Genomic DNA, 72,089 nt, shown 5'->3' with positions numbered 1-72,089 from the left:
GTCCTGTCCACAAAAAGCAGATGAATCATATCAGGCCAATTGCTGCTCCGTCAGTCTACTCTCGATCATTAGCAAAGTGATGAAAGGTGTCGTCGACACTGGAATTAAGCACCAATTATACAGCAATAACCTGATCACTGATGCTCAGTTTGAGCTGCACCAGGGCTACTTGTCTTCTGACCTCATTACAGCCTTAGTCCAAAAAGAGACAAAAGAGCTTAACTCCTGAGGTGAGGTGAGAGTGACTGCCCTTGACATCAAGGCAGCATTTAACTGAGTGTGGCATCAAGGAGTCCGAGCAAAATTGAAGTCGATGTGAATCGTGAGGAAATTCTGGTTCAAATCAGTTCTATTGTTAAGTGAGCTAACAGCCGTCCGTACATGCTTCAAAAGCTGAATTACCATTCCCCCTCAAGTGATGATCTCAACCATTTTCATATCTTTTGTTGTTGGTGCTTTTTTTATCCTTTCACAGGATGCGGGCCTCGTCAGTTAGCCCCGCATTTGTAGGTTGTAACCATACCTCGCACAAAGGAAGATGGTTGTGATTGTTGAAGGTCAATCATCTCAGTCCCAAAACATCACTGCAGGAGTTCCTCAGGATAGTGTTCTAGGCCCAACCATTTTGAGCTGCTTCATCAATGACCTTCCCTCCTTCATAAGGTCAGAAGTGGGGATGTTCATTGATAATTTTGGCGCAATTTTCTATGCCATTCGCAACACCTCAGACACTGAAGCAGTCCATGACCATTTGCAGTAAAACCTGCGCAACATTCAGATTTGTAACATTCATATCATACAAGTGCCAGGCAGTGACCAATTCCAACAAGAGAGAATTTAACTATTTCTCCTTGACATGCAATGGCATTATCATCACTATCAACATCCTGGGGGTTACCATTGACCAGAAATGTTACTGGGACAGCCAAATAAATACTGTGGCTACAAGAGCAGGTCAGAGGCTGGGAACAGTGTGGCGAGTAACTCACCTCTTGACTCCCCAAAGCCTGTCCACCATCTACAAGACAGAAGTCACGAGTGTGATGGAATACTCTCCACTTGCCAGAATGAGTGCAGGCTCCAACAACACTCAAAAAGTTCAACACAATTCAGAGCACAGCAGCCCACTTGACCAGAACCTCATCCACCATCTTAGACATTCACTCCCTCCATTACTGACGCACAATGGCAGCAGTGTGTACCATCTACAAGGTACATTGCAGCATGTGAAGCCTCCTTCAACAGCAACTTCCAAACCTGTGACCTCTACCACCTCGAAGGACCAGGGCAACAGATTCATGAGAACAGCATCATCTCTGCAAGTCACCTTGCAGCCGCCCCTCCAACCTACACACTGCCCTGACTTGGAGCCACATCACCATTCCCTCACTGCCACTGGGTCAAAATCATAGAAGCTACTCCTTAATAGCACAATTTGTGCACCTACATCATTTGGATTGCAGCAGTTCAAGATGACAGGTCACCTGCACTTTCTGAAGGACAATTACAGATGCACAACAAATGAAAGGCTAGCTAGAGAGGCCCACATCCCGTGAAAAAATAAAAAAAGTACCAACAACAAAAGATATGAAAATGGTTATGAGATCATCTCTTGAGGAGGAATGCTATTTCAGCTTTTGAAGCACGTACGGACGGCTGTTAGTTCACTGAACAATAGAACTGATTTGTGTCCCATTTTAGATCTGCCTGGATAAATATACCCAACAGTTTGACAGTGTTATGATGTTGTATTATGATGTCATTCATTTAGGAGGGGCCAGTTTGTTTTGAGCGATTCAGATATCAATTAACATGCACTCATTGGGGTTAAGCTTCATTCCATACAGGCCAATTGTGAACTCGCTCAAGAACAGCTGACTTGCGAGATTCAGCATGAAGGCAACACTTTTCGATAGCTGCCAGGCCACCAACATACCTGAAGCGTTGAATGCCAGGATCAACTTCTCTGCAGCCAGCATCATTGATCACAACAAGGAACCCAATGGGCTCCATCTTAGTTCGCTGGGGGATTCCAGCATGCAGACACATTCACTCGGACACTTTGTAAGTGAACTTGACACGTGTGATTTGAAATGAAGACACTTTCTTTGAATACCTTAGTTTATTTGGTTATACAAATCTTGACCATGGGAATTAAGATGTTGACTGATAGTGAAGAGTCATTCAAAGGGGTAATGAGATGGGTATTCACTTCTGATTTGTGCAGGGGGTAGTGTCACATGAGGATAGACATGTTGGGCAATCAATGGCAGGAGTGATGGGGGCAGGGTAGGTTGAAGGCAGGAAGTCATGTGATTTAACCTCCAGGAATATGTCCAACTAGAGTTGGCACCCCAGTCAAGGGGGCAGGTGAAGTTTTCCCACTTTCCTGCCAGTGGTAAGGGTTGCAGAAATTGGCGTTATCCCTTTATAATAAATTCCGATCACAAAACCTGCAATTGAACTGGATTCCAAGTGCTGACCTGAGCAAAACATAGTAATAACCGAAAACGACAAAATGACAGAAAATTATTACATGGCCTGTAACCGGACGGAACAAAGTAACTGGCTTGCTCCTGAGGTCTACTTAATAGACATCTGAATATTGTGATTTCAGCATTACCATAGGAAAACTTGAACCCCAGGCACTATTGGATTATCCAACACTGCCATCAGTGGCAAATACACAGCACAGATGGTGCCGCAACATAATTTTGCAGGTTTGTTTGTGCTTGTTTACAGCAGAATAGAACAGTTGCTAATGATGATCAGATCTGCAGCATGATTCTGCTGGCTAGTGAGAATAGAGATAAGGAACTCGGCTGTTCCCGACCATTTCCAGCAGTATAAAGAAGGCACTGAGCAGAATTATATATTTCCTGAATCTGCAAAAGTTTGCTGGTGAATTGATAAGTTATATATCAATCATACCAAATCATGTAAAAACAAGAGAAGGAAGCAGCAGAAAAGTGCCGAACAGTCGAACTGTCATAGATATAAACCGGACATTTACTTACAAAAGTAAAATACTGTGAATGTTAGAAATCGAAAATAAAAGCAGAAAATGCTGTCAATATTCAGCAGATCAGGCAGCAGCTGTAGTGAAAGAAACAGAGTTAATGGGTCAGACCTTACGGTGTCGGGAACACTACACTTCAGTTGATGTGAAGTATCGGGACCCGTAATCCTGAGGCGCACACTTGCGCTGCAATTGCCCAGGAAATTTAAACGTGTGATGGGCCAATTTGCACTGCCACAGACACTACACAAATATCTCTTACACTGATCTCAGTGTCTCAGACTTGGGCTAGGTAGGTGTTGCTTACCTGGATACTTACCCTAGAATCGTTATACTACTTAATCTCAGTAATATAACTCAGTGATTAACAGCGTAACTCAACCCATCACCACCCACACATACCCCTCAACACTCCCAACAAACCCCTCAACACTCCCAACAACCCCAACCTCAGTACAAACCCCACCAAATCGACCTGAATACCTCCCCAACGTAAACCAACTACCCTCCGACCCAACCTGACACCCCACCCGCTCATTCACCCACTCACCCACCCACCTATTCACCCACATGCCCACTCACCCACTCACCCATGTACTCATTCACCCATCCACACATTCACTTACCCACTCACCTATCCACTCACTCACCCACTCACATACCCACCCATCCACTCACCCACTCACCCACCCATTCACTCACCCACCCATTCACTCACCCACCCACTCATTCACCCACCACCCACCCACTCACACCCACTCACTCTCTCACCCCTCAATCACCCATCCACTCACTCACCCACTCACTCACTCACACACCCATTCACTCACCCATCCACACACCCACTCACTCACCAACCACTCATTCTCTCACCCCTCAATCACCCTTTCACTCACTCACACCCACCCACTCACTCTCTCACCCCTCAATCACCCACGCACTCACTCACCCACCCACTGACTCTCTCACCCCTCAATCACCCTTTCACTCACTCACTCACCCACCCACTGACTCTCTCACCCCTCAATCACCCACGCACTCAGTCACTCACCCACCCACTCACTCTCTCACCCCTCAATCACCCAGGCACTCACAGAAAATCTTTGTGACCTTTAACAGCTTACCTGAATAAGGCAGCTGATGTCATAAAAAGTAGGTATGTCCCCTACATTGATCCTCTTCTATGGTGTTCCCCATCGATGGTCGCATTGAAGTATTGTTGCTGCAGCCAGGATTGGAAAGTCCGGCTGGAATGGTAAGAGAAGTCAGCAGCAATCACTCTGTCACCGACAATGACCAGGTCTGGGCCATAGTTAATGTTAGTTAGCAATGTGAGTTAACATTTAGTCAGTTCTGAGAAAAGGTCATCCAACCTGAACCTTTGTTTCTCTCTTCACAGATGCTGCCAGCCCTCCTGAGTATGCTTAGCATTTTCTGGTAGGATTTACTTATTTCAGTGACACTCAAGTTTATGAATAAATTCCTAATGAGTTAGTTAATCATTTTTACACTGGTGATTCATATCTTAATGGCTGACCAAGTAAGCTGCATCAAATATTCAAATTAGAAAGCAGGAATAATAAAAACATCATTCTGTTATTCATCTGCATAGATATGAATACATTGTTGGGTGAATCGCAGAGATAATCAGATAGACATCCACCTGATTTAATTTTCAATTTGTGACACCTTTATGAATAATAAGCAAATGTATGAACGAAGTATGTGTTAAAGACAAAAATATCTATCAATAACCAGTGCACATATTAACTGAACAAGAGATAAAAAATACAAAAACACTACACGCTCCCTTCCTGGGCCTCAGTTCCAGTCTAGCACAAATGAAAATGAGAAAATCTCCCCTTCTAATGTTTTTTTAAAATCCTCAGAGGACACAAGTAGGTAGCGTGGAACTATCTCTTGCTTATTATAACTTGAAATAAAATTTTACAGATTCAACCGAAAAGGCTAAGAAGTTAGGTGGCATGGGGAAAGCAAACCCATAAGGATTGAGGATTGGCCTGTTGATGCTGAAACATAATTAACAGCCAGATCTTGCTGGAAAAATAATGGTGTGTTACCGATGCACACCATTATTAATGTTCCAACAGTCAAATTCAGGGGATTAAAAGGTACACTGAGTGTAGCAAATCTCCAGAAGCTGATGATTGATTTTGGTTGCTCTGCCATTTGCTTTGCACAAAGAGCATCCAGCCCTTAGTCTCCCTGTTATTTTTAAGAGCCTGCTGGATTTGCACATTAATTACCCCATTAAACCTGCCCCTGAAAATTAGTCTGGTGATTAAGAACATAAGTACATTTTTAACAATGTGATAATTGTTAATGCCATGCCAATAATCTTTGCTGGCCCAGATTTGTACTAAGTGCGGTGGCAGGCGGGGAAAACGATGTTTTACCCACTGGCCGCGATGACGGGTTTTCACGCCGTATTGTCCCAAACCAGCCTCATTATTTATGCATTCCCCGGACACACGCCATTTCCATGGAGGGCAGGCTCTCGTTCGCCCTCCCACCATCACCCCGCCGTTGCATCACACGGGCCGCCATGTTTAAAAGGCAGCCACCAGCACACCGCTCATCGCTACCAGCTCACCACCGCTGCCCGGGAGACAAAACCAGCAAAGGAGAAAAGACCACAGCCCCACGGTATAATGATGGGTCCCTTGTGCGACTGCTGGATGCTGTGGAGGCCCCTCAGTATGTCCTGTACCCCCGCTCTGGCTGCAGGATGGGCAGCAACGTGACCAATCCAGCTTGGGAGGCACTGGCAGCGGTGGTCAGCGCCAAAGCCTTTCAAAAGAGACAGCCACCTAGTGCCGCAAGAGGATGAATGATCTCCTCCGTTCCACCAGGGTAAGTCACTCTTTTCATCACTCTCAACTCACACACTCAAAAAACCCATCTCAGGTCCACAGGACCCTCACTCACTGCCAGTTCAAGGGACATCACCATTCACTGTCTCACACACACCTTCATTGTCTTCATCCCATCCATGGGACCACTCACCACCCACACTGGCCAGGTACATCTATCATCTGGCCTGGCAGGCATGCTGATATACTCTACCCATCTCTATTCATGCAGGACAAACTGGCTCAAAACAAGAGGGAGAGGTCGCAGACTGGTGGAGGAATGCCGAAAATCAAGATTCTTATGGACTTTGAAAACAGAGTCATCCAGCTGGCCGGCGATGACCTGGACTGGTCCTGTGCTGACAGTGAGGTCGGCGCTGCTCTACCAAGTGAGGATCCAGCAGTGCAATATCCATCAGATAGCAATGCCGTGAGTGATGGGCCCTGTTTCACAGGCCGCTGCCATGGGACATCTGCCAAACAGCCGAGAGAGTCCGTGACCCAGGGCCGCAAATCAAGCCGCGAAGAAATGTCTGAAGAAGAATCTGGAGGCACCCTCCCTGAAGTCCTGTCACAGCGCTCACCCACACCCTCCACCAGCACAGAGACACACACCTCGGTGGGACCTAGCTCTAGAATAACTATGGGATCACACACTGGTGAGCACAGTGCACAGCCTGATCCACAGCAGGTGGAGGCAGGGACTTCCCAGGCCACTGGCATTCTGAGGACTGCTGGAGGTCAGAAGCCTGTTGAGTCCGAGTCTGATGATGTGCCCCTAGACTCGGTCATGGCAGAGTTGCTGGAGCTGCAAAGGCAAGCTCCGAAACATCAGGAAGGGATGTCCCCTGCACTCCTCAGATTGCAAGGCATGATGGAGGAGTCCTTCCGTCTTCAAGCTAAGGTGATAGTGCCGGCATTGCAATGCACCGAGGTCAACACTGGCAGGATGGCTGCCGCTATGGAGACCCTGGTCACTCCTGCACTGCTGCACAGGCTTATCTCCATCGCTGATGCCGTAGTTGACCTCCAATAGTGTGTACGCGAGAGGGGTGCCGGGCAGTTCAATCTCACTCCAGCTACCCCTGCTCCTCATGGAGTCAGCCAGGGGCCCTCAGGCACCCATAGGGAGGAGGATTAGCAGGTGCACAGCCCAGGGTCATCCACCCAGGTGACTCTGGGAGTGACCGGCCCATCCGAATCCCCTCTTCCTGTGACCTCCACAGCTCCAGCTCCACAGGCCGAGGAGGGTGCCACTGCCACACAGCAGGACCCCAAAGCAGGCCGGGGCCCTCCAAGTCTCAGCCCTCCAGAGGACGCCCACAAAAGTCATCACAGGCAGGGCATCGCAGTCAGTAAGCTGCCTCCACCTCCGCTATGGATGGCCGGGGAGCAGCAGGACGAAGCGGCAGGGTTAGAAAAGTTAAGTAAAAGTAGTTGCACAGCCTGGGGATGGGTGTTGGTCACTTGTACATACTGTTCACTATTGTCATTAAACTCCAAGAATGTCTCCATGTCTGTGGCTCCTTGTTCTGATGAGCAGTGTTCTTGACACTCAGATGTGAAACCTTTCTGCACAAGACAAAAGGCAGGAGTTTCAGTCCAGAGCCTCTTCCCTGTGCTCTGTGCAGCCTTCAGTCCAAAGTGATGGTCCAGCCTCACACTCCCTGGAAACATTACTGATGCCTGCACCTTGGCGGTGCTGGTCATTGCTGCCAGAATATAGTGGGCAGGCGCCACAGAGTTCTCTCATTCTCTCTGTGTGTTCTCAGCACCTTTAAGTTGGGGCTGGCCCCCATCTGCGACCAGTGATGCTGTGCACCAGGTCCTGAAGGGCTCAGGTGGTGAAGGCAGACACAGCATTGGATGCTTCTAAAGTTTCATGGCTACGTCTCTATGAGATGGCCCTGATCATGGAGCACAAGTGAGCTGTTGTCGGCCAGACAGGAGTCAGACATTCATAGAAGCTACGTGAAGATCTATGGAGCGTCATGTTGTCATCATCCTCCTGCGATCGAGTGACTATTAGAGCCTCCACTGAGTCTCCATGACAGGAGCATTCTCACAGAGGGTATTGGTGCTGCCATAAGCCAGACTGGAGTCAAACATTCACAACTGTGATGTGAGGAACTATGGGGTCACCTCACTGCATGTCGTCATCATTCCACAAATCTGGCAGCTATGAGGGCCTCCCGAGCACGCCTGCCTGGTCTAGCCAATGCAAGGGCCTCATCCCGTCATCATCACCACCGAGGACCCCCTCACCCCCATCCCCGCTGCTGTCCTCCTCATCGGAGGAGAACTCCAGCGCCTCCATCTCCTCCTCAGCCAGCTCCTCACCCTGTTGCAAGTGCCAGGTTGTAAAGGGTGCAGCGGATGACGATGATGTGTGACTCCCTCTGCGGACTGTATTGCAGGGCTCCACCAGACTGGTCCAGGCACTGGAACAGCATCTTCAGCATCCCGATGGTCTGCTCCACCAAGTTGTGAGCTGCTGCATGAGCCACATTATACCATCACTCTGCTGCAGTCTGAGGCCGCTGCATGGGTGTCTGTGGGTAGCCCTTGTCCCTGAGGAGCCAACCCTGCAGCCTCTGTGGACACTGGAAGACATCAGGGATCTGTGACCGACTGAGGATGTAGGCGTCTCCCTGGAAACCGTGCGCATACCTGTGGGATGCATTACTGGTGGTCACATACCAGCTGCATGTTCAGTGAGTGGAATCCCTTGCAGTTGATGAAGTCCACCGAGTGTAGCAATGGAGACCTGAGCACCATGTGGGTGCAGTCAATCACACCCTGCACCTGTGGGAATCCTGAGATCAGGGCGAATCCAATGGCCCTTGCATCCTGTCTGTCCCGGTCCTGGGCGAAATGCACAAAGTTGTGTGCCATGGAGAAGATGGCATCCGTGACCTCATGGGTGCATTTGTGGGTGGCAGATTGTGAAATCCCACAGAGGTCACCTGTGGAGCTCTGAAAGGGCCACTGGCATAGAAATTGAGCACCGCGGTCACTTTCACAGCCACTGGCAGTGGATGCCTTCCATGTCCCCTTGGCGCCAAGTCCTGCAGTAAGTGGCAGATATGAGCCACCAGGTCCCTAGACATGTGCAGACGTTGGCGACACTGGTTCTCAGTCATCTGCAGGAATGGCAGGTGGCGTGTATAAACCCTGGGTGTCGCTAGGCACCGACCAGCCACGGCTCACAGTCGCTCCTGGGCAGCATGCATGGGAGCTCCAGCAGCCGGTTCTTCACAAGGTTGCTGCTCCTGCCTTTGTGCAGCCCGGAGCCTCAGTCGCTCTCTCCTCCGTCTTCTTCACTCTTTTTAGGCAGTCAGGCATACAGCTAGGTTACCAGGATCCATGTTCCTGACATGGTCCTCCAGCAGAATGAAAGAGAGAGAGAAAAAGTCATGCTTAGCATGGACGTACTGACCATCCTTTCCTGGTCCTGTGTGACTGCCCGTTAATGCTTCCCGGAGAGTGGTGGTCACCCCTCGGAATGGTGCCAGAGATGAGTGCTCTGCATGGCTGCCCTGCCAACCTGCGACATGGGGGACACTGGTCCAATCTGGGATGTTGAGATTGCAAGAGACCGTGAGTGCCCCCAGCAGTGACTGCTACGTGGCCAGCATTGGCGAGGAGATTGTACAACTTGTGCAGTCCAACTGCTACACGGTCCAGTGAAGTGGTTGCAGACCCACGGTCTGTGCCGGGGTGGTGGGGGTTAAGGTCTAGACGGCTTAGTGGCACACTGGTGCCTCCACATTGCTTGCATGGGTGGGCAGACTAGGAGCCCGACCCCAAACATATCACTGTGGCTGTGCCTGATCTGTCTCAGTTGCAAAGGGATGGTCAGTTTATACAGGTGTCCCTAATGCATGACCACTTCCCTCACCTACCCTGTCCCCCCATCTCGATTGCTTGTGCCCGGGGTCCAACGCCAGGGCAGCATTTGCCTCCTGGACACCCCCACCCCGAGTACAGTCACCTCCGGCGCTAGGCAGCAGTTGCCCCCAGACACCACCCCGCCCCCCCTACCCCGAAAATAGTCACCTCCGAGGCATGGTGGTACTTCACCCAGGCCCCTCTGGCGCCCCTGAAGCCAGAGCAACCAGCGACCCTGGCAAGCTGTGGGAAATGATACTGTTCACCCACCTCTGTGCTGTTGTGAAGCACATCGATGCGCTTTCCTGCCGACGTGGATGAACGATCCAGCGGGGGTCCAGAGCCTGGCAGGATGGCCTTTTAATGAGGTATTGATGTATTACAATGAGCTCCCCGCTGACCATTGGCGGGAAACGCAGCCTGCCATCAGCAAGCTGAGCGGACGATCGCAACCTACCTTCCCGCCGTCGTTAACCAGATCACGCCATATTGTCCACACCCGCCACCTGTCATGCCCGTTGCCAGCAGGCATGGAAAATTCTGCCCTTAATTTAAGAAAGATAAACTTTCACAACAACATGGCTGATTTGATTGATAAGTGCTTACCACCAGTGGCTTACTTTTACTGCTAACCTTAAGACTTCTTTATTTGATTTTCCTTCCAGCATTTTCTCTTGCCCTTATATTCCTAAAGGCAGTGACTTCTGGTGAGATGCTTGTCATTGGATGAGGCAGCCCTCCAGAACCAGAATCCAATGCTCTTCACAGGTTAGCCTGCTGGTGAATGTTAATGGGCTATTCATCCATGGAAAATGTTATCGTTAAGCTCAAGCTTATCCATTTATGTTGATATCCAGCAGAAGTTACTGCCCGGTGACCTAGGTTGAGAATTACTGAAACCTCATTGGTTTTCCCAATCTGTATAACAACAACTTGTACTCATGTAGCACCTTTAACATGATGAAACATCATGGGCAGAATGTTCTACCCCCGCCCACCACTGGGATCGTCTGGTCCCGCTGAAAGTCAATGGACTTTTGGCTGAGCCACTGAATCTTCTGCAGCAGGCCCTACCATGACAGGACCAGAAAATCCCAGCCCAAAGGTGCATTATAAATCAAAATTTAACACCAAGTTACCTAAGGGGACATTAGGACAGATGACCTAAAGCTTGGTCCATGAGGTAGGTTTTAAAAAGTGTCTTAAGGAGGAAGGTGAGGTAGAGAGGCGGAGAGGTTTAGGGAAGGAATTCCAGTGCTTAGGGGCTAGGCAGCTGAAGGTATGGCCTTGAATGGAGGAACAATTAAAATCAGAGATACACAAGAGGCCACAATTGGATGACAGCAGATATCTCAGAGAATTATGGGGCTGCAGGAGATGGTTGAGATAGGGAGTGGGGGCAATGTAGGAATTTGAAAACAAGGACAATAATTTTAAAATCAAGATATTGCTTGATTGGGAGTCAATGGAGGTCAGTGAGCACAGAGGGATAGGGGAAATGGGATTTAGAGCGACTTAGGACACTGCCAGCAAAGTTCTGGATGACCGCTTAAGTTTACAGAGGGTAGAACGTGGGAGACAAGCCAGGAGTGCATTGGAACTGTCAAGTCTAGAGGGAAAGCATGAATGAGGCTTTCAGCAGCAGCTGGTTGACTGGGGCGAGTGTGGCGATGGTACAGAGGTGGAAGTAAGTGGTCTTAGTGATGGTGTGAATATGTGGTTGGAAGCTTGTCACAGAGACAAATATGACTCTAAGGCAAACAGACTGGCTTAGTCAGAATGTTGTCAGGGAGAGGAATGGAGTCAGTGGCTAGGAAGTGGAGTTTGGCATGGAATCGATAACAATTCTTCCCAATGCCTAACTGGAGGAAATTTCTGCTTATCCAGTACTGGATGTTAGTCTGATAATTTAGCAACAGCGGAGGAGTTGAGAGAGGTGGCGGTGATGTCGAGCTGGGTGTCATCATTGTACATGTGAGAATTAATGCTGTGCCTTCAGATGATGTTGCCAAGGGACAGCATGCAGTTGAGAAATAGGAGGAGGCCAAGGATAGATACTTGGGGAACAGCGGAGGTGACTGTGCGGGAGCAAGGAGAGAAACTATTACAAGAGATACTCTGGCTATGATTAGAAAGATGAGAATGGAACCAGGTGAGAGCAATCCCACCTGGATGAAAGTGAAGAGGCATTAGAGAAGGATTCTACCCTCCATAAACTTGAGATCATCGTAAACTCTGTCTTAATTCACAGCAAGTTCTATTCCCATCACCCCAGTGCTTACTGACCTACACTGGCTCCTGGTAAAGCAGCATCTTGACTTTAAAATTCTCATCCTTATTTACAAATCACTTCAAGGCCTTGACCCTCTTTATCTCTGTAATCCCTTCCAACCCACAGCCCTCTCAGATATGTGTTCCTCTAATTCTCACCTTTTCTGTCTTCCTAATGATAATTGTTCCACCATTGGTGACGTGCCTTCAGTTGCCTTAGATGCTGGAATTCCCTCCCTAAACCTCTCTGGCTCTCTACCTCACTTTCCTCCTTTGAGACCTTCCTTAAAGCCCTCTTTCACCCAGCTTTTGATCAACTGATCTAATATCTCCTTTTGTGGCTCAGTGCCATCCGTTGTTTTATAATGCTCCTGTGAAACACCTTGGGATGTTTCATTATATTAAAGACTCTTCATAAACAGAAGCTGTTGATAATGTTGCAGTCAACCATGTTAAAGACTACCAACAGGTCAAGAAGGACCTTTGTCATAGCCACAAAGGATCTCAGCTATGACTTATATTAAAGCTGTTTCGGTACTGTGGCAAGGGCAGAAATCTGATTGGAGGAATTCAAACATGGCATTCAGGGAAAGATGGGCCTGGATATGGGATGTGAAAATATGTTCAAGGACTTTGGAGAGGAGAGGGGCATTAGTTTGCAAGGACAGTGGGGCCAAGAGTTGTTTTTCTGAGGAGAGGTGTGGATGACAATAGATTTAAGGGAGAGAGGGAGAACATTATAAAGTGAGGACACCATTAACAATATTGGCAAAACATAGGGACCAGGAGGGGAAGTTAGGTGGTCATCAACTTAGTGGGAATAGAGTCAGGAGTAGGAGTTGGGTCTCATGGACAAGATGAGTGTGGAGAGAGTATGAAGGGAGTTGGACAGAAACTAGAGAAAGATGCAAGTTCAGGGTTATGGCAAAGGGAGATGCAATCCCCATTCCAGACAGCTTGTTCTTGAAGGTGTACAGTCAATTAGCACTCGGCTGGCAATTTGTTCCACGGATCTACTATCCTCTTTGAAAAGAAAAACTGCCTCACATCCAACCTATTTCCTCCCTTGAGTAATTTCTACACAATTACTGTCCACTAGATCATACATTAAACAACATATTTGTTGTGTTTTTATAATTATATAAAAGCACCAATCACTCATAAGGGGTTGGGTAAACATGTCATGGGTTCACTTATTTAGACTAGGCACATGAGAACAGATATACATGGATAGAAATCTTGAAGACACCAGCAGCAGAGCAAGAAAAGCAAAAGTGAAACTAAAACTGGATTGCATGACACACTTCCCTTCAAGTGATGCCATGCTACAAGAAAATCATATTGTAATAATATTTATTACAAACATACACACTCGCATTATTGTCTAAATGTATTTCTTTCCTCCTCACCTTTTAATACTTCATGTCTTTCTCACCTTTGTCCCATATTTGTCATGTGTGCTTTCCGCACCAGAAATTTTCTTCAGCAGAGTTTTTCCTTCAGCTGTAGGTTACTTGATCACATTTGCCCTATTTTGAGTGTCTCTGTCTTTTCTCAGACAATGTCAGGATACCTCTTGTCCTAAATTTCATTCCTCTTACCATCAGATTTGCCTGACTATGTTCCACCATTTACCTCATCATCTGAATGCGACACTTAATAATTGCTCCCCAGGCATTTTGCTTTCTGGAGGAACTTTTACCCCCAGGATACCCTTGACCTTTCTTCTGTCACGCACTTTCCTGTACAACTATAGAAAATGTCACACCTGCACAGTTGCCTCTTCCACTACATTGTTCAGGAAAACTACTTCCTCATGAACCAGCAATTTGCATGTATCTCCCTCATATGAAAATATCAAATTGATAGACAGTAAAAGACCAACTGGTCCCTCCAACATGTTCCACCATAATGGCCAGAGCATCATGATTAAACATTTTACAAAACCACAGAATCATAGAATCATCACAGTGCAGAGGGAGGCCATTCGGCCCATTGTCTCTGCTCCAGCTCTCTGAATGAGCAATTCACTTAGTGCCATTCTCCCCCCGACCCACCACCACCCCCTCCAACCCCCACCCCCATCTTCCTGTAACCCTGCACGTTCTTCTTTTTCAGATAATAGTCTAATTCCTTTTTGAATGCTTTGATTGAACCTGCCTCCGCCACACTATCAGACAGTCCATTTCAGACCCTAACCGCTCGCTGCGTGAAAAAGTTTTTTCTCATATCGCTTTTGCTTCTTTTGGCAATTTCCTCCAGTCTCACCCCTTCCTTTTGTTGTTTTGCTTTATAAAGAGATTTGTTTATCTTTTGATTCTTGTGGTTGAATGAAGTCTAAACCAAAGCACTGACACATCTTTCTAATATCCGGATAAACTTGCCATTTTCTATATCTCTGTGGCTGTGATTTTGGATTCCAGATAATGAGTAAGTCATAGCAGGTGGTGTGATTTATGTGGGTTCCCCTTTAATTAAGAATCCTTGAACAGCCCATATAATATTAAAGGCCAATGACATATCAATATCAGAAAGTGTATGTCTTTCTGCACTATAATCTTGTGTACAGATAGATTATTAAAACACTGCCAAACCTACATATTAGAGTGATAAGACACTGTCACCAAGGTCACTGAGCTGATTGTAAATATTGCAAAGATTATCTTTCATTAGACTATTGCATTTTGTGATGCACATGGCGTTTGAAAACTACAGAACTCATTTGATGACCAGTTTATCATCAGGAGACGTGTACTAATATCAGAAAGCTCATTCATTCTCCATCCAAAGGATTTCTGCTTAAGAAATAGAAACTGTTTCTTTTTCCCTGGAAACAGTTTTATTTAAAGAAATATACACAGCAAGGATTGACAGGGAGTAGAAAAGCTAATCCTTTTGTATTAAGTTGCCACACACAAGACTTAGTTATACAAAGACATGTTGCTGCTATCCTAATCCCAGGCCGGCACACTGTGTGTTGAGTATCTTTTCACTGCATCTATGGGAGATTTAGGTGGTGAAGGGATGATAATATTACAATACATTCAAATTGATAGTGGGCATGTACAAACAGGCAACCTAGGGGCCAGGGTTGGTAACCCTCAAGTATTATCCTTGAATCTTCAGGAATTAAAGATGAATCTCCTGTACAGTGCTACTAGGCTGTTGCACCTGGTTGAAGAGACAAGAACTAAGGGATAGCTGTTTAGAATTGAGATTAAGCTGTTAAGGATTGAGAGTGAATTTCTTTACTCAGAGGGTTGTGAATCTTTGGAAGGCTGTGGATGCTTAGTCATTGAGTTTATTCAAGACTTGGAATCAAGGGACAAGGGAAAGTGAAGTTGAGGTAGAAGATCAACCTATGATTTTTTTGAATAACAGTGCAGGTTCGAGGGGCTTTATCACCTACTCCTGCTTCCATTTCTTTTGTGCTTGACAACAACCATGGTGCCTCAAATACTGCAACAGTGAGCTGCTTTCAACAGTCTTGAAGAAACAGACACAAGGGGGTAGAGTTTGATTTTCCATCAGAATCAATGGAAATAAAATTTGGGGAATGTAAAATAGCTTGCCAGTTTGCTATCAACAATTTTGCACTAATGCACAAGATCTATACCAGGCACTCAACATGCAAAGCCAAAATGTGCTCAAAAACATGGTCACATATTGCCATTGATATGAATGTTTGGTGCTACAAAGACACTGGAACAGACTGCAATGGTGGTTAATGTGGAATTTGACAATAAAGCCAAATCTTAGGTTAGTGGAGAGAGGGTGCAGAATCCAATTTTCTCAAGGATGTACCAGTGATCTCCCTGTCTACAGATGGCTAATTTGAGGATGCAGCTGGTCTAGGATGACATTCATTGATCTCACTGGCAAAATCCATCATTGTGCACACAATCAGTGCTTGTAGCACCTAACATCTAAAAGTCTTTCTTGGGCAAGGAAGCAGTCAGGATGAGTTCAGTTTTCCGACCCCATGATCCGTAATTCTGTACTGTTTCTTTATTACATCCATTTTTGTGGGAGCCATGGGTGCCTAGCCAGCTAATAGCATTAAGCTGTCATATGATGCATCCTTTTCCCAATGTTTCAAGAGTCCCTACCACTTGCAGTCGCTGTTCAAGTGAAAGTAAACAGAAAATCAAAATTAGTAAACATTTTGTACCTTTCCACAATGCCATAGAAAGACAATTCTTGTTAAAAGAAATGAATTAGAAGCCACTTTCTGGGAATAGAAGTGACTTGCAAAATAACTCATTTACATTGATGTAAAATATGTAACAACTCAGGAAAAAAACATGGAGTGCATACAGATCTCATGATTGCACACAATGCAATAATAAATAGGAAAAACACGTGCCAAATCAGGAAAGTTGATAGGTCTTTAAAGCAAACTCCAACCCTTAAATAAACTCTGTCCCCAATTTCAGCCTCTTTGGGGTCCCCAGTTTAATTAAACTAACTTATCTCAGGTCAAAGAAGAAGCAAATTCCAAACGCACCAGTAGGACAGCACCTGGTCTGAGATTAGCAAGAGGCCCCCCGATGGCCTGTAAACTGCCTAATACCTATTGTAATGATCTGACCTATTCTCAGCAAATTCAATGGTCCTGTCTTGCCCTGCACTTCCCTTATATTTGAACAAGGCTTCACACCTTAAAAACAGATATTTCGTACAAGTTTTATTTCTTTGTAATGAAGCATGTGGCTGGTTATTGACAATCATCACTTAATTCAGCAGCTAAAGCACAGTAAATATCATTCCCAGATACCAGCATGCTTCTAATTACACCTATATCACTACACCTTGCCTTAAAATACGCTGTTACTGTTGAATACCAAACTGAATTGTACTCTACTTTTACATTCCAAGGGACCACTTTGACATCAATAAGTATCAGTAACAAAAAAGTTCCATCTTGTAATTATGTCTGCCTCTCATTCACCTTCTATATTCATCATAAGGTAGTTTAATTCCATACTTGTGACATAAAGAACACCTGCATTTTCTTTGCTTGTTTAGCACTTTAAATATCCACTCTTCACAACCAGTGAAATACTTTTAAAGTGTGGTTGTTACTTTAATGTAGCCACATGCAACTCTCAAGTTGCACACAGCAAGGTCTCACAAAAAGCGAAGATAAGTGACCAGTTAATCTGTTTTAGTGATGTTTGTGGAGGATAAATATTGGTTGGGCCACCACACATAGTCCCTAGTCTTCTTCAGATTGTACCATGGGATCTTATACATTGCGGCAAAATATAGAGAGGCAGGCCCCATTGCAAAAAATGGCATCTCTGACAATGCAGCAGCCACTCAGTGCTGCACTGAAGCACGAGCCTAAATTATGTGTGGAGTCCTTGGGTGGGGCTTGAACCAACAAGCTTCTAACTTCAATGAAATGCCACCTGTAAGCAAGCTGGAAAGACTTTAAACCATAAAATTACCAATTTGCAATGAGTGACTTGTTGCTATAAAAGAATCATATGCAGTATTTGCCCCTAAGCTTCATATAGACTGAGAATTAGCCCTTACAGAAATTAATTTCCTTCTTAACTTTTTTCTTTGCTCCCGGCCTCTACGTAGGTGTGTTTCATGCATCCAGTTCTCTGCTTTAAATATCCTGAATATTTCTTTATTTTTAGGTCTGACTGCCTATTTTACTACATATGTTATATAAAAGGATGTTTTTGACTTTGACCCACAACCTCATGGGATGAGTCAGGTTAATTTATGCCTTCGAGCTCACAATTTTCTTTTCAGGTTGTCAAATTCCTTCTATAACTTCAAAGAGAGACCCTGAAATACCATGATTCTCTCTCCATGGTGTCAACTTTGTAATTCAAATTAAATAGTTTTAAAGCCAGTTATATTCCTTAGTAAAGACATCAAAACTTTAGCATCTTAATAAACAGTTGCTTCCTAGTGAATTACTCCAGTTCTTTCAGCTGAAAACAGTAATGATATATATGTAGCTCTGATTTTTGCCAAGAGCAGTCTCTTTTATTACAGCGAATGGGGTTAGATTACAGTCCAATATGGTCATTCTGGCATCCCTTTCCCCCAATTACTCTTAATATTGACTCCTTTATCATCCTAAATAACGTTTAGAGGCTGAATGTTGCCATTTTACATGTGCGCTGAACACACTGGGGATGGTATTGCAAAATCACACCCCTGAGGAAAGACTATAGCAAAGCTCATCATTTGCATTCTTGATAAGCAAGGTACAGAGGGTGGAATCATCCCAGATTTACACTAAGTGCAGTAGTGAGCGGGTAAAATGATGTTTTACCCATTGGCCGCAATGGCGGATTTTCACGCCGTATCGTCCCAAACCTGTCGCATTACTTATGCATTCCCGGGAAACACGCCATTTTGATGGTGGCGGGCACTCATTCACCCGCCACACCATCATCTCTGCTTCATCAAGCTGGGCACCGTATTTAAAGTCCAGCCACGCGCACACATCCCAGCGCTTCCAGCCCATGACTACTGCAGGGAAGATGTCCACAAAAGGCAAAAAGCTGCAGCCCCCAGGTTTTGTGAAGCATCACTGGAGCACCTTTTAAACACCGTGGAGGCCTGCTGCGATGTCCTCTAACCCCACTCTGGCCGCAGGATGGGCAGCGGTGTGACCAACCAGACTTGGTAGGCGATGGCAGTGCTAATCAGTGCTAATGCTGCACAGAAGAGGTTGGCCATCCAGTGCAGATAGAGGATGAATAATCTCATTCGTGCAACCAGGATAAGGCAACCATCTCATCACTCTAAACTCACACACACAAGCCCATCACACATTCACTGGCACCTCACTCACTGCCAGCTCAAGGGACACCACCACTCACTCTCTCTCTCACACGCCCTCACATGTCCATCTGGCCTCACCTCCTCTGGAGGCTGCCTCCTTAGCCCTCTCCATCTTGAGGCGACTTGCACAGATCAACATGTGCCCACCACACACACCCTGGGATACCCTCCTTCCCCAGTACAGCCCTTGTCCTGCAGCCTCTTCCCTTGCCTAAGGCCACTTCACCCCTTCACCAAGCAAGCCCTAGCCCTGCAGCCATTACACTACAGGTATTGTGAAATGCCTCTGGACCTTTTTCCAAAAACCAGCTTGGACTTGGTCTCGAGCTTGTCGGTTTTGAGACCCTCTACCCAAGTGGTATACTGTAAACACTATCAAGCCAGCTAAAATGAGGCAACAATTTATTCTCACACAGAATTTACAGCACAAAATCAGGCCAATGGACCCAACTGGTCTATGAAGGTGTTTATGTTCTCTCACCCCTACCCCATCTCATCCTATCAGCGTATCCTGTACCTTTCTCCCTGGCATTTATCTAACTCCCCCTTAAATGCACCTGTACTATTCACCTCAACTACTCCTTGTGGTAGCGAGCGCCATGTTCTAGCAACCCTTTGGGGTAGGAAGTTGCTCCTGAATTCCTAAATGGGCTTTTTAATGAATTATCTTACATTTATGGTCCCTAGCTTTGGACTTCCACCACGGACAGAAATATCTTCCCTAGGTCTAACCAATCAAAACCCATCATAATTTTTAAGACCATTTTATCAGATCACCCTAATTTCCTACAAGACAAGCATTTAAAATTTAATTCAAAGAAAAGATGTGGGTTATTTTAATTTTTATTGCTAGGCAATAAAAATAAAATAAAACTAGTGAATCGGGAGCCTGCTCACACACCTTTGGATTTTCTTGACGCCATTGAGGCGAATGGAAATGAAAATGTGAGCGATGTGGCTGATCTGATATTGTCCATTTACATTATATATAGTCCCATGCTGAATTATACACCTTCCAATTGAGCAGGTTCCAGTCCTCCACCTGCCCCCACCAACCCATTAAATCCAGTCCCGATGTCATGAAGCCGGGCGATCATTTTACAGGAGAAGCAGGTCCTGAAGTCAGGATCCCACCCGCATTTGAAAGAGGTAATTAAGTGACTTGTTCGTGTGATTAAAGGACCAACTGATCAAGCCAACATTTATGTGGTGTTTTAAAATTTATGGCCCTGCCCAGGCAAAACGGGGATATGAGGCTGTTCCCTTTTGCCTGCGATGACTGTGGTAGCTGTCCTCTGGTCACTCAAGGCAATGAGGGCCCCACCATGGTGACAGAGTCCTGTTCTCTGACAGTTTAACCCAAGTGTCTCACATTCTCCAGGCACTCGCAATCCTACCCGAGGTGCCAGTAGGAGGTATCTGAGATAGCGGCTGGTGAGGGTGAGACGGTGCACCCTCTGAAGTCCCTTCCTGTTCCTCAGAGGTTAGCGCAGGCCTTTTGGGGATGGCTGCTGCTGCTGCTGCTGATGTCTGACCTGCTGCACAAAACAGAAAGAATGTCATTGAACACGAAATCATATCACGTCATATTAGCGAAGGCTGCAACATCTCAAAAGTTATTGATCGCCTTCCAACACTTCACACAAAATAATGTCCTTTCCATCCTTTCAGCTCCTCACACTGTAGTCTCATACAATAACTTCATCCCTAGCATGCCATTATCAGTAGCACACTCATTCATTCACTCACTACCCCCAACACTAATTTCAGTCTCTCCATGGACCATGGTCTTGCAGCCCTGGCTGCTGCACAGCTGCAGTGTGTCCATGTCAAGAGGAAAACCAAGCTGGACACACCCCCACCACTCCTCAACCTCTCCCTGTCATTATGGCCCCCCTTCTCCTTGACAGAAAGTGGCGAATGAACTATTCTCCTTTGAGAAAGGACCATGCCCTTGTGTTTGACGCTATATCATGAGTTGTTTCAATGCAGCAACTACCGTGAATCTCCCCACCCCATCTCCCTCTTTCCATAAAACGCACATCCCCAGTTGCAAAACTCACTCATCCTCGCTGCAGAGGCACCTCAATAATGCTATGCATCCAACGAATAATTAGGGAGCCTTTTGCCAGTCACCATGCCCATCACCCACACAACCTGCCAAATGTGTGCGCCTGCTATGCGAATAATGATTATTGCTCACCCTCATGGGGCAAGACAGTCATTTAGCCTCGTGCAGGTCTGCCGCACAACCTCATCTCCCGGCTCCTGTGCCACCTCCATCCAGGTTGCCTTGATCTGTCTGGGAGATCTCCTTTTCTGTTGTGCAGCATCAGCACATCGCCCCAGGCAGTGGCATCCCAGAGGAGGGCACGCAGGGAGTCACCATCGAACTGTGGTGCTATCCGGATTCTGGAGTCCTCCGTAGTGCCTGGGTATTTTCAGTGTTTGACTGGCCGCAGGGTAACCAGCATTGGGGGAGGGGGGGGTCGGGGGCAGGACATGGGGGGGTGGCAGTGGAAGAGGGGTTGGCAGGGGGGATGGGGGGATTGGAGGCAGGGAGGGTCACAGAGGCAGTGGATGACCTGGTGGATCTGTTTCCTTTCACTTTCAGGAGTGCAGCTGATGGGGAGGCTTTAATGTTGAATTATCAATCACCTACTCAGCTGGTGGCCTCAACGTAACCACAGTATCTAAATGTTTGCCAGCTTAACTGCAGTCTTTGCCCATGAGACCTTATTAGCGATGTTGCCAGCCTTTAAATGTCAGGCCAGCCACCCCATCTGGGTTATGGCCCAACACCACTGCTGCTGAACATCCCACCCGTGGTGCGTAATTTGCTGGTATCAGCAGTGTGGAATATGAAAGCGTACTAATTACTAAGACACACACACGCACACACACGTAACTTCCATGTTCCCCAGCATCGGATTTGGGGGGTACCACCTCTGGGAATTTCCTAGGTAAGAGTTTGCACGGCAATTGCCCAGATGTGCGCACTTCCCCTGGGCAACCGAAAACGCTGTTTAAATCGCAAACTCCGATGGTTCCATTGGGGTTATGCCATTAGCTACCCAGAAAACATTAGAAGAATTAAAACCTTTTCTAACTCCTGAGTAACTACTGTAAAGACCCAGACCAACCCTATGGGATTTTCCTCACACCCCGACCCGCCCCCACCCCCACAACCCCCAATCCCCTGACATCCGGCACCCTAAATCCCCTCGATCTCTGACACCTCCCACCCCGCTGATCCCCCACTCCCCCAAACTCCGACACTTCCCACCCCCCCCAACCCCTAAATCCCCCCCCAAGGATCTCAGACCCCCCCACCACCCACAGACTTCCGACCTCCAATCACCCCTTCGACTGACCTCCGCCCCTGACCTCGGAGCCCCCCCCACTCCCCACGAACTTCCAACCTAGCCCCCCCCCCCCAACCTCAGACACCCCATGAACCCCCCAGACCTCCAACCTCACCCACCACGACCCCCTTCTAGATCTCCAACCGACCTTCGCCCCCAACCTCGGACCCCCCCACACCCCGTGGACTTCTGACCTTCACCCCTGACCTTGGATCCCCCACAAACCCCACCGAATCTCGAACCCCACCCCAGACCTTCGACTCCCACCCACCCACCCACGGCCCCCCAAGACATCCAACTCCCCCCCCACAACACTCCCGACCTCCGACTGACCTCAGCCCCCGACCTCGGTCCCCTCCTCATGCCTCAGATGTCCCTCCCCCTGTGGACTTCCAACTGCCACAACACCCCCACCCCCGGACCTCTGACTGACCCCCACACCCTCCCAGACTGCCCCCAGGCACCTCCACCCCCAAATCCTATCCACTTAGCTTAGACACTTACCTTCCCCCTGGCCTGTTAATTTCCCTGGCCACTTTAACTTACCTGCTTTGCGGCAGCAAATGCTGTAAAAAAGGGGCCCTCCTTGAATATGCTGGAGCCAGACTTCGCTGGGGCCTGCTGGAGTCTTTCGATGCAGGCCCCAAGCAGCTCTGGTGAACGGAAGTGAAATTTTCAAGATCAGGTAAGCACGTATTTATTTCTTCTAATTCTTATGGGCCAGCATTTCCGATGCTAGTCAGAAGTTATGGCTCAATAAAATAAAAATAGAGGAATTCTGCCAAAGGTTAAAAGTCAATGGTTCAAGGGAAAAGGAAAGATAGTGGAGTTCTTGAAATGGCATCTGGGTTATGTGGTTGTTCTCTCAGCACTGCAGGTTACTCTATTTCAGCATGTAGAGCAACCTAGGAGCAGCTTATATTCACTTCCAGCTGTGAACTGGCTCTGGATTGCAAAAGGGCTGCGGTCTTCCTTCACAAGCAGTTGGTCCTTCTTCTCAAATCAAAACCGAAACCAGTTTAAACACAGTTCCAGGTATGTTTTTTCACACAAAGCCATATACTACCATATGACGCCCCAATCAGAGCTCTTCAATTAACCCTTTAATGATGTCTTTCAAAACACAAATCCTTCTAGAATGTTCTTAGTCCTTGATAATGAACTATTTTCTGTAATTAAAGTGTTCATCACAATACAAATATGATTTTATAAATATGAATACTGACTATCCTCCTCTATAAGGACATGGAGGAGGAGGAAGGAAGCATAGAGATGCAACAATCATGCATGCTATATAGGTAACCCCATCAAAAGATCAGCAAAATGTAGAAGTCAATTGTGTAAAAAATACAGCTTCCCCCAAAGGCAGAAAGTGAGTGATGTTGACTGTTGGCAACTGACCTGCGATCTCTTCCCACTGAGGTGCAAGCTTTGTGCCTCTAATAAGTGTGAAGGTGTTTTGGAGGTCAGACAGAAACAATCAGCAACTGTTTCTCTTTGTGACAGGTGCCCTCTTTCCTAACTCTTGACTTCTACCTGTTAATCCTTCTCTCTTGCTTCTTTTCATCCTATTAAGTTGCTCATTTATCATCAAGCTTCTGAAAAGTTCAAACTAGAAATGTTAAGCCATCTCTTTATAGATACTGTGTACTTTGAATGTTTTCTGTTTCTAAAGACAGTAACGTCTCCATTTATCAATCAGCGTCATTCTAAAAATAAATGGGCTGGCGTCTGCATTAAAGCAATGTGGCGGAAGATTCATGCTTAGGAGCCAAGGCTATAACATGTTTGCTGAATTCACATCTGTGATTCGGGATAATAAAAAACACAGTTTGTCTGTCTGACTGTCTCACACATATGGTGAGATTTTAGTCCAAATTGGATTGGCCAGTAATGACATCTTACATGTCACTATACAATCTGTGCATCAATTTACCTCCTGTTTAAAATTAGCATCAAACTTTTAGCATTTTAGTTGTTTCCCACTGAGTACTATGAACAGAACCCCAGATCCCACTCATGAAGCCAACTATAACTCACTTACATTATCAGGTCAGCATAGGCATGGAGCATGAATCATCTTCTGCTGCTGCTCACCATACATAGAAAGCAAAATATGAATAAGTTTGAATTGAAAACTTACACTTGACATTTACACTAATTCAGTTCAACAATAAATAATAAATATAACAATGAACCTAACCATTGGCAGGAATGGTAATTGGGATAGATTAATTTTCCTGTGATCATTCCTGATTGATGAGGCTGTTCACCGAAACTGCTTTAACCCATTGTTATCCTTCTTTCTCTTGTCTTCTCTCAGTGAAAATCAAGATGCAAAATGGCTGATATCGACATTGTATGAGTTCATTTCTGCTGGACATTGAAAGATGTTTATAGCTTATGTCCTTCTGTTCTAAAAATGCACCACTGTATTCCTCGAATCATTAACACAAATGTTTAAAATTAAACTATCACTAACAGCAACAATTCATGTTTACTTGAAATCCACAAAATTTGACAATCCATTATGTGGCTGTGTTAAAGAGCAGAAGATAAATTGGTGAAATTATGGTTATCAATGCAAGTCCACTTCAAGGTCAGCAGAGCAGCATTGTATAAGTGAAACTCTCCACAGGTTGGATTTTCCCGACATCATCCTCAGTTCCAGGTTGGGACCCGGAAGTGGCAGTGGCAGGATGCCAGTCGCAAACTCCCCAGAGACATCCAATTGAGAGACGGCCTCCAGCCCCCACCACCCATTCCCCCAATGAGCCAGGGAAGTGAGAGTCTCAATCAGAGGGCCCGTAGCCATGTCAGGCTGCAGATGTGGTGGATGCTGCTGAGGTAGGCAGGTGAATGTGTGAGCTGCTCAACATGGAGGCACCCTCAGTTGCCTGCAGAGAATTCAGCAAATAAAGAGGACTGAAACCAGTAGGGTCATTGGGATAGGGGGTAAAATACTTCAGCAGGACAGGTGACAGGTGATGTTCCTGCCTTTAATCTTCACAGCCCCATTTTTGGAGCCTCCAGCTTCGATGGCCACCCAGCCTGTAGCCCCCAAGAAGCTGGCGGCCTCCACGCACAACTGGAAAAAACCAGCACTGTTGCAAAATAGCCCCTAGGCTGGGCACTGCCGTAGAGTGGGCCTCTGACTCTGGTCCCAGCTTGCCCCTCCCACCCCAGGAAAGTACCTCAGAAGCGGGAATGCATGGGGGAGCTATCCCAATGCAGGTCCCCCTATTCTCCCTGACTCAAACTCCACCTCACAGGGCTGGGAAACTTCAGCTCCACATTTCAGTTTTTGGATTAAATATATACAGGGCGCAAAACCCATTAGCCCACCCAAAATGGATAGACGGATAGCGGTGTGGAATTGATCCACACCCACTGCTTCCAACACAGGCAGCAGCACACCAACATTGTGCTACCTGCTAATTAACATGATTGCAACATCCAGCCATGGCTGGCAGGGGTCCCGCATTGTGAGAGGACAGCACCAGTGATACATAATGTTAGGAAGAATGAGAAAATACAAGTTAATTGGTACAATTTTCTAGTGGTGCAAGAACAGAGAAATCTGGGGATGTCTGTGCACAAATCTTCGAAAGTGGCAGGATAGGTTAACGAAGAAGCTAATGAAGTATCTGGGTTCAAAACAAAAATAAAAATACCTGGAAAAACTCAGCAGGTCTGACAGCATCTGCGGAGAGGAATACAGTTAATGTTTCCAGTCCTTATGACTCTTCAACAGAATTCTTTCCCCATATCCCTGCTCATTTTCCTCCTTGAAGCACTTATCCAGTTTGCAGTTAAGGGCTACAATTATATCCACCATCTGAAACAGGTGGGACATTCCAAATTCTAACCACTTATTGCATAAGAAAGGTTTTTCTCATGTTGCCTCTGATGCTTTTGCAGATCACCTTAAATCGTATGGCTATCGACCCATCAATCATTGAAAATAATTTCTCTTTATTTACCCTATTTAAACTTCTTTGAATACTTCTTTGAAATCTCCTGTTAGCCTTCTCTGCTCTAAGGAGAACAACCTCAATTTATTGAGTCCCTTAACAGAGCTGTAATCCCTCATCCCTGGACCTATTCTATTAAACCTCATCTGTACCCTCTCCAAAGCCTTCACCTCCTTCCTGAAGTGTGGTGCCCAGAATTGGATAAATACTTCAACTGGAGTCAAAGCTTTTCTTTAGGTTCAGCACAAATATCTGACTTTTGTACTCTATGCCTCCATTTATGAAGCCCAGGAACCCAGATATTTCGATAAAAGCAAAAAACTGCAGATGCTGGAAATCCAAAACAAAAATAAAAATACCTGGAAAAGCTCAGCAGGTCTGACAGCATCTGCGGAGAGGAATACAGTTAAGATTTTCGAAAGAGCCAGCACAATGCTGATGGGCTGAATGGCCTCCTTCTATGCTGTACTATTTTATGATTCTATGATATTCTCCTATTCCTTTCTCTCTTATGTGTTTTTCTCGCTTCCCCTTAAATACAGTCATGCTATTTGCCTCAGCTCCTTGAGATTGCAAGTTCCAACATTTCGACTCTTTGAGTAAAAATGTTTCTCCTGAATCCCATCTTGGATTTATTGTTGACTATCCTATTTTATGGTCCCTAGTTCTGGTCTACCCTGCAAGCAGAAAACCCTTTTCTATGTTTACCCTATCAAACACTTTCATAGGCTTAATGACCTCTATCAGGTCATCCCTCATTCTTCTCTTTTTAGAGAAAAATGCCTCAGCTTGTTTAATCATTCCTGATAGGTGCCATTCTCAATTTTGATATCCTCCAGTAAATCTTTTTTTTAACCTTCTCCTGTGTCCCTTTTAGCTACTGCGGAAGCCAGAAATGTGTACAATACCCCAAGTATGACCTAACCAAGGTTCTGTACAAGTTTAACATAACTTCACTGCTTTTCAGCTCTATCCCTCTAGAAATGAACTCCCATGCCCTGTTTGCTTCATTTATGGTCTTATTAACCTGTGTCACTAATTTTGATGCGCGTGTAGCCCCAGATCTCTCTGATCCTCTACTCTATTTAGTCATATATTTTCCAAGGAGGAGATGGCTTCCTTCTGTTACATATGTTATGCACTCAGTTTTACTTCTTACTTCCCCCATGAATTTCCTTGTACTTTATGATATTGTTATGGTCCTGGACCAGACCCCACCCCCCCCTCCCCAAATGTTTGACATGATCTGGTTAGGGACCATCAATGTTTTGTTTAAAGTGGACAAAAGTATGAGTTTCAAGACACTCACTAAGAGAATAAAACCACAAGATTCTACGGGTTTTGAACAAATAAAAATAAATTTTCCTCTTAAATGTCAAAAAGATAAAATAATTTACAATATCTATCTTATACTCTAGCATTCAGAGTTAATATGAGGTACATGTGAATTAACAGGCAAACTGTGGTCGAACACACCACACTGCACAATAAATGGTTGTTGTGACCAAGACAGATTCCACAGATTTCTCAACAACCCACCCAGTCAGTAAGCACTGTGAATCAACCAATCTTGTTCAAACTCTGTCTCTCTCTCAAGGGATTGCAGTCCTCACCTTCAAAGATCTTGTCTTGGAATTCTCTCCAAAGGTTGCCCCAACTTAGGTGGCCTCAATGATGGCTCACCTCCCAGGGTTTCATCTCACCTCCAGAGATTCGGTTCCCCTGGATTCCCCAAGCTACAATCTCCCCAGCTACACCAAGATATAAATGGCTCCCGGGGCTTCTTCTGAGCCCTAACCCTTTCCAGCACAGAGCCAGTGACTTTCACCACCTTCTGAGCTCCCCGGGACGTCTCCTCTGCCCTAATTGCATGGAGCTGGTGGCATAGTGGTATTGTCACTGGACTAGTAATCCAGAAGATCCAGGGTAATTCGCTGGGGACCTGTGTTTGAATCCCACCACGGCAGATGGTGAAATTTGAATTTAATTTAAGAAAATCTGGAGTAAAAAGTCTGATGATGACCACAAAACTATTGCCGATTGTCATAAAAACCCATCTGGTTCACTAATGTCCTTTAGGGAAGGTAATCTGCTGCCCTTACCTGGTCCGGCCTACATGTGACTCCAGACCCAGTCACAGCAATGTGGTTGACTCTTAAATGCCCCCTGAACAAGGGCAATTAGGGATGGGCAATAAATGCTGGCCTAGCCAGCGATGCCAACATCCCATGAATGAATTAAAATAAAAGCTATCAAAGAGCTCCTGGGACTTCTCCTGAGCCCCAACCACCCAGAACAGCAGCACTTTTGCTGCCTGAACCCTACTAACAGCAACACTTTTTCAATATGACCTTTTTGCCTGCTGGAGGACACTCACTCCCCCAGCAAATACTCACATAAATTGAAAACCCTAGAATATTCTTAGGCTCCACCCATCTCCATAATGATGTAACCTTCCAGGGCTCACTGAATACTTTTAAAATAATTGTAGCTCTAACTCGCGAAGCAAAACAACTCCCTGGGTTTGCATTTCTTTGCAAGCAGTGTAGATACTGTGTCTCCAATTCTCCAGCTAAGTAAGCCCACCTGCTGTTTTACGATCTTACTTTTGTAGCTGTTGACCCCTTAGGTCAACATAACCCAACCTTTTAAATGTACTAGTCTTCAAGCTGCTTTAGTTGCATTTATTCCATTTTCTACAATTAAACTTTAATATCCCCAGAACTAAAAATTATCTCTATTACTATGGACCATGAACTAGGTATTTATAACAATATCTTCGAGTTATTTACTTCTATCAGGACCACACAAAAGAGTACCACAGTCCTCTGGAATTTATTTTAATTCTCATCAATTCTCATTATTTTCTGAGGTAAGACACTTTCTTTAATACCTCTTGGCTGTGGATGTCTCAGTCACTTGTTCCGGTTGCCTTCTCAATGCTTCCCAGCTAACTCTGCTGATTGCTTTCTTTACACAAGGCTCTACGAGAGCCACTGTAGATTTCTTCCACTTGCTGCAAGAGTAAATCTTCCATTTGCTTTTCCCTCACAAAATCCAAACTGAGATTAGGTCCTCATCCATGTTCCAGATAAAATGATGAAGTTAGTATTTCCTCAGCTAAACTGCTAGTCTGACTAACACCCACCAGCTTTGGCTATCTTGTCTCAATGATTCCAGACTGCCGGAGCCCAAACTGCAACTAACTTCCTTTGGAGCAAACACCCAGATAAATTGAACACAAGAACTTCTCATCAACAATAGCTTATCCACATGTCAACATGGCATGTTTTGGGATGTCCTCAAACAGACCTTTGGGTTAATTATCCATAACTTAACATTTCTTCTGTGACCTAAAGAAATAAATGTATTTTACGATCTTACAACTTGCTTGTATACTCCCCTTTGATTCTGAAATCCATATAAATAATTTATATTTCTAATATGTGTGATTGTCCTTTCTCCCAACTCTCTGACCCACAAAGAAATCCTCATGTTTGTAAAGCTTCTTTCAGCTTCCTTGTATCTGAGAATTCCATACATAATGTAAGTTGTTTATTGAATTAAGTCAAGACCCTTCGTCCATACCTAAGGTTTGAGAATGGGTCATCCATTGTTTAAGTATTTACTGGGATCTCTGACCTTGGAAGATAAATACAGATTAGCTTTTAAGTGTGACCAATTTCAAGCTTGTTTGAATTTATATACTTCAGGGTTGTTTAGCAGTTTCTTAGCCAGATGCACCCATTTATCTACATTTAAAATTTTAACTTTCAACCTACAAATTATATTCCTAAAACTAAATGTTATATTATAAATCATATAAATTATGAGCAAAATATTCTTGAGTATATCTTTAATGCAGAAAATTTGTTTTTACTGATCTGTTTTAAATTGCTTTGAAGTTGTTTGCATGAGCAGAATGTGCTGTGATGGAAGTTTTTGGACATTGCCCGTATACTTCACAGCTGCTGTACGTCCAGCTTTCTGTTCCAATCAAGTGGGGCTGGTCAGGTAGGAGCTACTGGTATGGACAGGAGGAGGGTAAACTTAAACAGCACTAATTTCTCCTCTTACTGCCCATCCATAAACAGAAGGTGTTTTGATTTGTTTCCCTCTTTATAAACAGTGGCGTATTCCCAACCCCTCAGTTTTGGTGCTTTCCAATTTTCTATTAATAATCCCAGAGCAAACTCAAAGTATGAACCCAAAGGGTTAGTTTATTGCACACATTCAAAATGAGGTTGGGGGAGGTTGCAATGTTACCCCCTTTGCATTCATACAATAAAAGAGGGATAGAGAAAAGAAATACTTTTTAGTGCAGAGACCACTGAGAAAAGAAATATTGTTTCACGTAGGTTCCAGAGTCCAGGATCAAAGTCCAATCAGGTTTCCCTTCACTGAGGTCAACGAGCTGAAAACTGATGCTGGATAATTCACTTTTCTGGTGGTGTTGACTTCACATGATGAGATAGGCATGCAGAGATGAATCAGTCTTGTAGGCGATGGTACAGAATTTCCATCAGAAGCAGTATCAATGGGGGCCAGGTGTCCAACCTGGGCCAAATCTCCTTATCTGTGAGGCTGCTAATCAAATGATTAAAAAACAGACTGAGACCTTACCGTTCAGCAAGGCAATATTACTGGTTCCACGAGCCAGAGGCCCATGTTACATGACTCCCACTTCTCCACATTGTCTTTGGCAAATGACGTGTATCCTTCGTCTGGCTCCCCAAGATTTTTAAATGTTAAATGCCTCAACCATTAAGAATTGAAGGGAAGGTTGCAAGGCACTTTGTCCTAACAGACAAGCAGACTCTTATCGGCCAGCCTGGATTATGAAAATGCAGATGGCCTTTGTACAGCTCTCTTTGATTTTGGTTTGAGCAACCCACAGGGGGTCATTAGTGGCTTTTTAAGGATAACAATATGTGAGTTTCCTCAATGCTGCCAGGTAGCTTCTTTGGTTTGGGGTCACAGACAGACATAGGTTCAGCCATTTTAGGTCTTTGTTCAATTTTAATTTTTTAGAGACAGCAATGAGCATATCTCTATATATTTTACTAAAAAAAGGATACAGGATGCGGTCTTAGCCCCTCAGACCACATATTATTCACCATCATATATGCACTTTAAAGGTTGTTAGTTCTCTGTAACTGCATAGGCATCCCGTTAAGGAACTTGTGGTCTGATTTATCACACAAAAGACCCTTCAGCTGGGCAATTCATAAAGAATTCATCGCAAGTTTGACTCTTGAAGAAGGCTCATAAAAATAAAACCCATGATTAAAATAACAATAAAAAAAGGTGAAATATTTGCCAATGCCAGTGCCTGTTTAAATAAAAATGTCACCAAGTCATCATAAGAATAAAAAATATTGTGTATTTATGTTGCATTTTTAGCATTAATTCAGGATCGCACATCCCCACTGATTCACGACCCCTACCCATTGATTCAGAACCCCCACCCACAGATTCAGGACCCCATGCACTCAATCAGGATCCCACCCACTGATTCAGGATCTCAGCCAGTGACTTAGCACCCCATTCACCAACACTGATGAACAATCCAGTCTCCCTCTGCACCATCTCTTACTCCCGAGATGTTCTAAGAAAAGCTTTGCTATCATCGTTTAGAATTTCTCCCACATTTTGCACATCATACCATTTCATGCTTCCTACGATTCTATCATTATCCCCGTCATGTTCTTTCCCTGTGCATTTCAAAATTTGCCAAGCCTTTTCTCTTCCAGGATTATTTAGGCCTAATGCATTCCATCGCTTCTCTTTGCATCATTTCAGTTTCTAGCTGTGCTTTTATCCTTAATTCATTTCAGCCTGTCCAATTAAAAAGTATCTCCTCAAAGTGATACAATTTTCCCTCAACATCTCCCCTTTAAATAGCTTTTCCTGCTTTATTCTTTTCTTACAGTATTTCCTCCCTGAAATCCAATTTTTTTGATAGTTTTTATTTTTACAATGTTCTTATTTCATCCTGAAAGTGATCAAATGTATTTTTTTTATTTGTTCGTGGGATGTGGGCGCCGCTGGCTAGGCCAGCATTTATTGCCCATCCCTAATTGCCCTTGTTCAGAGGGCATTTAAGAGTCAACCACATTGCTTGTGCTATGGAGTCACATGTGGGCCAGACCAGATAAGGACAGCAGATTTCCTCCCCTAAAGCACATCAGTGAACCAGATAGATTTTTACAATAATCAGCAATGGTTTCCTGATTGTCATCAGACTTTTAATTCCAAATTTTTTTTGAATTCAAATTTCACCATCTACCGTGGTGGGTTGAAACCCAGGTCCCCAGAGCATTGCCCTGGGGTCTCCGGAATACTAGTCAGTGACAATATCACTATGCCACCACCTCAATCACTAGTTCTTTAAAGCTCCTTATTTCAACTTGACTTATTATTCCATTCTCTTCTTTTTTTGGAATAGATCCAAGACCAGGATTTTCCAGTCATCAGGCGGGTTCAGCGGGGCGAGTGGGAGTGGCTGCGAATCGGACCGCAACTGCCATTTCACACTGGCTGGCCAATTAACAGCCAGCCAGTGTGAATTGCGTACTGCAGCGCTGCCTGTGTGGGGAGGGGGAGGAGAGCAAGTGCAGAAATTCACTTTGATGTATAGTAGTTTTGAGATGTTAAACAGTAAGGTAGAGGGTACATTTGCATTTTGCTGAATAAATCATTCAAAGACTGGGGGTGAAATCTTGCACCTAGCTAGGAGACACCAAGCAATATGTTTATATTACTAATAAAATTGGTACTATGAAAGGGGTCTTATTGTTAGAAGAGGTGGAATTCAAAGGGCCTGGTGATACAATGAGAATTTGCATTCAAGGGGAAGGCTAGGTATATACAGGAAAGAGTTTTGTGTGTGTAGGTCAGAGGCATGGAATATCAAAGCCGCCTGTAAGCCTACAATGGTGCAAAGGAACCAAATTGCACGGTACCTCATTTTGAATTCATAAGATAAAATGTGCTTTGTTTGGTGTCTGTTTAAGTCTACGGCCTGAATTTTTCAGTTGGTGGTCGGGCGAAGGCTGTCGCAGAGCCAACCGCAGCCCGCAATTGGCTCCGTGCTGCCATTTTACATGGGTGGGCCAATTAAGGCCCGCCCAGCGTAATACGTGAGCAGTAGCGCTCAGCACTACCTGTGTGGGCGGGCGGAGGAGGGAGAGTCGGGGCCAGCACTCTTGCACAGATGCACGCGAAGGGTCGCTTCAATCGTGCCTCAGGGCGATTGAAGTGCTTTTGAAATAAATAAATAATTGGATTAAAAATTTAATTAAACATGTCTGAAATGGGGCATGTTTTTATATTTCAGAAATTTTTTTTATTTAATTAGCAAAAGCTTTAGGAAACCTCATCCCACTTGTGGATGAGGTTTCTTAAAAAAACATAAAGGCTGCTTGGGCTTTTCGCCTGCCCGCCAACCTTAAGGTTGTACGGGCAGCGTAAAGTTGACCTTAATTACTTCCTTAATGGCTTTAAAATGCCATTTAAATATTGGCGGGCGTGCAGACAACTCTGGTGCGCGCCTGCTGAATGAAACATCGCAAGACAGCACGATGACATTGGGACGCACGCCCGACGTCATTTTACGCACCAGCGTGATGGGCCCGCCCCCGCTTGCCAACTGAAAAATTCAGGCCTATGGGTTATTGTTGCCTTGGTGGAGATTTACCTGGGAGTGATTAATTTGGGGATTTGTTTAAAAGTTATTATGGTAGTAATTTGTAGATTTGTGTATGTGTTTAATTCGTTATTGAATTAATAAATGTTTAATTTAATTTATATAAAAAACCTCTGGAGGCTTGGTGGTTTCATTTCTGAATTCAGAGCTGCATCTGAATTGAAAATGTAGGTTATGAAAGTTGTTTAAAGTCTCCCTCTGGGATTTTAGATAACTCAGCCTTTACCAACTGCTGTGTCTTAACACTGTCTTACAAAGGTGCCACAGTCTGGCGATGAGGATAGGATTACGGATTCCCTAACCAAATAAATTTGATTGGAGAAGCTTCCAGTAAACCAGCAGAGGAACTGTGAGGATTTTATTGCTGAGAAATAGGCTTAAAAATCCTGTCTTGTACACAGGACAGGCTTTCAAAGATGGCTGCATCGATAGGTATTACTGGGCAGCTGGGAGAATACAGCCATGACGGAGAGTCTTTTGGTGTATATGTGTTATGTTTTTCACTGCTAATAATCTCCTGGAAGACCCAGATAATCCAGCTGTTAATCAGGCAGTGGGAGGAAAGGAGAAGGACAATCTTTTTGGGGGAAGCAAGCCCAGAAGTGTATGAAATTCTCAAGAATTTGCTCACCAATGTTCAGTCAAAAAACACGCCACTATTAGACATTTTGTATAAGCTGGAGCAGCAGCGCAGTCCAAAGTCATTGGAGATTGCCGAAAGCTATCAGTTTGGAACAAGGAATCAATTTCCCAGTGAGGACATTGGAGGCATTGTTGTGGCTTTGAAAAAGCCGTCCATTCATTGTAATTTTGGAGAAATTCAAGAGAGGACATTGTGGGACAGATTTGTGTGCAGTTTAAAAAGTGTAAGCATTCACAATAAGTTGCTGACATTGCCCATGTTAACTTTTGATGTAACTTGCTGAAGAGTATTGTCCATGGACATGGTGGAACGTGACTTGAGAGAAGTCAGAGTTAGCCAGTCATCTGCTGAAGTAAATAAGCTGCAGCTGAGCAAGTATAGGCCCCAGTGAAGGCAGTCATTGTAGCAGAGGTATGGCAAAGTCCTACTACTGGTGCTTAGGCCAGCATCGGGCACATAACTGTCCATTTTGAAGGCAGAGTGCTACAGCTGCAAGAAGAAGGCTCATCTTCCTAAGGCATGTCAAAAGAATGTAAACAGAGAAAATGCTGGCCGGAGGAAATGGCAGTCAATGCATATAGTTGTCGAACAGCATCAGGTCAATGAGGGGTCGGTTGAGACCTGTACGATCTGAAGAAAAAGGTGTCCAGTGGAAATTCACAAGGCATCGAAGTCCAAGTAGCGTTGGTGAAATTCCAGGAAACGTGGAGGTCAACATGGGTCAGTGTGATTCCTGATTCGCTATACCGTGAAACGTTGAGTCAATATCAACTGGAGAAATCAAGCATAGAATTCCAACGTTATGGAGGAGAAAATCCCCATAATGGGAAGTGTGTCTGTTCCAGTCACATGCGAGGAGCAATGTGCAAAATTGCTCATCATTGTAGACTCGTTAGGTGGAAACTGGTTAGCAGCACTTAAGTTAAACTGGAGCATGCTTTTTTGTGTAGAAGCAAAATTCACAACACAAGATGACATGTTCGTCAAGAACCATCAGATGTTTAGTGAAACCGGCAAACTGTTTCAAGGATATAATGCCAACCTACAGGTTCAGAGGAATGCAAGATTAGTTTATTGCGGGTCTCATCCTGTGCCCTAAGCTGTAAGGGAGAAAGTGGCACAAGAACTGAAAAGGCTTGAGACTGAGAACACTACCTCTAAAGTAGAACAGAGTAATTTGGCTACTCCTATGGTGGTAGTACCAAAGTCAGCTGGAAGTGTAAGAAAATGTAATAATTATAAAATAGTTGTAAATCAGATACTGGAATGTAATCTGTTATAATATGCCTTTAAGGGATGTCAGCATGACGTCAAAAGAAGGGAAATGTGTCATCTGATCCAGTCTTAGTTTCACTTTTACTTTGAGCAAAGCACACACACACAGCTCAGATGCCTTCAATTTATATCTATGTATAATTGTTCCCATGTGCCCAATTTTAATAATGAGCCCACATGTGTTTACCCAATCACTCATGAGCAATAGGTGCCTTGTGTCTTGTACAGTAAATAAGCCCAAGATATTATATCATTATAATAAGATGACATGGTGATCAGCGGTGGTAAGACAGGTAGCAACAAGATTAAGTACAGGTATGACATGGTGAACAGCCTTAGACCATGGCATGAGACAACCCTTGACATTCTGGTCAGACCACAGTGAAGTTGCAGCATTGGAGAGTGTGGTGACTGTGAAGACTGTGGTGTCTCTGTGGAGACACAGTGCTAAGTTTGTGCTCAAATAAAAAGCTGGCAAGCAGATGGATCACTTGGGGAGAGATTGTAGCAGACAGCCTGTAAGTTCTGTGAGTGGGACAGCGTGTTGAGAGGACTAATACCAGATTAACTCAGTCAGGAAAGGTGAGTGACCAGGGTGTGCGCTGGACTGATGGCAAGCAAGGCAAATTAAACAACAACAAAAAATTCATAAAAATAAGGCCAGAGAAGGTTGTAATTATAACGGGCTGCTTCAGGAGTTGCTGAACAATAAATTGAATAAAAAGCAAAGACACCATTACTCCATGGTGCGTTTTCGCCACAACTCATCTTCATGGGTGGAGCTTCATAAAAGGACGCAAAAGCGGTCCAAAAAATTCCCCAGTTTGAATTGGGATGCAGCTGACCAAATATCCAACTAAAAAAATGCTTAAACAGTGTACAAAGGTATAGTTTCTTGATTCAGGTAAGTCTGAACCATACAGGCAAGTCATAAAAATTTGCCTAGCAATTGATAATAAAGGGCTACACAGGCTGAACATGTCAGGATTAACAGAAGAAGGGCTAAAGGATGCCCAAAAGATATGGACTACACTGGAAGACCGGTTCAGAATCAGGTTAAACTTCTGCATTCATTGACTAGAGTCCATGTTATTTTGACAACAGCCTACAGAATCCATAGACCACTTCATCAGCAGATGCAGAGAAAAGGGTATGTGCTGTGATTTTTCAAATGCAGAGCTAGCAAGCAGAATTGTTAAATTGGTGATCGCACTAACTCCCATGGAAGCATTCCAGAAGGATCTGCTAGACAAGCCCCAAAATGTATAGCATCAAAGAGCTTCTGAATCATGGACTTAAGTATGAAGCAATCCTCACAGGTTGATAAAGCTTACGGGTCCTAAGTAAAACCTCAATTGTTGATGCACTGACTAGAACACCCAAACCCAACAAGACATGTGGAAGGTGTGGCCTTCTGCATGCACCAAGGAAATGCCCAGCTTTTCATCAATTCTGCAAAGCATGTGGCAGAAAGGGCCATTGACAGCGGCAATGCACTGGAGCAAAGGCTGATGCAGCCACAAAGAGCCATGCACTGATCCAAACAGACCATACAAAACAAATATCTTCAAGCAATAAGAATGACCATCTGGTATCCCATCAGAAGCGTATATATGAGGTGGTTGACAAACCAGGAAATGACAGTGATGTGCACGATGAGACGGGGAGTAGTAAACACATGTTTCACACCATCAATCTTGTGGAAAATGAGTACAATCAATCCTCCTGGGTGTCACAGATATTCTACATCATGGAAACTAAAGGCCCAGCGACTGCAGGTCTACTGACATTTCATGACCTCTCATTAGTAGCAATCATTAGAATCAGTCAGACATTACAAGGCAGATCAACTTCAGAAACTATTCATCTCAGTCCATAACCTAACATATTTCAACAAAATTGGCAGTTTCAAGGGAGCTGCAACATTACACTTGCAGGACAATGCAAGTCCATCCGATGATCCACCATGTAAGTGCAGCATCTGCATACAAGATAAGTTGATGATTGAAATTGACAAAATGGAGAAAGATGGGATAGAAGAATAGAAGACCACGCAGATTGGTGCAGCTCAATCAAATGTGTCATAAAGGAAAATTGATTATTGTAAACGTAGCTTGAAACCCTCCTTAGAAGAGTTAAATCTGAGATTTTCAGGTGCAAAATTCTTCTCAAAGCTTGATGCAAAGCATGGTTACTGGTCAGTACATCTCACAGAGAAGTCGCAGCTTGCTACGTTTCATACCCTATTCAGATGATACTACTTTCAATGACTTCTTTTCGGGCTGTTAGCGAGGATCTCTTTCAAGCTCACATGGACCACATTACAAGCACTGTACCAGAATGCATCTGGATCACAGTTGATATAGCTGTTGTGGGAAGAACAAAGCAAGAACATGACCACAATCTGCATTTATTGATGCAAGCGGCATGTAATGAAGGATTGGTGTTCAACATTCTGAAATGTGTCAATTTCTTCAGTTCTATTTATTCCAGTGCTGGCAAATATCCCAATCCAAGTAAAATAGAGAATATTAAAGCCATGCTAACACCTCAAGATAAGGATGGTCTTCGAAGATGTCTAGGTCTCTTTAATTTCTTGACTCCATACATTCCTAATTTCATTCAAAAACCATCCTCGCTAAGGGAATCGTTGAGAGAGGATGTGCCTTTCCTGTGGCATGAAGGCCACCAATACCTCTTCAAAGCACTGAAACAGTCATTATCAGAAGCATCGACATTGTAATTTTGCAATCCTAGGGAGACAACCACCCTGGAGATAGATGCCTCACAGAAAGGTCTGGGAGCAGGCATGCTACAAAAAGGCAAACTGATTGCATTTGCTTCAAAATCTCTGTCCGTAACGCAATCCAACTACTCCGACATTGAGCAGAAACATTAGCTTTAGTGTTTGGAGCCATGCGTTTTCATACCTATCTATTTGATAAAAGGTTTGTGGTAGAGACCGACCGCAAGCCACTGAAGGTGATTTGGTGAAAACCATTGACCAGTGCACCACCAAGATTGCAACGCCTCTTGATAAAGGTTCATGGTTACAACTGTGAAATTGGGTACAAGCCAGGTAACTTGGTAGTCACATCAGATACACTAAGCAGATTGCCTAACCCAGTGATAGCAGAAGATATATTCTTACATTTACAAGTTGATTTAATTGGCATCAAACTGAAAGGTGTTCTCCAAATTGATCTGATATTGTTTGTGTAATGCAAATGCCAGCAGTTACAAGAAGAAATGGCTGAAGATTCTACACAACAGAAACTGTAAAAACCATGATCAAAGCATGGCCTGATTCAATTCATCATGTCCACAAACATGTCAGACTATGTTGGCCTTATCAGAATGAGCTAGCCATCTCCCAGGGTGTCATTTTTAAAGGCAGGCTAGTTACCATGCTGGAAGCTTTGTGACCTGATATTCTTCAACAACTTCATCACTCTCACATGGGCATAGATCGGATGAGAAGACTAGAAGAGAGGCAGCCTGTTGGCCAGGCATTAATAATGACATTGAAGTTGCCATCAAGAAATGTGAGGCATGTCAAGACCACATACCAAGTCAGCACAAAGCACCATTGATTCCACATGAGGTTCCTACCCATCCTTGGTCCAATATTGGATCTGACCTCTTTCATGTCCATTGCACGCCATCATCTCGAATACCAAGTTCCCTATTATTCCACAAATGCACATACGTCAAGCACAACTGTCCCACGCTGTGTGCTATTTTCAGTTCATTTGTGGGGAGATCATTACACATAACGGTCCGCAATTTATTGATAGGCCATTTCAAGATATCTGTGAGAAGTGGAATATCGATCACACTACTTTTTCTCCTCATTACCCTAGATCTAATGGCCTAGCTGAATGAATGATTCACACGGTGAAATCCTTAATTTTCAAATTTATACAGACCAAGCAAGATCTACACATTCCAATGTTATATCTGCCTTTAAGTGCAACTATTCCATCACTGGCAGAGCTCATGTTTGGCAGACCAGTGCACACCAATCTACTTACTCTTGCCCATTCTACTCTCTCAGAAACTAGAGATCAACTTTTAAAACTACCAGAGAAGATGGCCAACATGCATGATAAAAATGGGGGTACAGAATTGCCAAGTTTACAGTTGGGGTAGCAAGTTCACATCTAGGATCTCATAGAAGGTATGTGACAACCCAGCTAAGGTAACAAGGATTTGTTCAGAACCAAGGTCCTTGAAACCATTATGCACAAAGGCGTGATGGTGAGACATAACTGAGGACAAATCAGGTCCATTCCAGCTCCTCAACCACTGTACAGTTCTATTACATCGAGGAAAAGATCCCGAAGGCAACCAGGAACACCATCCAAGAATGGCAACCCCACAGGTCACTGTGAGCAATTAAAGAAACCTCCAGGCAAGGTTACCATCACAAGATATGGGCATACCAGAGGGTTTGGGAAAGCATGCAGTTCTTGCAAAGGCACACAAATGTGAAATGTTTCAAAACTCAGTATTTAGGTCACGTGGTAGAAAAAGATGGGTTACATCCTACCAAGAGCCATGAAAATATGTGGTGCACACACACATTTGGTCAAGATGTTTGGTCATGGAAAGTTTAGGTTTGTAATATAAATCATGTGTTACCACCTTCAGAGGTTCACAAAGAGAACGGAGTTGGGAAGTATCAAATGAGTCTAATGAATTGGATAGTTGGGATATGAGTAGAGTACCAATAGTTACTCCAACACACGTTGTGTCTAAAACAACTTCAGATCAGAGTCAGACAAACATGTCTGATGAAGTGGAAAATTCAATTGAAGATCAAGGACTAAATCTGTCTTTGAGAAAATGTGGTGTTTACACACATTTGGTCAATATGTTTGGTAGTGGAAAGTTTAGTCATCTCTTCAGCCCCTTTTGCTTCACGTTGTGTTCCCACACTCTACTTTCACTTTTTTTGACAATTTTGAGGAACCACAAGAAACCCATGCACCCATAGTTAAATCCCACAATCCATGTTAAAATCTCTAATGGGCTATGAATATATTAAAATTGACAAACTGCTTCTCCTGGGGGGTTGCTCATCCGGTTGTTAAATGTAGAAGTTGGGGCTGGCTTTCTGGCACACTGTCAATTTCAGCGCTTTTAATCTCCCACCCTCTCCCAAACCCAATTGCCCCTACAAGTAAACATTCCCCCAATTAAGTCTGTTGACAACTTGACAGCTGCAAGGGCTGCACAGACATAAAAATAGTTAACTTGAATTTTATTGTTAGTCTGCATCAAGCCAGCTTGTTCATTTTAATGCTGCCAGCTAACACTCTGACACTGAGCGCAGAATCGTCCCAGATTTGCACTAAGTATGGTAGCCGGCAGGAAAGAGGATTGGTCACAATAGCGGCTTTTCACACTTTATTGTCCCATTCCTGCCTCATTAATAATGCGTCCTTAGGAAACATGTCGTTTTGCTGGCAGGCAGCCTCTGATTCGCCCGCCATGCTGTCACCCCACCACTTCCTCACACTGGGCGCCATATTTAAAGTTCAGCCGTGCACAAACCTCTCAGTGCGTCCAGCCCAGGACTGCTGCACAGAGCACATGGCCTCGAAAGGCAAGAAGACTGCAGACCCTGATTCAGTGAAGCGTCCCTGCAACACCTTTTGGATGCCGTGGGGCCCACCATGATGTCCTCTATCCCCACTCTGGTTGTAAGGGCAGCAACATCACCAATCCAGCTTGGGAGGTGGTGGCAACGGTGGTCAGTGCCAATGCTGCCCACAAGTGGTCAGCCATCCAGTGCAGAAAGAGGATAAACAATCTCATGCATGTTGCCAGGGTAAGTCAACCATCTCATCACTCTAAACTCTCACACTCACAAGGCCATCACACAGTCACTGGCATCTCACTCACTGCCAGCTCAAAGGACATCACCACTCACTCTCTCACACATCCTCACATTTCCATCTGGCCTCACCCACTCTGGAGATTGCTTCCTCATCCCGTCCATGGCTCCACACAGCACACACATATGCCAGGCATCCTTCATATGTGGCCTGGCATGTGACTTGCTCACACTCTCTCCATCTGCCTTTATTCAGGACAAGACCGCACACAATCAACAAGAGAGGTCCCAGACCGGAGGAGGAGTGCCGGACATCAAGGTCCTCACTCCCTTCAAAGACCGCGTGTTAGAGCTGGAAGAGAGGATGTGGCCCATTCTTGCAGTGATGGCGAGGTCAGCGCCAAGCATCCAAGTGAGGATCATGCACCAGATCATCCCTCTGACAACTCAACTGTGAGTCCACTGTTCTGTGGACCGCGGCGGCCATGCACTAATAATCTCCACTTTCTCTCATAGGCACATCTTCCACTTCACCCTTAGACAACCTTGGCCCTGGCCCCTGCCGACAGCACCTCAGATGAGGATCCTGAGGACAGCACCCTCGAAGACACAGCGCTCACCCACACCCTCCACCAACATAGCGATACAAACCTCGTTGGGACCTACATGCACAGCTGCCTCAGGATCACATTCTGCTAAGCACAGCACACCATCTGTTCCACAGCAGGTGGGGGCAGGGACATCCGAGGTCGCTGGCAATCGGAGAACTGCTGGAGGCAAGGGATCTGCTGAGTCCAAGTCAGATGAGGAGCCTCTGGACTCTGTCCTAAATCAGTTGGTGGAACTGCAAAGACAATCACGGGAACATCAGGAAGGGATGTCCGCTGCACTCCTCAGATTGCAAGGCATGATGGAGGAGCCCATCTGCCTTCAGTCTGAGGTGTTCACTCTGCCTTACCAACCCATCGAGGTCAACATTGGTAAGATGGTTGCCACAATGGAGACCTTGGTCCAGGACGTCGCTCCTTCACTGCTGCGTGGGCTGAACTCCATCGCTGACACCATAGTTGGCCTCCAAAAGTGTACGTGAGAGGGGTGCAGGGCAGCTCGATCTCAATCCAGCTTTCCCTTCTCCTCAAGGAGTCAGGCAGGGGCCCTTGGGCACCCATAGGGAGGAGAATTAGTAGGTGCACACCATGGCCTTCCAGGTCTCGATCCTCCAGAGGATGCCCACCAAGGTCATCACAGACAGGGCGTAGCAGTCAGCAGGCTGCCTCCACCTCCGCTGTGGATGTCAGGGGAGCACCAATATGTAGCGGCAGGGTTAGGAAAGTTAAGAAGATGTAGCTCCACAGCCTGGGTACGGGTGTTAATCACTTCTACACAATGTTCACTATTGTAGATATAATCCCAAGTATGTCCCCCTGCCTTTGGCTCCTTGTTCTGATGAGCTGTGTCTGTGTCACTCAGATGTGAAACCTTGGTTCCTGCACAAGATATAGGCAGGTATCACAGTCCAGGGCCTTTTCCCTGTGCTTTGTGCAACCTTCCCAGCACACTGGACACGTCAGTCATGCCTGTATCTCGACGGGGCTTATCATTGCTGCCAGAATGTCCTGGGCCAGTGACACAGATTTCTGTCACTCCCTCTGTGTGCTCCGAGCGCCTTTGATTTGTGGCTGGACTCTCAATCATCAGCATCTGTGTCCGGTGTCAGTATGGTCATGAAGGGTTCAGCTCACGCAGGATGCCATAGGATCAGGAGAAGTTAAAGTTTCCCTGTTGCATCTCTTTGACCCTGTTCACAGAGCAGAAGTGATCTGCCATCAGCCAGACCGGAGTCAGACATTCACATAAGCTATGTGAGAATCTATGGAGTGTCCCCACTGCATGTTGTCATCATCTTCCTAGGATATAGATATTATGGGCGTCTGCTGCATGTCCATGACAGGAGCCTTATCACAGAGGGTATGTGCACTGCCATCAGCCAGACTGGAGTTAAACGTTCACAGATGCAAGGTGAGGATCTATGGCGTCTCCTTTCTGCATGTCGTCATCATCCTCCACAAAACTAGCAGCTATGAGGGCCTCCCGAATGTACCTGCCTCGTCTGGCCAGCGCGATGGCCTCATTGTCGCCATCCTCGCCTTCGAGGACTTCATCATCAACATCCCCTTCGACGTCCTCCTCATCGGAGGAGACGTGCAGCTCCTCCCCCTCCTCCTCAGCCAGCTCCGCCCCCCTTTGCAGAGCCAGGCTGTGAAGGCAGCAGCAAGCGACAACAATCCATGACTCTCTCTGCGGACTGCATTGCTGGGCTCCACCAGACCAGTCCAAGCGCCAGAACTCATCTTCAATATTCCAATGGCTTGCTCCACTAAAGTGCAAGTTGCAGCATGAGCCTCATTGTACCTTCTCTCTGCTGCAGTCTGAGGCCGGCACACGGGCATCATCAGCCATGTCCTCTGCAGATAGCCCCTGTCCCCGAGGAACCAACCCTGCAGCCTCTGTGGACCCTGGAAGAAATCAGGGATCTGAGACCAACTGGGAATGTAGGAGTCATGGGAACTGTGCACAGACCTGTAAGGTGCATTTGTGGTGTTTGCAGACCAGCAGTTGACGTAGCTAACTGCTTGTTGCCGCGGAGATCCAGGTGCCACATGAGTGCAGTCAAGAGCACCCTGCACCTGTGGGAAACCTGAAATCTGGGCTAATCCCAGTGCTCTTGCATCCTGGCTGTCCTGATCCTGGTCGAAATGCACAAAGTTGTGTGCCCTCACAAACTTGGTATCCGTGACCTCATGAATGCATTTGTGGGTGGAGGCTTGTGAGATCCAACAGAGGTCACCTGCGGAGCCCTAAAGGAGCCACTGGCATAGAAATTGAGCGCAGCAGTCACTTTCATGGCCACTCCCAGTAGATACCCTCCATGTCCCTATGGCGCCAAATCCTGCAGCAGGTGGCAGATGTAACTGGACAGTTCCCTGGGCATTTGCACTCTTCGGCGACAGTTTCTCGGTCTTTGGTAGGAATGACAAGTGCCATCTATAGACCCTGGGTCTAGCTATGTGCCATCCGGTGATGGCTCGCTGTGGCTCTTCAACAGTGTGCGTGGAAGCCCTAGCCACTCCTTCTTCTTGAGGGTGCTAATCCTGCCTCTGTCCAGCTAGGCACCTCTGTAGCTTTCTTCTCCTTCATCTCCACTCCATGTAAGCCATGAGATACATGGCTAGGTGTCCAGGCTCCATGCTCCTGGTGTACTCCCCGTGCAGGATGAAAGAGAGACTCGTGGATTAGCATGGGTGTATGAAGAACCTCTCTTGGTTTAAGTCTGAAGGCCCCTTAATGCATCCTGGAGAGTGCTGGCCACCACTTAGATGGCCAGAGTTTAGTGTGCTTCATGGCTGCCCAAAACCGCACCAACCTCCTCTCCACTCCACCTGACCAATAGGGGAGGTGGTGGCATGGCGGTATTGTCACTGGATTAGCAATCCAGAGGCCCAGGGTAATGGTCTGGGGACCCAGGTTCAAATCCCAACACAACAAATAAAATCTGTATTTAAAAGTCTAACAATGACCATTGCCATTAAAACTCACCTGGTTCACTAATGCTCTTTAGGGAAGGAAATCTAGCAGGCCACTCAATTGTATCAAAGTGCTAAAAGGTCAATACAAAGGAATGAAACTGGATGGATCAACCTAGGCACTGGAAACGACAACAGTAAACCCAGCCCTGTTGAACCTGAGTAGTCCTCCTTACTAACATCCGGGCATTTGGGAGAGCTGTCTCATAGACTAGTCAAGCAAGAGCCTGACAGAATCATACCTTACGGATAATGTCCCAAACACCATCACCATCCCTGGGTATATCCTGTCCCACCAGCAGGACAGACCCAGCAGAGGTGATGGCACAGTGGTATACAATTGGGAGTCCTCAACATCCACTCTGGCCCCCATCAAGTCTCATGGCACTGGGTCAAACATTGCCAAGGAAAACTCCTGCTGATTACCATGTGCCCCCACACACCCCTCAGCTGAAAAACCAGCATGTTGAATACCACTTGGAGGAAGCACTGAGGGTGGCAAGGGTGCAGAATGTACTCTGGATGGGGACTTCAATGTTCATCACCAAGAGTGGCTCAGTAGCACCACCGAGCTGGCTGAGTCCTAAAGGACATAGCTGCTAGACTGGGTCTGTGGCAGGTAGTGAGGAAACTAGCAAGATGGAAAAACATACTTGACTTCTTCCTCATCAACCTGCCTGCCACAGATGCATCTATCCATGACAGTATCAGTAGGAGTGACCACCACAAAATCCTTGTGGAGATGGAGTCGAGTCATCACATTGAGAATACCCTCCATTGTGTTGTGTGGCACTACCACTGTGTTAAATGGGATGATTTCAAACAGATCAGCAACTGTGGGCTGAATTGTACTCAACCACACTCTGTAACCTCATTGCCTGGTATATCCCCCACTCTACCATTGCCATCAAGCCAAAGGATCAAATCTGGTTCAATGAAGAGTGCAGGAAGGCGTGCCAGGAGCAGCACCAGGCATACCTAAAAATGAGGTGTCAAACTGGTGAAGCTACAACACAGGACTACTTGCGTGCCAGACAGCATAAGCAGCAAGTGATAGACAGAGCTAAGTGATTCCACAACCAATGGATCAGATCTAAGCTCTGCAGTCCTGCCACATCCAGCCATGAATGGTGGTGGACAATTAAACAACTCACTGGAGGAGGAGGCTCCACAAATATCCCCATCCTCAATGATGGAGGAGCCCAGCACATCAGTGAAAAGTTAAGGCTGAAACATTTGCAACAATCTTAAGCCAGAAGTGCCGAGTGGATGATCCATCTCGGCCTCCTCCAGATGTCCCCAGCATCACAGATGCCAGTCTTCAGCCAATTCAATTCATTCCATGTGATATCAAGAAACGGCTGAGGGCATTGAATACTGTAAAGGCTCCGGGCCCTGACAATATTCCAGCAATAGTACTGTAGACTTGTCCTCCGGGATTTGCTGCACCCCTAGCAAGCTGTTCCAGTATAGCTACAACACTGGTATCTACCTGGTTATGTGGAAAATTGCCCAGGTATGTCTTGTACGCAAAAAGCAGGACAAATCCAACCCGGCCAATTATCACCTCATCAATCTACTCTCGATCATCGGTAAAGTGATGGAAGGGGTCATCAACAGTGCTTTCAAGCAGCACTTGTTCAGCAATCGCCTGCTCACTGGCGCTCAGTTTGGGCTCTGCCAGGATCATTCAGCTCCTGACCTCGTTACAGCTTTGGTTCAAACAAGGACAAAAGAGCTAAACTCCAGAGATGAGGTGAGAGTGACTGTGCTTGACATCAAGGCAGCAATAGATTGAGAGTGGCATCAAGGAACCCTAGCAAAACTGGAGTCAATGGGAATCAGGGGGAAAACCCTCCACTGGTTGGAGTCATAACCAGCACAAAGGAAGATGGTTGTGGTTATTGGAGGTCAATCATCTCAGTTCCAGGACATCACTGCAGGAGTTCCTCAGGGTAGTGTCCTAGGCCCAACCCTCTTCAGCTGCTTCATCAGTTACCTTTTTTCCATCATAAGATCACAAGTGGGGATGTTCACTGATGAATGCACAATGTTTAGCACCATTCGTGACTCCTCAGATACTGAAGCAGTCCATGTCCAAATGCAGCAAAACCTGGACAATGCCCAGACTTGGGCTGACAAGAGGCAAGTAATATTCATGCCACACAAGTGCCAGGCAATCACCATCTGCAACAGGAGAGAATCTAACCATCGCCCCTTGACATTCAATGGCATTACCATCACTCAATCCCCCACTATCAACATCCTGGGAGTTACCATTGACCAGAAACTGAACTGGACTAGCCACATAAATACTGTGGCTACAAAAGCAGGTCAGAAGCTAGGAATCCTGCGGCGAGTAGTTCACTCCCTGACTCCCCAAAGCCTGTCCACCATCTACAAGGCACAAGTCAGGAGTGTGATGGATACTCTCCACTTGCCTGGATGAGTGCAGCTCCAACAACACTAAAGAAGCTTGACACCATCCAGGACAAAGCAACCTGCTTGACTGACACTCCTAGCACATTCATTCACTCTGTCCACCACTGACGTGCAATAGCAGCAGTGTTTACCATCTACAAGATGCAGTGCAGAAATTCACCAAGGTGTCTTCGACAGCACCTTCCAAACCCACAACCGCTACCATGTAGCAGGACAAGGGCAGCAGACACATGGGAACACCATCACCTGGAAGTTCCCCTCCAAGCCACTCGCCATCCTGAGTTGAAAATATATTGCCATTCCTTCGCTGTTGCTGGGTCAAATTCCTGGAATTCCCTCCTTAACAGCACTGTCCCCGTCCTTACATCACATGGACTGCAGCAGTCCAAGAAGGTAGCTCACTACCACCTTCTCAAGGGCAATTAGGGATGGGCAATGAATGCTGGTCTAGCCAGCAACACGCACATCCCGTAAATGAATTTTAAAAAAACTTCACCCACTAGACTGCATACTGTGCTTTTAGCTCAGGCTCAGGCATTCTCCTAACCCGCTGTTATATTCCTTCTGTCAGGCCACTTTGCTCGCTAATATGTTTGCATGCCTCTCAACCAGTGAGTGAGTTGGTACACAATATACTGCAGATGCAGAGACCAATGTAAGATGAAGCACATGCTGTTTATCAACACAAGTAACAGAGCACTAACACAATGTGTGCTTCTCAAACCAGACTCTATTGTAAACTACTGATTAACATTGTAGTCTGCGCTAGACAACCATTGGGCAATACAGTCACGTGGTCGATCTGCTCACATTCTCTTAAAGGTGTATTACACCTCAGATTATCACATCCCTCCCCCTTTACTCGAAAGTATAATTTACAATCTTTACAATATTTCAACTATTTACATAAATAAACTATCTACAAATTCAGTCTCTCTGGAGGCTTCTTCAAACGTGTCGAACGTCATAGTTCTACGACTTTGGAGGGTTTATCCAAGGCCTCGCTCTCAGGAGTCATCTGTCCACTAGGTTCTCCAGTAGGAACCTGTACGTTTGCCTCTTCGACTCTCTCAGGCCCAATGGATCCAACAGGTATTTCCAAATCAAGGTGAGTTCCTTCTACATACGGTGCAGACTCAAATGGGAATGCTTTCACCCTCTTTCGGGCCCAATTGCATGCACGCCTGCTGCACCTTCCCTCCTAGTTCAACAATATGAAGGTCAACTGTTAGGAAAGTTCTCAAAATCAGGGTGTTGGGCAAGGCTAAATTCAACAAGATATGATCAACTTCCTGTTGTGTAAAAAAAAATTTCAGAGTCCTGTTAGTAATTCTGTTTTTTCTTCCTACGTGTCTTCTTTTGATGGGTTTTCTTCCTGGCCACGTTGACTTTAATATCAGCCTTCTTTTCAACTTCCCTATTGGCCAGACTCGGCTCAAGTACGAGCTCAACTTGAGGGAACTCTGTAGAGTCTTCCAGCATTTCCTCATTAGTCAGCTCCTTTGAAAATTCAGGGGGTCTCTGCTTTTAAAGCTTCTTGGCTTCCACGTTGCTGATTCTTCAGCTCTTCCATTTCTTTTTTATATTTGTTAGTTGTTTCCTGGAGAATTTTAAGCATTGTTGTGTTTTCTCAGCTAATTTATTCTTCATCTCATCCAGAGGTATACTGATTTCTTTCTGTTCTTCCTCACACCTTTTAGTCATTCAAATTAGGATTTTAGGGAATCTTGCAAAATGTGAAAGTCCTAGAGCATGTTTTTTTTTTTCTTTTTGGAGGTTACTGACTTCAACTCGAACTCTGTCCTGAAGCATCACCCCTACGAGTTTCTTTTGTTGAGTCCTTTTTCCAAACAGTAACATTTCCTGCTTCTGATTAAGATCTCAGTAGTCTCTCAATATTAATCTCTCTTAACCAGTTCCTTCCAAGGAGACTCGATCCTCTGTCTGTTATCACTATTAGGGGTGGATTAACAGACTGGTTTCCATACTGTACTGGAACCTTGCATATACCTCTTACTCGTATGTCTTCACCAGTATACGTCTTTAATTTAGCATCTGAATTTTCCAGATTTAGTAGTGGTCTCCTCCATTTAGATCTTTGAACGTATGTTCCCCTGCAGCTGTCCTGTACCCACTTGCATTTGAATGGGTTTTCTATTGGCTTCCACTGTCACATAAATTGGCTCTGTTTTACCCATTTTTAAATTGTGTAGTGAGTAAATATCTGACTCTGTTTCTTCTGGTTCCTCTGTTATGTGGATTTCACGATTTCTACTTTTCTGCTTAAAATGTTGTCTCAATTTGTCCTTACAATATCGCATAATGTATCCATTACAACGGCAGCAGAAACACCCAATCCTTTAAATTGTTGGTGTTTGCAGGCTGTCTGGTTCCATTTTGGCCATTATTATTGCAGGTTTTCTCTGTTAAACAATTGCTTTTTGCTGGTTTGTTAATGGTGGTTGTTTCCCGCCTTTCTGCGGAGCTCTGCTCTTCCGCACCATTTCTAACCGGTGCTTCCCTCCTGACATGAAGGATGGCGCCATTTTGTGCTCACTTGATTGCTTCTTAATCCCTGACTGCGCTCCCCATTGCGATCACCAACTCCAGTGCCTTACTGAAGACTAAATTCGTTTCTGACAACAACCTTTTTTGAACGGCGTCTTCATTAACCCCACATATTAATCAGTCTCTTAACATGTCGTTAATCGAGGTCCCAAACTCACAGTGCTCTGTCAGTTGTTTTAAGGTTGCTATGTAGCAAGCGACTGTCTCTCCAGGGGTGCGGCACCTCAAATTAAATTTAAAATGCTGCGTAGTTACCGAGGGTTTGGGCTGAAAGTGGGTCACAAAATTTACCAACTCATCAAAGCTCTTGGAATCTGGAGTGTTGGATGCCATTAGGCTACGAATTAGGCCATATGTTTTACTGCCACATGTCGATAAGAGGATCGCTCGCCTCTTCTCCTCCCCCAATATGTCGTTGGCCAAAAAGAAGAATGCGAGGCATTCAATATAATGTGACCAGTCATCGGTGGTCTGATCAAACAGGTCGATACGGCCAAACTGTGGCATACTGGAGGGAGATAACTTCAACGACTATGATGAAGGCTGTACTTACAATCGCCTTGCAAGGTTCGGCTGATTTATGTCTGTTGAATTTCTGCGGCTTTCTTTAGTATCGCCCACTGCTTGTGTTTTGCCTCATCGCCAGTTATTATGTTCCTTCTGTCGGGTTGCTTTACTCAGTGAGCACAGTTGCACACCTATCTACTGGTGAGTGAGTTGGCAAACAATATACTGCAGACACAGAGACCAATGTAAGATGAAGCACATGCTGTTTATTAACACAAGTATCAGAACACTAACACAATGTGTGCTTCTCCAACCTGACCCTACTCTAAACTATCGATTAACATTGTAGCCCGCGATACACAGCAACTGGGTAATACCGTCTCCTGGTCAATCTGCTCACATTCCCTTAAAGGTGTATTGCACCTTAGATTACCACGTCCCGCACTGCAAGGCTGCACTGCTAGGTTGAGCCATGGGAGAGACTGGTCCAAACCAGGACAATGACATTGCAAGAGGCTGTGAGTACCTCCACCAGTGACTGCTCCCTGGCCAGCTTCAGTAAGGAGATTGTACAACTTGCCCAGTCGTCCAATTGTTCTGCAGCCGACTAAAACTAATTATTTTGTAGTCTGTGCCCGAGGGGTGAAAAGTTCTGGAGCATTTTGTAACACTTTCATGCCACTGGCTTTCTTGTGCGGCAGATAAGCTAGAGGCCTGACTCCAAGCATGTCAATGTGGCTGTGCCTGAAATGTCTTAGCTGCAGAGGAATGATCACTTTCTCCAAGGTTTCCCTAATGCACCGCCGCTTCCCTCACCCCACACCCCACCACCCCCCACAACACTCCACCCACATGTTCTTGTGCGCTACCCTCAGACCGGGCTGCCTTGACCCGAACTCGCCTTGGACGCAGTGCAGCCCTTGCCCCAGCACCAAACTGTCAACCAGCCAGGAAAAAGCGACTTGCCTGTTCCCTCACCTGAATGAGCAGCGCCTCAACCTTGGAGGTTGGATGGGTGACCCTCGTGAGCGCTGCGCAACCTTAGCGTGCACTCACCTCTGAGTTCCCCTCAAAGTGCAGCTCGCCAGGGTGACACCTTATAAATACTGTTGTGAATGATGTTGGCGTGCAATCACACTGACATGCTCAGATGATCCAGAGTGGGAGGATGATTTCAGTGAACAGAGCGTATAAGGATATGCAGATGTATTAAAATGACATTCCCAATGTCCAGCAGCGGGAAACGCATCCAGCAATTGATGGGTGGAGCGGACGATCGCAGACTGGTCGCACGACGCCGTGGAAGCGACTTTTGGCCTTCCGCCATATTGTCCGCTCATGCCCGCCATGACGCGCGGCGCCAACAGGAACAAACATTTCCACCCTGAGACTGCAACTGATCATGTACAGGAAGTGCTTCCCCTAGTGTTGTGGTGCAAGTCAACGCAGCCTTTACTGAACACAACTCTGCTTACATTGGTTGGCATCTACCTAGGTGGACTTCTAACCGTGCTGCCCAGCAGAGAGCTCCACACATGCCTTGGTAAACCGTGCACAGAGCCTTCTCTCAGCAGTTTAAAATGTCAATGTTCCTTCGGAGACCTGGGAGGGGAGAATCCCACCTTTAAAGTTTTAAACAGAGGTCCAGCCATTTCAAAAAATTCCCAGGAGATCCAAAGAACTGAACATTTGTACACCAGGTTGGACGCATAGTTGGGGCTCAATCTTCGGCTCAGCAAGCATGAGCGGGGCCTGCTCGCCGAGGCATAAAATGACACGGAGTGACTTCGGACATGCGTCCCGACGTCACTGTGCGTCATTTAGATTTTCAGTTTGGCAAGCGTGCAGCTGAGTTGGCTCCATGCCCACCAAACTGTCAAAGTCCTGTTAAGGCCATTAACGAACTAATTAAACCTACTGAGAAAGCTGCCCGTCCAACCTTAAGGTTGGCGGGCAAGCAAAGAGCCCAGGCGGCCTTTGCATTTTTCATGGAATCTCATCCACAGGCGGGATGAAGTATCATGATTTAAAACTTTCAGAAAAATCTTTATTAAAATTAATGCATATGTCCAGCTCATGTGACAGTTTCACATGAGGGGACATGTCATAAAAATTTTTACAACACTTTATTACACTGTTTAAACTTAAAATTAATCTCCCTGAGGCACCTCTGTGCCTCAGGAAGATTTCTGCGCTCTTTCGCATGCATGCATGAAAGAGCACACTCCCGAGTCAGGGAACCCCCCAACTGCCTGCACAGGGAGTGCTTAATGCTTCCGGGCACGCGTCACACTGGGCAGGCCTTAATTGGCCCGCCCACGTAAAATGGCGGCACGGGCCTGATCAGGGGCGCCAATTGATTCCACAGCCACCCGCGCTTGCCCCCGCATAACCCCCCTAACGGGGGGGGAGGAAAGTTCTACCCTTGCATTTACAATCCATATGGTGTCAAATCTCAGCAGACTGAGACTGCTCCCTCTAGGGAGTCTTACTTTGCTTTGCCTCAGATTCGGAGTGGGCCCTGATCCCAGAGCTACAGTGCCAGTTTCAGTATTAATGCAAAACGTAAATTACTTCAAACTAACTCCATATTTTTAGTGAAAATACAACCATGGATTAATTTAATGCTTGTGGTTGCTTAAGTGAGGATAATAGTGCTGGAGAATAGAAAATGTTTTTATTCAATAACCAATGAGTATATTAAAAATGCAAATGGTACTTATGGCAGTGTCTAGATTTCCCAGGAAGTCACTAAGATCAGTATTAATATTCACAGCACATGACAATTACTGACCAATTTTCACACATCATTATTATTGCATTTTCAACAACAGCGAAATGTGTACAGGGCCGTCATTTAAAATTTATGCAATTATTTGATGTTTAACATTGGAAATAAACTATATGTTGCACCTTTGTTTCTGCTCATCATTGAACACAATGGAAATAATTTTCGTTTTAGTGAAATATCTGTGCTTCGAAAGGTAACGTGTTGGGGAATGCTTTTCTCACTGAGAATTAGTATCCCACATTCCCGTGTTAGATGCAGCTCAGGTCAGATTTGAAGACCAAGTTTATGTCAGTTCCTCCAAAACCCAATCTTACATGTTGGGTTTAAATAGGCATAAAGACTGCAAACATCATCGCAACAATTTCCAATTTGTTTTTCTCTATTTTCTGGCAATGTTCCAGCTATGCTCCGCCCCAACTGGAATTCAAAATGTTCACATTTGGTTCTGCGTCTGTAAGTACAGGACTCAAGCCATAAGGTGCGATGGTTGCCCCTTCAATCTGGCAGTGTTATTCTTTACAACTGCTTTCACTGATGCTGCAATGCAGAAAAGGAATTTCACTGCAAGACTATAAAGATGGGGTATGAATATGCCTTAGAAGTCCCAATAATTTTGGTGGTAGTGCCTTCAGTCATCAAGCCTAAGAATTCCTTCCTTAAGTCTCTCTATACTCCTTTAACACCCTCCTTCAAACCCTCCTCTTTGACCAAGTTTTTACTCACCCCTGCTAACATCTCCTTCTTTGGCTCAGTGGCAATTATATTTGATTACACTCCGTGAAGCTCCTCAGGACATTATTTTTCTACATTAAAGGCACTACATAAATGCAAGTTGTAATCTGCTCTTTTCAGTTTCTCACAGCAGCCATTTCAAAGGCCTCTCTGAGTGACTTCATGATGTAGGGGTAACCAGCTGAAAAGGAGCAAGCGTACTCAGCACTGCAAAGGAGTTCAATCAATGTACCAGGTTGGAATAATCAGTTGGCTTAAGCCCTTGAATAATGCTAATGGCTGTTAGTGTTAACTCCCTTACAATTTGGGTTCATCACTTCCTTCGCAAATAAATTTGCTCCTGTAAATACATTGTCAATACTTACTGTTTAAATATAAATGTTACAAGAATATTTTAATAAATTGTCAGGGGAAGGATAGTATTTCAAAGTTAATCGTAATTTGTATTAACTTTCTTTTTTTCATTGGAACTAATGATAACATTTGCTTTTCTTTACTGTGATTTGTCTTGATCAATGCTGTGCGAACATCTATCCTGGCAATGTAAAGACACCAATGGTGATTTCTAGCTCCCTGGTTCACCATCAGTGCCCATGTTATGCAGTTGTGAATTCTTTGAAGATTTTCTTTTAACGCAGCAAGGTCATTGTTCATCAGATCAATCAATTCATTATTCAGTGGTGGAGACGTAAATACCACATACTGCTATATTCTCATTTTAATCAATTCTGGTGCCTGTAAAATTCAATCACTGATACACTCAACAATCTAGCTCAACTGTAATCATTCCAAAATTGAGACTGTCCTTCGACAAGTCAGATTGTTCTCTAATAACCCAGGTGTGATTGAATGATCTCAATGGGCTCATCTGTGTCTAGTGGACTGTAATCAAGAACAGCAGACTGATTGAAAGACCATTGTTGAAGTCCTTTAATCAAATTTTCCATCCTCAATTCCAGCTAAGGACCATTAAGGTTGTTTTTTTTTTACTGATTTTACTGGTTGGTACGTAGGTCAAAATAATTGTCTGCTGGCTTAAGTTTACAAATATTTCAAATCTCCAACTATTTGGGATAAAAATTATCTTCAGCCATGTGCTTCCCATTTGTCCAAGTTTCTAACTTTAATTGGTGATCCATGCTGTACAGCGTCTGCTTTTCTAAAGAAGAGGAACAGGACCATGGCTAATAGATCCCCGAGGTATTCAGCAGCAACTTTCCGGTCTGGAATGTAATCAATCCACACTGGGAAAGTCTTGATTTGTCTTCAAATTTCAATGAGTATTTTTGCACTGAGATTGTGGATGACGTTGACAAAGCCATAACATTTAAGTTAATCATGTACCACGTCAGATTTTTTAAAAAAGATTTGTTCATGGGATGTGAGCATTGCTGGAAAGGCCAGCATCTGTTGCCCACCCCTTTTTGCCCTCAAAAAGGTGGCGGTGAAGGTAACAGGATTCCTTCTCTAAAGGGCATTCATGAGACAATTGAGTTTTTACAAGCATCTGGCTGCTTTTATAGAGTCTTAGAAGTTTATAGCAGGGAAGGACTCCAATATGCCTCAAGAGCTATCGAATTAGCCGCATGCCCCACTTCTCCCCACAACCCCGCATTTTTTCAAGGATTTATCCAATTCTCTTTTGAAGGTTACAAGTGAATCTGCTTCCGCCATCCTTTCCAACAACGCATTCCATTTCATAACTCACTGTTGAAGAAAAACAAACCTCCTCATCTCCCTTATGGCCAATTATCTTAAAACTGTATCCTTTGGTTCCTGAACATCCTCCAGTCCTTCTTATTTACTCTATCAAAATCCCTCATAATCATGGAACACCTCCTCTGCTGAAAGAGAAACAATCCTCACTTCTTTGATCTCTCCATTCTTTCATTCCACTGTCCTTCATTGTCACTTTTTTGGTGCCTGCCCACAATATTTACCAGTGATAGAATTCAATTTCCCCACTTATTGTGGTGAGGGTCCCTCGGCCATTACTGAAGATCTACATATTATATTTTAAAAAGCTTTTAACTACATAAACATGCTGAAATGTGATTTAATAAAAAGCAATTAGAACCAACATACAAAACTGACCCAGCAGGAAAATTCAGTCTGGTTGATCAAACCTGCCCCATAGTGTGATTATTGAAACATCATGACTAAACACAACTCATGTTCCCCAACCCCCATCCCCCATCGTCACCATCCCTACACCCCCACGCACCCCACCCCCACCCCGCCCCACCACCCGCCGCCACCCCTGTTCCAATCCCAGGAACCATATAATCTTCTGAAAGAGGCAAAACAACGGAAAATAAACAGGCCAATAAGGTAAAAAAAACATTCTGGAAAATTCCATTCCAACCAAAAACAGTCCAGTTGATTACATGGAGCGAATGTTATCTACAAAATGAATGTCAGGGGGGAAACCAGCTGAGCAAATTAATAGCACACCCTCACCTCAAACAAATGTACTCCCAAGAGCTTAGCAATACTCTGATCTATCTCACTGATACCTCCTAAACATGTTAATGCTCAGCTGCCATTGTGCCTGACACCCACTTGCTCATAAATCAGCCCGAAAAAACATATATTAACCTTTAGTTTGTCTTTTGTGCTGATTGCCTTAGCATACAAACTAACATGCATTCCCATGTTCCTATGATCATTTTGCAGAGTCAGGTGAGGCGGACAGTGAAGGAGGAACAGAAATGAGAAGTGGAAGGAGGTTGTTGGAAAGTCACATGACAGGCGGGGTAGGAGTGTGGGTAGCTGCAGGCCAGGGAAAGTGGCAGTGCAGAATGCATTAACAGTGGCTCATTGACAACTTCAAGCAGCAATTTCAAGAACATGTACACACTACATACAGGACAGAGGCAGCTGTTATCATTAGTGTCATCGTGGTGCCTATGCATGAGGCTTGAACAAGGAGCCCTAATACGCTCCCACAAGTGCAATCAGTCATTTACCACCTAAATCTCACCACTCAAATGTCACTGCCGAGACATGGAGCCATAAGTTCTTCACTGTATTGATCAGGCCAATTAGTACGATGAATGCTGAATCTATCCTGCTGCAGACTTCTCAGCACTTGATCAAGATATAGATCTCCATGGAATTCCAAGTTTAGGTGACCAATAGTTGCTTTGCTGAATCTATTTTGGGCCAGTCATCAACAATTTCATCACAATGATTATATAGCTGATATTGGCTGCCCTGCTGTACATACATCTTTAGCAGGATTTCATATTTGGGAATGATTGGGAGAGAAATGGTCTGTACCCCCTCCTACATCACCACTAATGCAGTTCTTGAGTCAGCTACTGGGACATGTTAGAAAGCAGACTATAAATTACTCTCTGCCTTAAGCCTAACTCCAGCAGTAATGCCTCAATACAATTTAACAAATGCCAGTGTTTCACAAACACTCCAAATTGGTGTGTTGTAAAAATGAGGTCTCAGCACTACAACATCCCGGGCATGCTGTACTGTGACTCAGCTTGTTACTGCTGGCAGAATACCTTGTACACAGCTGAGTGCACTGCATTTTAGCGATAACATGTTGTACCTGAAATGGTTTGGAAGCCCTCATGTAGAACCAGTGTTAGCTTCAGAGACTGTGACCTGGAGTGAGCTGCTGAATATTTTAGTAGAAACATCAGGTTGTGAGTACAGTTTGCAGATTACATTTAGTTTTCCAGTACATTTGGTAGAGGAGAACCAGCAAAAACAAGAAAGTACTGCCCATGATGTTATGTTGCACACAAGCCATATTGTCAGGTGCACTGTTAACAGAAAGAGTCTACTCCAATCGGTATGTTACAATAATTTGTATTTATTTATATCTTTTTAATGTAGCAAATTAGACCAAGGCACTTCACAGGAGCATTATCAAATAAAATTTGACATCACATCACATAAAGAGATATTAGAACAGATGATCAAACTCTTGGTCAAAGGGTATAAATACTGTCTTAAATGAAGCAAAATATATAGAAAGCAGATGTTTAAGGAGAGAATTCCAGACCTTTGGGCCTGAACAGCTGAAGCCACAACCACTAATCTGGAACTAAAAGGAGAGCAAATTCCTAGGAAAACTAAAGTTTAAGAGAGATATTTTAACAGATTATGCTATCTCAATGAGGAAGAGGAAATATTTACCATCCACATAGCGTTGCCAGTGTATGTGGAAGTCACCGTCTTCCTTAAAGGTTTGTTAAGGACAGAGATGAGGGAGAAGTGAAACTCCAATTCCCTTCCCATACTGTTCATCAGTGTGTTTTTGAAAAGGAGGATGTGTGTGTTTCTTAACCCCTGAGTTTGGGGTCAATTTGAATAACCAACAGCAAGCTTTTATGGGTTTAAATAAAGGGGATTATTTATTCACGTATTCACTATGAAAGCCGAACGCTATGTCACCCACTCGGGACTTCCACACACACACACACACACACACAAAAACAGTCACACACTCGAGATGAAATACAGTTAAAGAGAATAGTGCACTTTTACAAATGGTAAAATGTAAGGATAGTTCATAATTCACATGTTTGGTTCACCTGAGGAAAAAGCATGCGTTGCATGCCCAGTGAAGGAGTTTTCACTCCTGAAGAGTAGACTAGGTGGGCTCAATAGCCAGAGTTGTATGTTAGGATTATTCCAGGACTCCCTCAGAGAGATGATTTTCAGCAGGTCATGAAGTTAGTTATTTGTAGGCTTCTTACCAGGATGTCAAGTTTCTGTACTGATGGACTTTCATTATATACTTAGGGGGAGGTGTTGGCATAGTGGTATTGTCATGGGACTGGTAATTCAGGACAATGGTCTGGGAACCTGGGTTCGAATTCCACCACAGCAGACGGTGGAATTTGAATTCAATAAAAAAAACAATCTGGAATTAGAAGTCTGATGATGACCATAAAACCATTGCCAATTGTCATAAAAATCCATCTGGTTCAGTAATGTCCCTTAGGGAAGGAAATCTACTGTCCTTACCTGGTCTGGCCTACATATGACTCCAGACCCACAGCAATGTGGTTGACTCTCAACTGCCCTGTAAATAAGGGCAATTAGGGATGGGCAATAAATGCTGGCCCAGTGATGCCCACATCCCATGAATGGATAAAAAAAAAATTCTTTCATGGGTTGTCACTGGCTGGGCCAGCATTTATTGCCCATCCCTAATTGCCCTAGAGAAAGTGATGTTGTACATGTGGTGTAGGTACACTCACAACACTGTTAAGGAGGGAGTTCCAGGATTTTGACTCAGTGACAATGAAGGAACGGGATATATTTCCAAGTCAGGATGGTGTGTGGCTTGGAGGGGAACTTCCAGGTGGTGATGGTCGTTGGTCTTCTAGGTGGTAGAGCTCATGTGTTTGGAAGGTGCTGTCAAAGGAGCCTTAGAGAGTTGCTGCAGTGCATCCAGTATATGGTACACCCTGCAGCTATGGTACACTAATGGCGAAAGGGGTGGATGTTTAAGCTAGTAAATAGTGTTACGGGCAGGAGCGGAATTATTTTAAACAGTCCTGATTTCTCCTCTCACTACATGCCTGTAAACAGAAAGGTATTCTTGATTTCCCCCTTTTTAAGAGGAGGCATATTTTCCCCTATGCTTCAGTTTTGGGTTATCCAATTCTCTATTAATAACTCCACAGCAATCTCAAGATAAGGTAAAATTAGAGGGGTAGTTTATCTTACACACACAAAATGCGGGAAGGGGTTTCGCAATGTCTGCCTCTTTTGCATTCATATAATGAAAGAGGGATGAGGGAAAGAAAGGGGTACAAGACAAGAACACGATAAAAATAAGAGTTATAGTCTGATGTGAGACCAGAGTCCAGAATCAAATGTCCAATGGGATATTCCTTCAGAGGTTAGCAGGCTGAAACCATTGCAGGGTGATCTGTCTTTCCAGGAGCGAGGACTTCCACGATTGAAAAAGGCACGTAGAGATGAATTAGTCTTGAAGGCACAGATACAGGAGTTCCAATGTTCCAGTAGTTCACAGTGTAGATGAGGGCCAGGCACTTCACCTGGACAGAGCTCTTTCTTCTGCTACCTGTTAGATGATAAAATGGTGCCCTGCCTGGGTTCAGTTCCACATGGCAATATTGCAGGTTCCAGCAATTTGGGGGAGGTCATGTGACATACCTCCCACTTCTTCTCCTGGGTTTTGGACAAAGGATGTATTTTCCCAGGTCTAGAATCTTGAGAGGTTGAATATAGGAGCCAGGGTCCTTTTTCTCCTTGTAGAGATACCACCTCTGTTGGCAAGCTCTGCCTTAGAAATGTAATGTGCATTTCTTTGGAATTTGATTTTCTGCAGGCAGAGGGGCATTAGTGCCTCTTTACAGATAAAGTGGTTCCCGCTAGTTTCTGAAGATTAGAAATTCTTCTGCTATGACTCATAGATAATCAGAGAAAAGCCTTTGTTGATTCAAAAAAACAATAAAATAATGGTTTTATAGAGTAGTCAGGTTGACATAGATATATATATATATATATTCATTTCATTTTTTTTGATGTGGTCTTTGGGAAGGAAGATTAGGAATTCCAGAGACTTGCTCACATTTTGGGCCAAGTAGAGGACACCGTTCCCGAAAGGACAAAACTCCGGAAGCTCCCTGGGAGTTTGTCCGGCTCAGACACGCATAGTGCCATGCCCGCCAATGGGTAAGTTTCTGTATCGCGAGGCTGTGCTGCATTACCCACCGGGGACCCCTGGGGGGAACTATTTATGTGAAGCCCTACTAGGCCAACTGGCTTCCCTCTCAAACTCCAGCATCCGGGTCTGGAATGACCTATTTTGTTGCAATGGGAACACACCAGCCTCCGGGAATTCTCCTTTCAGGCTTGAAGTAATTATGGTTTTATTTAGGTGTAAAGTAACTTTAAGAGTAATACTTGTTAGGCAAGATCACATGATTTGTAGTAACCAATAGCACAGGCTACCACAGCACTCAGTGTAGAGATAGAGTTGGAGTTGAAAGCACACGTGCAGTTGCTGCTGAGTACATTGTAAATAAACTTAATGTTTCCACCCAAAAAGTGTCCACTGATCAACTCTATCAATAATAGTACAACTCAGCCACCCGACAACAAACCGGCAATGAGGATAAAACAGGATTGAACAGAAGAAATAAAGTTAAAAAGAAATCGGCACTGTACCTCACCCAGTGATTGTAAGTAGCAAGCTTCGTTAGAATTGAACAAGTTATCATCTCTCAAAATGCGACAATTTGGGAGAATTGATCCTTTTAAACCAACGACAGATGATTGGTCTCAACACATAGAACACCTCATGTTCTTTTCTCAGGCGAACAAGATTACAGGGGAAGAGAAGAGGCGAGCAATCCTCTTGAGCACTTTAGGGAGCAAAACCTACAGTTTGATTCGAAGTTTGACAGCACCCAGTGCCCCAGATTTAAAGAATTTTGATGAATTGGCAGACCTAGGTCCTCAGTCACAATGCAGAGGTCCAGGTTTAATTCGCAAAATAGAGCCCCAGGTGAGACAACTGCATGCTATGTGGCAAATTTGAAGCATCTAACGGAACATTGTGAGTTCAGTACCACTCTGAATGATATGCTCAGAGATCATTTAGTGTGTGGTATGAAAAAGGACACTATTCAGAAAAGATTATTGTCTGAAGTGAATCTGGATTTCAAGAAGGTGCTAGAGATAGTGCTGGCTATGGAAAGTGCAGTAAGAGATTCAAAAGCAATACAGGATGTGCAAAATGGCGCCGTCCTCGACATCGGGCGGAAAACCTCAACCAAAAGAGGCGTGGAAAAGTGAGACTCTGCTGGGAAGCAGGAAACGAGCCCTGCTAGCCAAAGAATAAAGAAAAATAACTTAGCAGCAAAATCGAAGAATAATTTTAATAGAGGTGGAAAATGTTAGCCTTTTAGCAATTGCCAGTTTTAAAAATTCGAATGCTACTATTGTCATAAAAATGGACATATAATGAGTCAGTGCAAGGAAAGATTCAAGCAGGCTTGTAAACAAAAGAAGAAACCCAATGAAATCTACAATGTAGAAGTGCCTGAAACAACAAATTCAGGCATTACTCGTTGTTTAAACTGAAAGTTGGAAAGACAGAACTAATATTTGTCACAGTCAAAGTAAATGGCAAACCTGTTAGAATGGAAGTGGACACAGGAGCTTCCACTACAGTAATTGGGGAACATACCTTCAGACATTTGAATAATGGTGAACATCAATTAAGTTTTGAAGAAACAGATGCCAAGCTAAAAACATATACATATGAAGACATTCAAGTAAAAGGCATAAGCAGAGTAACTGTCCATTATAGAAGCCAATCGGCAAAGCTACCAGTGTTAGTATTGAGAGGCAGAGGACCAAACCTTCTAGGGTGAAATTGACTAAAGGAAATCAATCTTGATTGGCCACTGGAATTTCAAGAGGAAGCTGAAAGTGTTCCTGCTTTGAGAAAGGAGTGTGTAAGGACTCAACAACCTGAAGAAATGCAGGCTGTCTTAAGCCAAAATAAGGAAGAACAACAGAACAAACTCGAAGAGACCCTGCTTGATGACAGAGTTCGAGATGAGGTGAGCAACCTCTGAAGGGAAAAAAAAAAACCTGTTGAAAGACCTTCACACACTGCAAGATTCCCTCAGGTCAAAGTTTATACCTCAGGAAAAATATGAAGAGAAACAGAAAGAATTCAATATTTCTCTGAACAACCTGAAGAATGAGTTGGCAGAGAAGACACAACAATGTTCAATTTTCCAGGAGACAGCAAACAAATACAATAAGGAGACAGAAGAGCTGAAGTATCAGCTAAATAAAGCCAAAGACGCAGAATTTCTCAAGAGCAGACAGATAGTGAAATTTTGGGAGACTCAGCCACTGAACTCAGACAAGTTGAGCTTGCATCTGAGAGAAGTCTGGCCAACAGTGAATTCAAAAAGAAGGCCAAGATTAAAGTCTGCACTAGAAAGAAGAAGGTATATAGAAAGAAGATACAGAAATACTAACAGGGCCTTAATTCTGGCAATCAAATCGCAAATGCTGATGCCCTTAATCATTTGCCTTTACAAGAAAATGATGAGCACACCCCAGTTCCACAGGAACTTGTTTTACTGTTAAATTTCTTAGATTCCTCACCAGTACGTGCTCGACAGATCAGAGACTGGACAAGTTGGGACCCAGTCCTACCTCAGGTACGAGAACAAGTGCTACTTGGTTGGTCACAGGAGCCCGTATCTGATTAAATGAAACCATACTTGAAATAACCAGCCAGAATGGCATCTTATTATGGGGAGCATGAATGATAGTTACTCCAAAGGGAAGGGAGCTGCTTTTAATTGAACTACATAATGCCCATCCAGGAATTTCCCGAATGAAGACCATAGCACACAGCTATCGATGATGGCCTGGGATGGATGTTGAAATAGAGAGTCAAGTAAAGCCTGGTTTGCAAAGTCAGCATCTGTAAAAGTTGCCAATGACAGTTCCATTACATCCATGGGAGTGGCCAGGTAGACCTGGGTGTGGTTACACATTGACTAAGTTGGACCTTTCCTGGGAACAATGTTTCTGCTCATTGTCAATGCCCATTCAAAATGGTTGGACATACAAGAGATGAAGTCACCAATGTCGGCTGCTACAATTGAGAAACTGCGTCGGAGTTTTGCCATTCACAGACTACCAGAAGTAGTTAAAAGGACAAAAGAGCACAAGGAGAGCGGCAGAGACGCAGGATAAAAGAGCACAAGGAGAGCGGCGGAGACGCAGGATAAAAGAGCGCAAGGAGAGCGGCAGAGACGCAGGATAAAAGAGCACAAGGAGAGCGGCGGAGACGCAGGATAAAAGAGCGCGAGGAGAGCGGCGGAGATGCAGGATAAAAGAGCGTGAGGAGAGCGACGGAGACGCAGGATAAAAGAGCACGAGGAGAGCGGCGGAGACACAGGATAAAAGAGCGCGAGGAGAGCGGCAGAGACGCAGGATAAAAGAGCACAAGAGAGCAGCGGAGACGCAGGATAAAAGAGCGCGAGGAGAGCGGTGGAGACGCAGGATAAAAGAGCGCGAGGAGAGCGGTGGAGACGCAGGATAAAACAGCGCATGGAGAGCGGCGGAGATGCGGGATAAAAGAGCACGAGGAGAGCGGCGGAGACACAGGATAAAAGAGCACGAGGAGAGCGGCGGAGACGTGGGATAAAAGAGCGCGAGGTGAGCGGCGGAGACACAGGATAAAAGAGCGCGAGGAGAGCGGCGGAGACGCAGGATAAAACTGAAAAAGTGACATCACAGGAAAGCTGTGACCTGATTGGTTAGTAGGAAATCTGCACCAAATTTGAAAAAAAACACTGCAAAGCTAATTAATATATTAATTAACTAAGTCGAGATGGCTGGGCAGGTAATGTGCTGTAGCTGTATGATGTGGGAGCTGGCAGATCCCATTGCGAGCCTCAGTGACCACATCTGCAGCAAGTGTTGGTTGATGAGCTGGAGTCCGAGCTCCGGACGCTGTGGCACATCCGGGAGGGGGAGAGTTACCTGGACGCTTTGTTTCAGGAGGCGGTCACACCCGGTAGATTAAGTACCTCAAATTCGGTCAGTGGTCAGGGTCAGCAGGGTGTGACTGCAAGTGAGGCAGGTAGAGGGATCCTGTGTTCAGGAACAGAGGAGCCTCAGCTCTTGACCTTGTCCAACAGGTATGAGGTACTTGCTCCCTGTGTGGATGAGGAACAGGGCTGTAGGGAGGATGAGCCAGCTGACCACGGCACCGTGGCACAGGAGGCCATTCAAGAGGGGGGAGCAAAAAGACAAGTGGTAGTTGTAGGGGATTCTATAATTAGGGGAATTGATAGCATCCTTTGTAAGCAGGATCAAGAGTCCCGCATGGTATGTTGCCTGCCCGGTGCCAGGATGAGGGACATCTCTGACCAGCTTGAAAGGATTTTGCAGAGGGAGCGGGAGGATCCAATTGTTGTGGTCCACGTTGGGACAAATAACATAGGTAAGACTAGGAAAGAGGACCTGTTTGGGGATTAACCAGGAACCAGGAACTAAATTAAAGAATAGGTCCTCAAGGGTTATAATCTCCGGATTACTACCCAAGCCACGTGCAAATTGGCATAGGGACGTGAGAATAAGGGAAGTAAACACGTGGCCAAAGGAGTGGTGCGGGAAAGAGGGGTTCCATTTCATGGGGCACTGGCATCAGTATTGGAACAGGAGGGATCTGTACCGTTGGGACAGTCTCCAACTGAACCGATCTGGGATCAATGTTCTAGTGAAAAGGGTAAATAGGGTGGTCAACAGGACTTTAAACTAGAAAGTGGGGGGGTGGGGGAAGGGAAGGGTAAAACTCCAAGAAGTATGACTAATAGGAAACAAAGCAGCAGGTTAGCATGTTGGGGGGTGGATTCAACTTCATGGAAAATTATGAAAGAACTGAAAAGAAAGGAGAGCCCAGGAGAGGCTATTAAAGTCTCCAGATCACAAAATAGGACAGAGTGTTTGGAAAGGGCTAGGAATCTAACTTCAAGCACATCAGATAAAGGGACAACAATGAGAGGGGGTTGGGAAATACAGGACTGAAGGTGTTGTATCTGAATGCACGCAGTATACAAAATAAGGTAAATGAGCTTGTGGCGCAGATTGAAATTGGCAGGTATGATGTGGTGGGCATCGCGGAGACATGGCTGCAGGGGGATCAGGACTGGCAGCTAAATATCCAAGGATATACATCTTATCGAAAAGATAGGCAGGTTGGAGAGGGGGTGGGGTTGCTTTGTTAGTAAGAAATGAAATTAAATTGATAGCAAGAAACGACGTAGGGTCAGATGATGTAGAATCTGTGTGGGTAGAGTTGAGGAACCGCAAAGGTAAAAAAACCATAATGGGAGTTATGTACAAGCCTCCGAACAGTAGTCAGGATGTGGGGCACAAGATACACCAGGAGATAGAAAAGGCGTGTAAGAAAGGCAAGGTTACAGTGATCATGGGGGATTTCAATATGCAGTAGACTGGGAAAATCAGGCTGGTAGTGGATCCCAAGAAAAGGAATTTGTGGAATGTCTACGAGATGGCTTTTTGGAGCAGCTTGTGGTGGAGCCCACTAGGGAACAGGTAATTCTAGATTTAGTGATGTGTAATAAGGCAGTTTTGATAAGGGAGCTTAAGGTGAAGGAACCCTTAGGAGGAAGTGACCATAATATGATAGAATTTACCCTACAATTTGAGAGGAAAAAGCTGGAATCAGATGTAACGGTATTACAGTTGAATAAAGGTAACTACAGAGGCATGAGGGAGGAACTGGCCAGAATTGACTGGGCGATGAGCCTAGCAGGAAAGACAGTGGAACAGCAATGGCAGGAGTTTCTGGGAGTAATTTGGGAGACACAGCAAAAATTCATCCCTAGGAAGAAGAAGCATACTAAAGGGAGGATGAGGCAACCATGGCTGACAAGGGAAGTCAGGGACAGCATAAAAGCTAAAGAGAAAGCATACAATGCGATGAAGAGCAGTGGGAAGCCAGGGGATTGGGAAGCCTACAAAGACCAATAGAGGACAACTAAAAAAGAAATAAGGAAGGAGAAGATTAAATATGAGGATAAACTAACCAGTAATATAAAAGAAGATTGCAAGAGTTTTTTTTAGATATATAAAGGGGAAGAGAGAGGTAAAAGTGGACATTGGGTCACTGGAAAATTATGCTGGAGAAGTAGTAGTGGGGAACAAAGAAATGGCGGAGGAACTGAATAGGTACTTTGCGTCAGTCTTCATGGAGGAAGACACGAGTAACATTCCCAAAATTCAAGAGAGTTGGGGGGCAGAGGCGAGTATGGTGGCCATTACCAAGGAGAAGGTGCTAGGAAAACTGAAAGTTCTGAAGGTGGATAAATCACCTGGACCAGATGGATTACACCCCAGAGTTCTGAAGTGCATGGTAAAATAGGGCAAAGTCAGCATGGTTTCAAGGAGAGGTCATGCCTGACAAATCTGTTAGAATTCTTTGAGGAGGTAACAAGCAGGTTAGACAAAGGAGAGCCAATGGATGTTATCTACTTGGACTTCCAGAAGGCCTTTGACAAGGTGCCGCACAGGAGGCTGCTTAGTAAGATAAGAGCCCATGATGTTAGAGGCAAGGTACTAGCATGGATAGGAGATTGGCTGTCTGGCAGGAGGCAGAGAGTGGGGATAAGGGGATCCTTCTCAGGATGGCGGCCGGTGACTAGTGGAGTTCTGCAAGGGTCAGTGTTGGGACCACAACTTTTCAATTTATGCATTAATGATCTAGATGAAGGAACTGAGGGCATTCTGGCTAAGTTTGCAGATGATACAAAGATAGGTGGAGGGACAGGTAGTATTGAGGAGGCGGAGAGGCTGCAGAAGGATTTGGACAGGTTAGGAGAATGGGCAAAGAAGTGGCAGATGGGATACAACGTGGGTAAGTGTGAGGTCATGCACTTTGGTAGGAAGAATAGAGGCATAGACTATTTTCTAAATGGGGAGAGAATTCAGAAATCTGGAGTGCAAAGGGACTTGGGAGTCCTAGTTCAGGTTTCTCTTAAGGTTAACTTGCAGGTTGAGTCGGTAGTTAGGAAGGCAAATGCAATATTGGCATTTATTTCGAGAGGACTAGAATATAAAAGCAGGGATCTGCTGAGGCTTTATAAGGCTCTGGTCAGACCACATTTAGAATATTGTGAGCAATTTTGGGCCCCGTATCTCAGGAAGGGTGTGCTGGCCCTGGAGAGGATCCAGAGGAGGTTCACGAGAATGATCCCAGGAATGAAAGGCTTAACATATGAGGAACGTTTGAGGACTCTGGGTCTATACTCGATGGAGTTTAGAAGGATGAGGGGGGATGTGATTGAAACTTACAGAATACTGAAAGGCCTGGATAGAGTGGACGTGGGGAAGATGTTTCCATTAGTAGGAGAGACTAGGACCCGAGGGCACAGCCTCATAGTAAAGGGAAGACCTTTTAGAACAGAGATGAGGAGAACCTTCTTTAGCCAGAGAGTGGTGAATCTATGGAATTCACTGCCACAGAAGGCCGTGGAGGCCAGGTCATTGAGTGTATTTAAGACCGAGATAGGTTCTTGATTGGTAAGGGGATCAAAGGTTACGGGGAGAAGGCGGGAGAATGGGGTTGAGAAACTTATCAGCCATGATTGAATGGCAGAGCAGACTCGATGGGCCGAATGGCCTAATTTCTGCTCCTATGTCTTATGGTCTTATGGTCTTATTTCCGATAACGGCACAGCATTTACGAGTGCTGAGTTTCAATGGTTTATCAGCCTCAAAGGTATCTATCACTCATGTGAAAAATGCACCGTACTAGCCTTCCTCAAATGGATTGGCCAAAAGGGCGGTTCAAACATTCAAGCTGGCATGGAAAAGATCACTGGTGATTCCTTGGCAACCAAGCCAGCACACTTTCTTTTTCATTACAGGACCACCCCTCACACAACAACAGGTGCACACCTGTGGAGTTATTGTTGAAACGCTGTCTCAGGATGAGATTGAGCTTAATAATGCCAAATTTAGAGGGGAAGGTGGAAAGGAGTCAGGGAAGCCAGAAAACTAGACACGACTGGCATAGTCACGAGAGGAAATTTACCGTGGGAGAGACGGTATACGTGAAGAACTTCGAGGAAGGACCAAAGTGGTTACCGGGTGAAATAAGTGCAGTGACTGGACCTCTATCTTACCACGTGGATGTGGAAGGCCGGATCATCCATAAGCATGTGGACCATTTAAAGAAGAGAGCGACAAATTACCAAGATTTGGTTCCACCAGTGATCATGACCGGGTCTGTGTTTCCTATTGGAGGATACTCAACCCACGACTGCCATGTCTGATGTTCTTGTAAGAGTCGAGGATACAGAACTGCAGGTGCCCACCGAAGCACCTGATGTTCAGGCAACTCTGGAAACTGAGGATTCTGACAAAGAATCTGAAGTTGTGGAGCTGCGACGTTCCACATGTACCAGGAAACCACCTGAAAGACTGAACCTGTAAATTCCTTACCCAGTGTAAATATTATGTTGTCTTGAAAAATATGTACTTGTAAATATAATATGTATAGCCAAGTTAAAGGCGGAGGAATGTAGTAATTATGATTTTATTTATTGTGTAAGGTACCTTTAAGAATAATACTTGTTAGGCAAGATCATATGATCTGTAGTAACCAATGGGAGAGTAGAGCGATCTACCTCACAGAATCTCAGTGCAGAAGAGGCCCTTCGGGAGTCAGAGATAGAGCTGGAGTTAAAAGCACACGTGTAGTTGCTTTTGAGTACATTGTAAGTAAACTTAATGTTTCCACCCAAGAAGTGTCTACTGATCAACTCTATCATTAACAGTACAACTCGGCCACGCTACAACAGGGCTGTAGGGGTCTTCTTGCAGCCCCTTTTGTGTTTTCTTTTCTGGGGGGGTCCCTTTCCTCTCTAGATTGCCCTGCTTCTTTTTCCAATGCTCATTGGAATGGTTTGGAAAGGGTCCGTCTGATTTACAGGCCTATGAGTGAGGTCATAGCTGCCTGCTGTGACTGCTGCACCCCTGGCTGTGAGGATTCTCTGCTCCTATAGGTGTAATCGCAGATTGGAAGGTAGGCAATTCTTGAATTCCTCCATCAGTACCAGCTCAGACAATCCCTCATAGGTGCGTGGGATTTTTGGGGATCTTATCCATTGGTCAAGCGCCATTTGTTTCAGCCATTCAAACTCGATGTAGGTTCGGGTTGGCTTACTACGAGCGTTCCAGAATTGCTAGCAATATGGCTCTGGTACTAACACATTGGCACTTTGGATGGCAGCATCAGTCTGCTCATAATTTAGGGACACCTCAAAAGGCAGCATGGAGCAGGCCTCTTGAGCTCTCCCTGACAGCTGCCCTTGAAATAAAAATGTCCAGGTCTCCGAGGGCCATTTTAGCTGTCCTGCTATTTTCTCAGAGGTGGTAAAAAATTACTCCACATCAGTCTCTTCAAATTTGGGAAGGAATCTCACATACTTAAGGGCCTCAGAGAATGGTTTGGGGGATAGGGAATGCTGCTAGGAAGAGAGAGATTTTCCCTTGCAGCGGACAGTTGTCTGCTCTCTCTCTCTCCCTTTGAGCTGCTAGCCCCATTTCCCAATTTTCGGAGCTAGAATTCTCTTTCCTTTTCTTGTTCCCTTGCTATCTTTACCCACTCTTTTTTCTCCTGTTCCTTTGCTCTCTCCCTCTCTCTTTCTATCTCTCTTTCCCTCTCCTTAAATTCTAGCTCCATTTTAAGTTTTTTCAGCTCGATATTGGCTAGGGGAAGGGATTCGCAGCCATGAATGAGCTCTTCATCTGACTGCTCTACTGGTAATGTCAGATCCAGATGTTCCACCAACGCCAGGATTAATTCATTTCTTTTGATTTTTCTGGGCAATTTGAACTGTATCTCCTGAGCTACAGGTTTCAATTGATGTGTCAAGGGTCTCCAAACTTTCCTGCTTAAATTCTCTTGCTGAACAAACATTTAGACATCAAATGTTGCCATTTTCTCAGTGTTAGGACAAGAAATTTACTGGGGCAAGTTGCTCGTCTTAAAATTAGTTCCAGCCACCGGACATTCCCTTTTTGGCTTCCAGTTGACGTTTTTTATCTCTAATGTGGTTCGTCTCTTAACTTGGATTTGAGTCAAATTCAAATTGGATGAATCCCAGATGTGAGCTCACAATTTCTGTTATGGACCAAAGGGGGGTTCATTTAAACAGTCCTGATGTCCCCTCTCACTACCCTACTGTAAACAGGAAGGTGTTTTCAATCTCTGATTTCCCCTTTCATAAGTGGCAGCATGTTTTCCCCAACCCTTCAGTTTTGCAGCTATCGAATTCTCTATTAATAACCCCACAGCAAACTCGAGATAAGGCAAACTAAGAGGGGTAGTTCATTTTACACACACGCACACAAAATGAGGGAAAGGGTTTTGCAATGTCCACTCCTTTTGCACTCATACAATAAAAGAAGGATAAAGAAAGGGGTACAGGGCAAGACTATGGTGAAAATAAGACTTATTGGGTGGAAACGCCCCAGGTTTGCACTAAGTGCGGCAGCGGGCGGGAAAATGAACATTTTACCTGCTGGCCGCAATGGCAGCTTTTCACACCGTATCGTTCCAATCCTGCCTCATTAATCATGCATTCCTGGGAAACACACTGTTTCGATGGTTGGCAGGCTCTCATTTGCCCACCACGCTGTCACGTCACCACTTCCTCATGCCAGGCACCATATTTAAACACCATACCTCTGTGTTTTCAGCCCAGAACAGCTGCACAGAAGACATGGCCACAAAAGCAAAGAGACTGCAGCCCCCTGATTTAGTGACGCGTTTCTGGAACACCTTTTGGATGGCGTGGAGGCCCGCTGTGATGCCCTCTACCCCCACTCTGGCCACAGGAGGTCCAGCAATCTCATCACTCTGGCTTGGGGGGCGATGGCAGTGGTGGTCAGTGCCAATGCTGCACAGAAGAGGTTGGCCATCCAATGCAGATAGAGGATGAATAATCTAATCTGTGTCGCCGGGGTATGGCAACCATCTCATCAATCTAAATTCACACACAAGCCCATCACACATTCACTGGCATCTCACTCACTGCCAGCTCAAGGGACTTCACCACTCACTCTCTGACACACGCCCTTGCATCTCCATCTCACCTCATCTCTTCTGGAGACTGCCTCCTCAGCCCTCATCAACTTGGGGCCAGTTGCACAGCTCAACTTGTGCCCTCACACACACCGTGGGCTATCCCTCTTCCCAAGTACAGCCCTA

This window comes from Cetorhinus maximus, chromosome 20, assembly GCF_964194155.1.
Source record: "Cetorhinus maximus chromosome 20, sCetMax3.hap1.1, whole genome shotgun sequence".
In the NCBI taxonomy this organism is placed as follows: domain Eukaryota; kingdom Metazoa; phylum Chordata; class Chondrichthyes; order Lamniformes; family Cetorhinidae; genus Cetorhinus; species Cetorhinus maximus.
Note: the sequence above shows the minus strand (reverse complement) of the source record.